The sequence below is a fragment of the Thamnophis sirtalis genome, unplaced genomic scaffold (assembly GCF_051295495.1).
Source record: "Thamnophis sirtalis isolate CommonGarterSnake01/CBP01778 unplaced genomic scaffold, rThaSir2_p1.2 scaffold_2, whole genome shotgun sequence".
Taxonomy (NCBI): domain Eukaryota; kingdom Metazoa; phylum Chordata; class Lepidosauria; order Squamata; family Natricidae; genus Thamnophis; species Thamnophis sirtalis.
Genome location: NW_028261382.1, coordinates 19,478,748 through 19,550,836, shown reverse-complemented (window position 1 = coordinate 19,550,836; position 72,089 = coordinate 19,478,748).

Here is a 72,089-nt window from a genome sequence, read left to right as displayed (position 1 = left end):
GCAGGGGACCCTATACCATTGCAGTCAAGTTTATGGTTTTATGGTTTTATTAACACTTATAGGCCGCCCTTTTCCCTGAGGGGACTCAGGGCGGCTTACATAAAATCAAGGGAGGGATATACAAACAATAACACAGACAACATAGAATAAAATAATGAGCAACATTCATTCATCATTCGGGTGGGGGCAATTATCTTTGTCCCCAGGCCTGACGGGCTAGCCAGGTCTTAAGGGCTGTGCGGAAGGCCTGGACGGTGGTGAGGGTACGAATCTCCACGGGGAGATCGTTCCAAAGGGTCGGAGCTACTACTGAGAAGGCTCTCCTCCTTGTAGTTGCCAGCCGGCACTGGCTGGCAGATGGGACTCGGAGGAGGCCTAGTCTATGAGATCTAATTGGTCGCAGGGAGGTAATTGGCAGAAGGCGGTCTCTCAAGTACGCAGATCCACTACCATGGAGGGCTTTATGGGTGACAAGTAGCACCTTGAAGCGCACCCGGAGATTGACAGGTAGCCAGCGCAGCTCGCGGAGGATAGGTGTTATGTGGGTGAACCGAGGTGCACCCACGATTGCTCGCGCGGCTGCGTTCTGGACTAGCTGAAGTCGCCGGATGCTCTTCAAGGGCAGCCCCATGTAGAGCACATTGCAGTATTCCAGCCTAGAGGTCACAAGGGCCCGAGTGACTGTTGTGAGAGCCTCCCGATTCAGGTAGGGTCGCAACTGGCGCACCAGGCGAACCTGGGCAAATGCCCCCCTGGTCACAGCTGTCAAATGATGGTCGAAAGTCAGCTGTGGGTCCAGGAGGACTCCCAAGTTGCGAATCCTCTCTGAGGGGTGTAGAATTTGACCCCCCAGCCTGAGCGATGGAGCACTGGTCGAATTGTTGGGAGGAAAGCACAACAGCCACTCGGTCTTCTCTGGGTTGAGTACAAGCTTGTTAGCCCTCATCCAGTCCATAACGGCCTCAAGACCCCGGTTCATCACGTCCACTGCTTCATTGAGTTGGCACGGGGCGGACAGATACAACTGGGTATCGTCCGCATATTGATGGTATCTTATCCCGTGCCTTCGAATGATCTCACCCAGCGGTTTCATGTAGATGTTGAATAGTAGGGGGGATAAGACCGAACCCTGCGGCACCCCATATGTTAGGGGCCTAGGGGTCGATCTCTGCCCCCCCCACTAACACCGACTGCGACCTGTCCGAGAGGTAGGAGGAGAACCACTGTAGCACAGTGCCTCCCACTCCCACCTCCCGCAGTCGTCGCAGAAGGATACCATGGTCGATGGTATCGAAAGCCGCCGAGAGGTCGAGGAGAACTAGGATGGAGGGATGGCCTCCATCTCTGGCTCTCCAAAGATCATCGGTCAATGAGACCAAAGCCGTTTCTGTGCTGTAACCGGGTCTGAAGCCTGACTGGAAGGGGTCGAGATAACTTGCTTCCTCCAAGGACCGCTGGAGCTGGAAGGCCACCACCTTCTCAACAACCTTCCCAGGCTGCCCAGGCTCTCTTCTTGAAAACCTCCAATGATGGAGCACAGGGAGGCTTGGTCATGCATGGAGACAGTACTGAAGAAGAACTTTAAAAAAAATCAGTTTGTGGAATAAGAATATACCACTCTATAAAGCCTTAGTAAGACCACACCTAGAGTCCTGCATCCAGTTTTGGTCACCACACTATAAAAAAAGATGTTGAGGCTTTAGAAATAGTGCAGAGAAGAGCAACCAAGATGATTAGGGGACTGGAGATTAAACATATGCTGAACGGTTACAGGAATTGGGCATGGCTAGTCTAGTGAAGAGAAGGACCAGGGGAGACATGAGAGTAATCTTCCAATATTTGAGGGGCTGCCAAAGAGAGAAAAGGGGGGGGGAGTGTCAAGGTATTTTCCAAACACCTAAGGCCAGACAAGGAACAATGGATGGAAACTGACCAAGGAGAGATTCAACCTGGAAATAAGGAGGAAGTGAGAGCAATCAACCCATGGAACAGAAGTTGCCTTCGGAAGTTGTGGGAGCTTCATCACTTGGGACTTTCAAGAAGAGATTAGACAGAGATTAGTCAGAAATGGTGTGAGGTCTCCTGTTTGAGTGGGGGGTTGGACAAGATGACCTATAAGGTCCTAATTCTATTAATTTGTAAGTGATTATAGGTGGATCAAACTTGCTCATTGAAAGAACAAGAGGACAGAGTATGATAATGCAATGGTAATGTCAGGCAACATGTTTACTGAGCTTGATAGCAAAGTGGTGTTTAGTTTTCTTTCCTTGGCCCCAAGAATTGATGGACTGGAGATGTATAGAGGGATTAGTAGGAAGACAATGACACAAAAGACAAAACCTTTAAAACAGTCATATTTCTATGGCAGGAAAGAAATATCAGAAGTTAAAGTACTGTAATTTTCAGTGGTTCTGTATAGTTGTGTGTGTGTGAGAGAGAGAGAGGGGGGGGGAGAGAGAGAAGATACCTCTGAACTATGGATTTGGAAATAATGACTAAGGCTACCATGGATTGTATGATAAACCAATAAATCAATCAGGGACCAAATAAAGACCGACTGGTCCCTAGAGGTATCGATCGGCAAACAAAAACTCACACTATTTGGGCATCTAATATGTGTGGCTGATAGCTTAGGGTGGGGGGAATCTGCTTAGTAAGATTGTGGGAAGTAAAAGTTGGGAGAGTTAGGAGACAAGTTATTTGAATGGAATGAAAGGTGTAAATATGCACCGTGTGGCACAATGGTTAAAATGCAGTACTGCAGGCTACTTCTGCAATTTGGCAGTTCGAATCTGCCTGCAATTTGGCAGTTCAAATCTCAACAGGCTCAAGGTTGACTCTGCCTTCCATCCTTCCAAGGTGAGTAAAATAAGGACCCACATTGTTGGGGGCAAGAGGCTGACTCTGTAAACCACTTAGAGGGGGCTGTAAAGCATTGTGAAGCAGTATAAAATTTAAGTACTATTGCTATTAGAAGTATTATGTTTTTTCTAATTAAATAATAAATAAGGGGTTGCGTAATTTGGAAGAAAGTTATTACAACAGACAGGTCAAGGTGGTAGATATCAGTCCACTCAATCATCAGGAGCTGAACCCAGCTCAATGTCATTTATCTATATACTATGTTGAAATTCTGGAAAGAGTGCAGAGAAGAGCAAGAAGAATAACTATAGATCTGGAGGCTAAAACATGAAGAATTGGGTATGTCTAATGAAAAGAAGGACTAGGGGAGACATGATAGTATTGTCCCAATATTTGAGGGGCTCCAGCAAAGAAGCGGGGGTCAACTATTTCCAAAAGCACCTGAAGGCAGAACAAGAAGCAGTGGTTAGAAATTAATCAAGGAGAGAAGCAACCTAGAACTAAGGAGGAATCTCCTAGCAGTGTGAGCAATCGACCAATGGAACAGAAATTGCCTTCTGAAGTTGTGGGTGGTCCATCTCTGAAGACTTTCAAAAAAAGAGTGGACAACCATTTGTCTAAAATAGTATAGGCTCTCTGGCTTGAGCAGGGATTGGACTAGAAGACCCCTGAAGTTCCTATCTAACCTTCATAACTACTATAAAATATTTGACTTCATTGATCCTTTGCTGCTCAGTTGAGCATCAGACAGAAGAAGATAAGTATCAATGGTGATTTCTCCTAACTGAAGGATGAAAGTTCTTTTTAAACATGCATTTTTCATGGAGATCTTACATGGAAATAAGATGGAACAGTTTTATGAGTAAGCATCATGGAATAAAGGTCAGTCAGAAATAGATCCTGTTCTTTTTGCTTAGTTTTTCCATTGAGTTAAATAAGCCAAAGAAGGTGCTAGATCAGTATCATTGGATGGATTTCAATAAATATATTTATGTTTCCAATTAAAATGGTTGTTTGGGAAACTAGTTTATTTCTTTATTTATATTTCGTCTTTCTAGACCACTCATCTCCCTCAAGGAAGGACTATTATGGAACTGGAACAAGGAGACGCTGGAACTGGAAATGGGAAGGGAGTCTGGTTTAGAGAGGATTTATTTCTTCTTTGATACTGGATACTGAGTTAAACCTTAGGGCACAGAAGAGTCTTTATTCAATTTCAGTGATTCTTCTAGAATTGATCATTCCCAAAAGGAAATAACTTGGTTATTTTGCTCCTCAGTAACCTCTTGCTTTGACCACTTACACCGTCTGATCTGGAAAATGATTCACAGTGTATGCTGTAAGTTGCGAAGTCACGTCCGACCCATTGAGACCCCATGGACAACATTCATCCAGGCCTTCCTGTCTTCTGCCATTCCCTGGAGTCCATTTAAGCTCACGCCTGCTGCTTCGCTGACTCCATCCATCCAGCCATCTCATTCTCTGTCATCCCCTTCTTCTTTTGCCCTCTATCGTTCCCAGCATGAGGGTCTTCTCCAGTGAGTTTTTCCTTCTCATTAGGTGGCCAAAGGATTTGAGTTTCATCTTCAGGATCTGGCCTTTTAAATAGCAGTCAGCTAATCTTTAAAATGTAGTCCTGACACTTCATGCCGGATTTTATGGTCACCAAAACCTTTTCTGACCTTGGAATGATGCTCTGAGATATTTCAGAAACAGGACATGCCAACCTTAAATGGTCACCAATCTTTGGGACCAACCTCCAAGAGATAAAAGAAAAGTCCCTTTGCATTTTTTTTAAAAAAAAACAACATATATTTTGTACATTTTTCTCATCGTATACATACCCCTATCTTTCCCTAACACATGCATCCCTAACACATGCTCGAGTCTTCTTATATAAGAAACATTTCTTTGCGCTACTAATTTTAACAAGGGGTACAAGTTTTTGTTTTTTTTAGGGTTGAAAAGTGCACTGTTTCCCCAAGTGAAAACATCAGATGCTTGGGAAGTGTGACAATTGAAGAAACAGTAAGGCAGCTGTGTTGAACCAAATGATCGACTGAAGGGTTGAGTATGATGAGAATTATAGAACGATAGAATTTTCTGTCGTTCTATAACGACAAAATAAGCTATATTAAAAAAAAAGAAGAGGAAAACACAGCTGGATTCCTTTGAAGCATGGTGCTCATTAATATATTTTTCATGGATCTCAACGAATACAAAAATGGAATTCCTGGAGCTTCAGACAATGCACATTCTCTCAGATGTTCTGAAACGTTCAGTGCGTTAAAAGAAAGGCCAGAAAACAGCAGTGTCTTGCATGGGTGCCCCTGAATTCAGAACTACAGGCAGTCTGGGACTTATGACCGCAATTGGGACCAGAGGCTATTAATCGAGTCACGCCTGATTTTATGATCCTTTTTTGCTATGGTTGTTTAGTGAATCACTGAGGTTGTAAGTGAATCATGTGGTCATTAAGCAAAACCAGCTTTCCCATTGACTTTTCAGATTTCAGATTAACAGAGTTGGAAGGGGCCTTGGAGGTCATCTAGTCCAACCCCCCTCCCACCAGAAGGCCCTGCACCATTTCTGACAAATGGCAGTCCAGTCTCTTTTTGAAAGCTTCCAGTGATGAAATTCCAATGACTTCTGTTCCATTGGTTGATTGTTCTCACTATCTGAAAATTCTCCTTATTTCCAGGTTGAATCTCTCCTTGTTCAGTTTCCATCCATTATTCCTTGTCTGGCCTTTGGGTGCTTTGGAAAATAGCTTGACCTCTCTCTGGGGCAGCCCCTCAAATATTGGAAGATTGCTATCATGTCTCCTCTGCTCCTTCTCTTCACTAGACCAGCCATTCCCAGTTTGCTGGCTGAAAGCCATTGGAAAGGTCACATGACCCAGGAAAATTGCAATCATTGTAAATACTTGCCAACCACCCATGACTATGGGGATAATGCAAAGGTTGTAAGTGTGAATACCATATGTAACTGATTTTCTTCATTGCCATTGTAACTCAATGGTCACCTAATCTCCAGAATAACAATAACAATAGCACTTAGACTTATATACCACTTTACATTGCCTTACAGCCCTCTCTAAGAGGTTTACAGAGTCAGTTCATTGCCCCCAACAATCTGGATCCTCATTTTACCAATCTTGGAAGGATGGAAGGCAGTCAATCTTGAGCTGGTCAAGATAGAACTCCTGGCAGTGAGCAGTGATTTAGCATCAGAAATAGATATATAGATAGACAGATAAAGCAATAGCACTTAGACTTATATATCACTTTACAGTGCTTTTACAGCCCTCTCTAAGTGGTTTACAGAGTCAGCATATGGCCACCACCAACAATCCGGGTTCTCATTTTACCCACCTCAGAAGGTTGGAAGGCTGAGTCAACCTTGAGCCTGGTGGGATTTGAACTGCAAGATTGCAGCAGGCAGCAGTCAACACAAGTAGCCTGCAGTACTGCACTCTAACCACTGCGCCACCCAGGCTCTTTTCTTAGGAAGGCTTAGTTAACCATCTTCATAAGAAAGACAACAGAAATGTTTTTAAAACTTTCTGCAAGAAAGATCTCCAGACCATTTCTTATGCACACCTCCTCTCGTCTTTAACGGCATTTTACAAATTTTCCTCCCTGTCAATCGTTCTCTCCCTCCCATTTTTTTCTTCAAATCCCAAATGGAAGCGACTAGAAAATGTTATTTTAAGCGGCATGGATGGGCAACCTTTTGAAGGTAGGTGTCCGTCTGGAATGTGGAGGCCAGGCGCCCTGCTGGGATAATGTCCCTCTTCGGTTTGTCAAAAACGATTGTAAGAAGCACTCAAGAGATGGTGTTATCGCAACAGGACACCCCAGGGTGCCCAGGTACTTAAACTGCAATCTTGCAAAGTGGAAGAAGGGTGGCAAAGATGGACATCGTTTTACCAAAGAATGCTGGAAAAAAAATCCTCAGAAGTAAAGGGTAGTAGTTGTAATTTTACGCAAGAGCAACAGTTCTGAATGGGGTCATTAAAGAACGTGTCTGTTGATTGATATTATGATGATGATGGTTGATTGTAGAGTCAGCCAGATTTTGGATTTGGCAATTTTATCCACCTATTAAGTCTTTCCCAAGGACCTGGGATAGGCAGATGTGATTAGATGTAATTAGTAGTAGTATTACTAGGTCTGAAAACAGCAAGAATTTAGATCGGTGTGTGCTACCTGTTCTCAAATATGTCAGATGTCAGGCCTGGAAGCCATCTTTTACATTGAGCCTTCAGGCCTGCCACATTTAATGCTGTGGGAAAATGGGAGGAGGGGATTATATGGAGTATGGGAAATATATAGTCATAATAACATTCCTTTCTCAGAGAGTCAAGGACATCTGCACCTGGAGGGGCGTGACTGGGAGGCATTTCCATTTTTGGATGGTGCCTGATTGGACATGTGGGTGCTGGGCAGGGGTTTGGACTTTCGTTTGGGTTGGGAAAACCTGGAAGCTTTCAGATTTGCATTTTCCCAGATGTGTCAATATGACATCTCTAATAAAATGGAACCTTGAGGAACCTTGGAAGCCTCGGAGTCTTTTTTCATTAGGGGTGTAACTTGGAACCCTGTCATCAGTGAGATATGGAGACTAACCACACTATTGATACAAAAGCTAGGAGTGGCACAAAGACCCATGGAAAGATACATGCTGGGCCTCACAAGACAAGATAGGAAGACCTGCACATGAATTAGAGAACAAACAAATGTATATGAGGCCACCAAAAGATTCATAGAATTGAGATGGAAATGGGTGGAAAAAGTGCAGAGAAAAGCAACCAAGATGATTAGGGGACTGGAGGCTGAAACATATGAGGAACGGTTGAAAGTACTCGGTATGGCTAGTCTAATGAAGAGAAGGACAAGGGGTCAAGCTATTTTCCAAAGCATCTGAAGGTCAGACAAGGAATAATGGTTGGAAACTGAACAAGGAGAGATTCAACTTGGAAATAAGGAGAAATTTTCAACACATGGAAGAGAAGTTGCCTTCAGAAGTTGTGGGAACTACATTGCTGGAGGCTTTCAAGAAGAGACTGGACTGCCATTTGTCAGAAATGGTGTAAGGTCTCCTCCTTGGATGGGGGGTTGGACTAGATGGCCTACAAGGTCCCTTCCAACATTGTTAATTGTAAATTTGTAAAATAGCAAAAAGAACTGATGGCAGGTGGACCAAGATAGTCATAGAATGGATCCCAACTGATCTAAAGCAGGGGTCTCCAACCTCGGTAGCTTTAAGCTTGGCAGAGAGCAAAGTTGGCTGGAGAATTCTAGGAGTTGAAGTCCTCCAGGCTTAAAATTACCAAGGTTGGAGACCCCTGATCCAAAGCATCCATGAAAGAGACCGAAAACAAGATGGAACAACAACTACCCATTATTACTGCCTATAGGGTTTCCTGCCTAGACAGGGGGTTGGACTAGAAGACCTCCAAGGTCTCTTCCAACTCTGTTATTCTATTCTATGAAGGAGTAGAAGAATGCAAGTTACACTTCCATAAAAAACAAATGTCACTATGTTCCAAGCATCTGAAGTGGCACACCTGCTGATTTCCCAATTTAATGCAGACTTATTTACATCATATTTATCAAACCAATTCTCTCTGATATATATATTTTCTCTGAATCCTTCCTGGGCATTTTTCTTTTTTTTAACAGTCCATACTAAACCATTTTCACGGTGGGGAAAAATGCAGAAATCACACATTTTGGTCTAAATGGCATACAGAAAAAGCATAATGATTATGGGGAAATTGCAGCCAAAAATCCATAAATAAGATGTGAGAAATCACATTTAAAAGATAAATCTCTTCTTTAAAGCAAATGGATGGGGAAAAAAGCAACAAGGAAAGTTTGAAAATGGGGAGAAATACAAACGTGCATGAAACTGGACAGGAAATATTTATCTGTCAGTATGACTTTACTTTCATCTATTTTGCTTACTTTGGTAACATTTAGGCTTGGCAAATGTAATGGTATATGGCTCACAGAGGTATGAAGTTTAACTCAACAGAATGGTAGCTGAATCTGCATTGAAAGTTCTGGAGATGTAAGGATTTTCAGTAGAGGTGTCCTCATGCAAAATAGGTAAATCACTCAATTCCTGATTCTACTTTTTGAAGGTCATTTTTTATGAGCTGCTTGACCTTTAATCTGGACTTACAGAATTCCAAAATAACAGAGTTGGAAGAGACCTTGAAGGTCCTCTAGTCCAACCCTCTGATTGAGGAGGAGATCCTACACTATTCTGGACAAAGGGTTGTCCAGTCTCTTCTTGAAAACCTCCAGTGATGGAGCAGCTACAACTTTTGGAGGGAAGTTGTTCCACTGATTAGGAAATTTCTCCTTAGTTCTAGGTTGGATCTTTGGAGAATAGGTTGTCTCCTTCTTCTGTGGATGATGATGATGATGATGATGATGATGATGATGATGATGATGATGATGATGATATTCTCCATTAAGTTGTGTCTGACTATTAGCAATTCTGTGGGCCAGGTCTCCATGTCTTCTGATCTTGCACTACTTCTTTGAGTTGTTCTGTGCTCTGGTTGGTGTCACCTTTGATGGTGGGACACTTCCATGGGACAACCTCTCAAACATTGGAAGACTGCTATCATGTCACCCCTACTCCTTCTCTTTGCTAGACTAGACATCTCCAGTTACCACAACCATTCATGATAGCTTTCACACCCCTCCCATCATCTTTATTGCTCTTCTCTGCACTCTTTCTAGAGCCTCAACATTTTTCTTGTACTTTGGTGACCAGAACTGGATGCAGTATTTCAAATGTGGTCCTACTAGTGTGGTATAAAATGGACGTTAGAGATGCTTCTACCCTAAAAGTGGGAGGAAGTAAGCAGCCAATTTAAGATGATCATACTCAATGAAGACTGCAGGAACCACAAACATGGACAACACCAGAGATCTGGTCATCTGGGACCATAATTTCCCCAATACATTGAGAAATGTCTTCAGAACTCCTGAATTCAGAATGCAGGAGGAGTGTACAAGCTGATTAACTTTAAAGAACAGGCAGAAGAAAAGGTATGTGTGCTACAAGTCTCATGGTAAGGTAAAGATAAAAGTTCCCCTTGCTCATATGTGCTATTCGTTCCTGACTCTAGGGGGCTGTGCTCATCTCCGTTTCAAAGCCCAAGAACCAGCATTGCCCGAAGACATCTCCATGAACATGTGGCCTGCATGACTCAATGCCAAAGGCACACGGAACACTGTTACCTTCCCAATAGGTGATTCCTATTTTTCTACTTGCATTTTTATGTGCTTTCAAACTGCTAGGTTGGCAGAAACTGGGACAAGTAATGGGAGCTCACACTGATACACGATGCTAGGGATTCAAACCGCTGAACTGCCGACCTTTCTGATCAACAAGCTCAGCATTTTAGCCACCGAGCCACCGCGTCCTTGCCTCATGGTACAAGCCACAATAAAAACATTAGTTATATCTTCAGGGATTACAGCCCTTCCTAGAAATAGTTAGTGGGGAGAAGCCCAACATCTGTGAAATGTGTACATTTAAACGTTCTGACAGCGAAATATTTCTGACTGCTCCTGTCTCTCAGTTGTGTGTTTGTTGATTTGGCTGGTTGAAGGATCAGATAAAAATGTCAGGGAGAGGAAATCACATTAGCAAGTTAAACAGTGGCAATAATTTTAAGTGCTGGTTTCTCCTTTGGGATTAATTTTATATTCTAATGCAGCCAGTAGCTAGTCGGGGCGGGGGGAGGGAGGGGGAATGACACTTGACTGTGAAAGGATATGAAAACACATCTGGAGAGATTTTCTTGAAGAAAAGAATTCAGTTGCAGACAGTCATTGGGAGAAGCCTAATTCACGTGAACGTCTCTGTTCGACCAGTTGTGAGGAGTACTCGACTTATAACCACAACTGGGACAGGAGTTTTTGTTCTAAGCAAGGTGGTTGCTAAGTGAATCATGCCAAATTTCATGTTCTTTTTTGCCATGGTTGTTAAGCGAATCAGTGTGGCTGTTAAGTGAATCACATGACCTTTCAACGATCTGGCTGAGAAGTTGGCAATGGTGATCAAGTGACCTCAAGACACTGCAATGGTTGTACTAAATACACGCCAGTTGCTAAACACCTGGTTTTTGATCGTGTGATGAGTGGAGTCACAAGTGCAAGGACCTTGTAAGTCACTTTTTTCAGTGCTATGGTAACTTTGAACAGTTTCTAGATGATACCAGTTATTTTGGATTCTCCTTCTCCTTTCTCCTTCTCCTATGCCCTTCTAATTTCTCTTCCCCCTTTCTATCTTTTATTTATTCCTTCTCCTCCTTCTCCTTTCTCTTATCGCCTTCTCCTATTCCTTTCTCCTTCTTCTCCATCCATGCCCCCATCTCCTTTCTCTTTCCCCCCTTCTGTCATGTATTCTCCTCCAACAAACAAAACAAAACACAGCCCACCCAACAAAGATAAGGTTCAATTTCAGCACCATGGAAAGCTCTCAGTGAAGACTCCTAGTAGCAATAGCAGTAGCACTTAGACTTATATGCCGCTTTGCAGTGCTTTACAATTCTCTCTAAGCGGTTTACAGAGACAGCCTCTTGCCCCCAACAATCTGAGTCCTCATTTTACCCACCACAGAAGGATAAAAGACTGAGTCAACCTTGAGCCCCATCAGGATCGAACTGGTGGCAGCCGGCAGAATTAGCCTGAAATACTGCATTCTAACCACTGCACCACTATGGCTTCCTTCCTTCCTTCTCATTTCCATTCCTTCCTTCTCATCTTCCTTCCTTCCTTCTGTCCTTCCTTCCTTCCTTCCTTCCTTCCTTCCTTCCTTCCTTCCTTCCTCCCTTTCTTCTTTCCTTCCCAAACAATAGCACTTAGACTTATATACCGCTTCACAGTCCTTTTACAGCCCTCTCTAAACAGTTTACAGATTCAGCCTCTTGCCCCCAACAATCTGAGTCCTCATTTTATCCACCACAAGAAGGATGGAATGCTGAGTCATCCTTGAACCTGGTGGAATTCGAACTGCCAAATTGCAGTCAGCAGGCAATCAGAAGAAGGAGCCTACAGTACTGCACTCTAAGCCCTGCACCACTGAGGGTGGGATTTTTCAAACAATGCTCCATGAAAACTCTAGAACTTTGCAATAACCCGACTAGAGAACCATAAGAACCTAAGGGGGAAAAAAGTTCCCTCCTATGCAGTTGGGCCATCCATAATACTTTTCCTAAAGCTTAGGAGAGAAAAAATGAGACTTGTTGAGTGATAGTTTTAAACCTCACCCTCTCCAGAAGGCGTTGATCCTTATGATAGTTTCATTGGGTCTGAGAGGCAGGTAGTAGCAAGGACAAAATAATGGCCAAGATTTTAACCTTAACCATGCAGCATTCTGTGGACAAAAAGGGCATCATTTGTGCATGCATGGAATATCGTTTTGCTTCAGTTGTGCCTGAGCAAGGTCAAACCGGAGATTCGGGTTGGGACAGCTGTGTCCCTTGAGCCAAGATTCTGGAATGATTATCATTATTATCAATTAACAGATTCTCTGGCCTGAGCAGGTTTGTCGTAGCCTAACTTTGAGGTCCATCGGCTCTGTGAATGTAGCTTTGTATTGGTCCATATGTGGAAATGATCTGCTCCTTGGCTTAGCTTGATTTGATTATCCTTTCTGAAAGTGACTTTCAGCACTTAAAGTGGAAAGAATGGTATAGGTAGAGCTTGACATGACCATAATATCAATGTACAGATGATAACAATCAGCACCAATTATTGCTACCTGTTTCCTCCTCCTCCTCCAACTCCTCCTCCTTCTCCTTTAATTTTGCTTCTTCCTCTTCTTATCCTCCTCCTCCTCCTTCTCTTTTTGCTTCTTCCTCGGCTTATCCTCCTCCTCCTCCTCCAACTCCACCCCCTTCTCCTTCTCCTTCTGCTTCTTCCCACACATCCTCCAACTTCTTCTTCTCCTTTAATTTTGCTTCTTCCTCTGCTTCTCCTCCTCCTTCTCTTTTTGCTTCTTCCTCTGCTTATCCTCCAACTTCTTCTCCTTCTCCTTTAATTTTGCTTCTTCCTCTGCTTCTCCTTCTCCTCCTCCTCCTCCAACTCCTTCTCTTTCTAATTTTGCTTCTTCCTCTTTTTATCATCCTCCTCCTTCTCTTTTTGCTTCTTCCTCCACTTATCCTCCAACTCCTTCTCCAACTCCAACTCCTTTTCTTCCCAATTTTGCTTCTTCCTCCCCTCCTCCTCCTGCAATCACTGATGGTTTAAAGTCCATCACTTAGAATCCTGCATCCAGTTTTGGTCATCATATTATAAAAAAAGCTGTTGAGACTTTGGAAAGTCTCTGGAAAGAGAGCCGTGAAGAGCAACAAAGATGATTAGGGGGCTGGAGGAAAAAAAACATAAAGAACAGCTGCAGGGATATGGCATGTCTAGTCCAGTGAAAAGAAGGACTAGGGGTAAGATGATAGCAGTCTTCCAATTTTTTGAGGGGCTGCCACAAAGAAGAGAGGGACAACTTATTTGCCAAAGCTCCTGAAGGCAAGACAAGAAGCAACGGATGGAAACTAATCAAGCAGAGAAGCAACCTAGAACTAAGGAGAAATTTCCTGACAGTGAGAACAATTAAACAGTGGAACAGAAGTTGCCTTCAGAAGTTGTGGATGCTCTATCACTGGAGGCTTTGGATGAGAATGGACAGCCATCTGTCTGGAATGGTATAAGGTCTCCTGCTTGAGCAGGGGATTGGGCTAAAAAAAAGTCCCCCCAAGTCCCTTCCAATTCTGTTATTCTGTTATTCCTTATTCTGAAAAAGCTCAGCTGATTCTAAGAGTTAAACCCTCTAAAAAGTTCCCATCTGTTACAAGCCTGGCCCCCAGCTTACATGAGAAAACAGTGACCCCTCGTTAATACCATTCTGACATTCTGCTTATTGTTTTTACTTGTTTTATTTCCTTGCACTTGGAAACAGAAGCAATAAATTTCCTGGGAAATGAAACTCACTTATCAGATTTCCCAAGCATCAAGTTTCATATTCGGAAAGTAAAGAAATCATTCTAACTGGGTCCAATATTGCAGTAAACCAATATACACAAACCTGGATCAGAGATTAAAGCTTTGTGTAGGGGTTTCTCATGTTTTCCAGTGCCAGACAGGAAGGGACTTTGGAGGTTTTGTTTTGAAGAGCGATCAGTTTATCCTCGGCATTTCTACTTTTTCAAATAAAGTAAAGCAAAAATAAATGCTACTCTCATATCCATTGCATTCTAATCTGCGGGAATTATACAGAATATTGAAAGAGGTAATATCCTACCCACTCCAGAGAGAATTGATTTGACAAAGATGAAACCCTGGGAAGCCAAAAAGTACAATAAGGAAGTAAAGTTTGTAAAAGTATTTTTAAAAAGGTATTTTAATACTTTCTTAAAAAGTACTTAAAAAGTATTAATCCAGGGGAGCAGGATTTAAAGAGCAATCCAGTAACTAGCCATGGTAAGTGACTCCTGCCTTGGGCAGGATGTGGGGTTAGAAAGTCCCTTCCAGCCCTATGATTCTGAGTGCAGAAAAATTGAAGTTGTGGGTGCTCCATCATTGGAGATTTCAAAGAAGTGATAAGGCAGCCATTTATCCACAATGGCATAAGATCTCCTGCTTGAAAAGGGGGTTGAATTAAAAGACCTTTCCAACTCTTCTCTTCTCTTCCCTTCCATTATTTATTCTAATCCTCTCCTCTCTCTTCCCATGCCATGCTATGCCATGCCACCCCACCCCACCCCACCCCACCCCATCCCATCCTACTCTACCCTACCATACTCTACCCTATCCTTTTGGGATAGAATAAGGACTCCGGCCCTGGACAGGTGGTTGGATTAGAAGACCTCCAAGGTCTCTTTCAACTCTTCTTTTTTCTTCTCTTCCCTTCCATTCTTTTCCATTATTTATTCTAATCCTCTCCTCTCTCCTTCCATTCCATTCCACCCACCCCACCCCACCCCACCTCATCCTATCCTATCGGGATAGAATAAGGACTCCTGCCCGGGACAGGGGTTGGATTAGAAGACCTCCAAGGTCTTGTCTCTACTCTTCTCTCTCCTCTCTTCTCCTCTCCTCTCTCCTCTTATTTCCTCTCCTATTCTATCCTATTCTATTTTGAGGCACAGTGGTTAGAGTGGAGTACTGCAGGCTGACTGATGGCTGTTGGCAGTTCAAATCTCACCAGACTCAAGGTTTCCTCAGCCTTCCATCCTTCCGAAGTAGGTAAAATGAGGACCCAGATTGTTGGGGGCAAAGATGCTGACTCTGTAAACCACTTAGAGAGGCTGTAAAGCACTGTAAAGTGGGATATAAGTCTAAGTGCTATTGCTATTTTATTCTATTGAGATAGAATAGGGATTCCTTCCCTGAACAGGGGTTTGGATTAGAAGACCTCCAAGGTCCCTTCCAGCCCTAGGATTCTAAGATTCTGTCACTGTTGAATAGCAATGGAGGAAGGTCAATGAATTGGAATATCTGACAAAAGTACTGGGTGTCAGGTTAGAAATTCTAAGCAGGATCCCTCTTTAATACAGAGTTTTGCTACAAGCTTTGTTTGTTTCATGGTAATGTTCTTTCCCCCCATCTTTTACATTGGGAATTTCAAAGCATGCTTTCTTACTTGAACCAGCCTAAGGCATTTTACTGCCTGAGGTGAAAAATATATCACTTACTATTTCAAATATAAAACAAGGCTGGGGGACCTGTATGGATCAGCTCTGATCCACCACATTGGGGTGCTTTGTCATCACAGAGATGAATGCCTTCCCCTCGATAAAGGAAACAGACACAACCAAATGAGTAATCCAGATTAATCAGACACTTTGATATTAAAGTCTGCTAAATATATCTAAAGCATTTTCTTAACACAATTTTGAATTATAACATATTTCAAAATCAGGCAATACAGTGCCATAAATAATGGTGTCTACTCAGAGTAACTACTACTACTACTACTACTACTACTACTACTACTACTACTACTACTACAACAACAACAACAATCTTTGCATGGACAGCACTTGAAAAACATTGAAGGAAAATGTGATGACAACTTGACATGGATATGGCTTAAAATGGGAACCATCAAGAAAGAAACAGAAGGTTTAATACTTGCTGTTCAAGAACAAGCAGTACAAACTAATGCCATGAAAGTGAAGATACAAAAATCCAATGACAATCCAAACTGGCAACAAAAAAGTCGAAAGTGGTTCACATTTAATTTGTGAATGCAGCAAAATTGCACAAACTGATTACAAAGCTAGACATGACCAAGTTGCTAAATTAATCCACTGGTCTGTAGGTAAAAAATATGATTTACCTGTATCTAGAAAGTCATGGGAACATAAAGTGGAAAAGTTATCGAAAATGAGAAGGTGAAGATCTTTTTGAATATAGACAGATCGTCATTTGGAGCACAACACACCAGGTGTCACGGTGGTAGAGGGACAAAATGTACAGTTTATTGATATTGCTGTTCCTGGAGATGCCAGAGTCGAAGAAAAAGAACTAGAAAAAATAATGAAATATTGTGACCTGGCCATCGAAACTACACAGCTATGGATGAAGCATGTAAAAGTGATATCCATTGTCATCGGGGCACTTGGCACCATGTCCAAGAATTTTACAAGATACATCAACAAATTGCAGCTTCCTGCAATAACAACAACAGAACTGTAAAAAAAAACCTGTTCTACTAGGAATATCTTATATTTTAAGAAGGTACTTGGTTAATACCTAGCATGCTGGCAGCAACCCTTATCAACTATTAGCACCAATCAATGGTATTTATGAATCAGAGGAGAGCAACACAGATGGTTAGGGGACTGGAGGCTAAAATATACAAAGAACGGTTGCAGGAACTGGGAATGTCTAATCTATTGAAGAGAAGGCTTTAGGGATGACATGACAGCAGTCTTCCAATATTTGAGGGGCTGCCACAAAAAGAGGGGTCAGCCTATTCTCCAAAGCATTTGAGGGCAGAGCAAGAAGTGATGGATGGAAAGTAATCAAAGAGAGATCCAATCCAGAACACATGGTTTGTAACTATGGATAAAAAACTGTGCAACCACCTTAAAGGTTTCTGAAGAGTGGCCAGCCAGGAGTAGGGTAGCAGACTCTTGAGCACAATCACAGTTAGAATTATTAACAATTGGGAGTATTAAGCTTGATACCCATTGAGTGTACAATAGATGTTTTAATAGATCCAACCTAGTTGGATCTATGTATGGCTGTGAAAGCTGGACTATAAGAAAAGCTGAGCACCAAAGAATTGAGGCCTTTGAACTATGGTGCTGGAGAAGACTCCTGCAAGTCCCTTGGACTGCAAGGCGATCAAACCTGTCAGTCCTAGAAGAGATCAACCCTGACTGCTCTTTAGAAGGCCAGATCCTGAAGATGAGACTCAAATACTTTGGCCACCTAATGAGAAGGAAGAACTCCCTGGAGAAGAGCCTCATGCTGGGAACGATGGAGGGCAAAAGAAGAAGAGGATGACAGAGAATGAGGTGGCTGGATGGAGTCACTGAAGCAATAGGGGTGAGCTTGAATGGACTTCAGAGGATGGTAGAGGACAGGAAGGCCTGGAGGAACATTGTCCATGGGGTTGCAATGGGTCAGACATAACTTCGCAACTAACAACAACAAGAACTGAGGAGAAATTTCCTGACAGTGAGAACAATTAATCAGTGGAATGGCTTATCTCCAGAAGTTGTGGGTGCTCCATCACTGGAGATTTTTAAGAAGCAATTGGACAGCCAGAATGGCATAGCATCTCCTGCTTGAGCAGGGGGTTGGGCTAGAAAATCTCCAAAGTCCCTTCCATCTCTGTTATTCTGTAATTCAGTTTATCGTTGACATTTAATGTAACCAATTTCATTGTATTCATTTTGTACAATGAAAATAAAGGCTATACTATACTATTCTCACTTGCTGTAGAATTCCAAGGACAAACTGAAGGACATCAAAGTTTCTGCTAACTTTCTCCTGAAGAGACATTCAGTGTTTCCTGATTGTTCGTCAATTTTTAAGCATTTCTTTCTTTTCTTAAGGCGCATTACTCTCCTCACTCCCACAGCTCTAAATTACCCAAATAAAGCATTGCTAACTAAGCAATTGAAGTAACATATCCAAGGGAGAAGGAAGCCAATTTTTTCCCATTTGGGTACCACCAGGAGGCGCTGTTGTCTGCCTTTTGAAGTTAGCATTTGGGGAGGGGGGAGACAGTTGTAGACAGGGATTTACTGCCAGAAATTCTCCAAAAAGCCAGAGGATTAGAAGTGCCTATTCAATGCCAGCGTTCCTATGGTGTCATTCCTTATTTAATGGCTGTCAGTAAGGGGGGGGGGAGACAACACAGTGGGTAATTAAAACCAAATTGCGAACTGAAGATGACTGCACAAGAATGATATTGCCATTAATGCTGATTTAACATGCACCTGGGTAAGGTGAGGGAGCAATGCTACAGGAAAGAAGGAAAAAAAAATATATCAAAAGCTCAGGGCTTGGTTAATTCCAAGATATATTTTCAGCCAATCTGTGTTTTTTTTTAAATCCACTGAAGCAATAAAATTATCACAATGCTGAAATGAATATGTTACCTTTGTTGATAGAAGACAGGAAAACCTGCAACCTGGAATTTTTCATCAAAAAGAAATCTGGGTCCTTCTCAGAGGAAGATTTTCTCGTGATGGTGGCCTGCATCTTAGTTTTAAGATGTGCCTTGAATCTTACGCACTGGTGCAGAACAGAGAAAGATCTTTGTTAGTAATTTTTTAAAAAATCATGAGAGAATAAAGTTGCATTTTTTTTAATCCCCCAAAGAAAAAGGGGAAAAAAGTGTGGGGGGGAAATGCAGATGTATTACATCTGACTGTGATTGTGCTTGCGTTAAAATTTCACACCTGACATTTAATAGAGACCAGAGGCCCAATTCGTTTTTGAAAGAAGAGCTTGTAATGATGGAAGTAGAGAAGCCGAAGATTAAACAAGGAGGCTGCAACTGTTATGCTATATATTGTAATGGCAGGGAAGGAAAAAGCATTTCGCTTTTAACACTAAAAAGGCAAACCTCAGCTTTAATGTTGACAAGAAGCTGGTTTCTTGATGATTAGAAGAGGAAATGGGTAGAAAAGTCAGCATCTCCTAATTATAAAAACCAACCAATCACCCTTTTAAAAAGGAGCAACACTTTTGTGCCGAACATGGGAGGAATGACACCCCCCCCCAGTGCAATCTATTCTTGAGACCCCAGTTGTGACTGATACTTCTTTTTCTGTCTCATCTCCTGTTCTTTCTTTCCTTCTTTCTTTCTTTCTTTCCTTCCTTCCTTCCTTCTTCCTTCCTTCCTTCCTTCCTTCCTTCCTTCTTTCTCTCTCTTTCTCTCTCTCTCTCTCACTCTCCCTCCCTCCCCCTTCTCTCTTAAAGAGAGATGTGCCTTTCAGAAAGTGTTACCAGGCTGTCAAGATGCTGGAAAAAAATTAATCACCAGAGACTGATAGAAGATTAACAACCACTTTATAGAGAAGCCAAAATCAAAGAGTGAAAGACCAAGAAAGAGAGATTAAAAAAAGAATAAGACAACAGAAAAAGCAATGTCTGGGCCTGAAAGGGAAGAGAAAGGAAGGAAGAAAGGAAGGAAGGAAGGAAGGAAGGAGGAGAGGAAAGAGGAGGAAGAAAAGAAGGAGGAAGGTGAGGTAAGAGGAAAGAAGAGGAAGGATGGAAGGAAAATATAGGGTCTTATTTGTACACTGCCCAGGCACTATGTGAGGGAAATGGGCAGTTTCTAAATGTGATCTCTAGATATAAATAAATACATTTTTTTCTCAGTAAATCTGAGACTTACGACCCAAGTATGAATGCCAATGTCAGTGACTTATATGGACAAATAAAGAGACAAATGAATGCTCTCTGACTCGTGTTATTATCTTTGCTCTAGTTCTTACAAGTTACAGACAGTGGAATTTTAGTACCAATATTCCAGAAGGAAAATCCGGAACAGTTTATTCCTTGATTTTATGCCAGAATATAGTCCTATTTTCTTCTGCAAATGTCTGGACATAGACACACTCATCAAGAGAGATGTCTCATATTCAATGGGTTTGCACTCAGGTCCATATGGGATTACAGCTGAAGGTCCCTTTGAAACCCAAATCAAAGCAGAAGTACAACTCTACTGCCATATTGAGAAGATACTTATTTATAGATGTATCATCTACATTATAGATGTCCTACCTCTGCTGATTTCAATGTCCTGGGAGATTTAATAGTTCTGTAGATAAAGTTGACGCCAGTAAATCCACAACTGATCAGCCACACAATGCTGCCAGCCTTTTTGCTCCAATATTTTCCTGTCTGTCTATCCGTCCATCATCCATCCATCCATCCATCCATCCATCCATCCATCCATCCATCCATCCATCCATCCATCCATCCATCCATCCATCCATCCATCCATCTATCTATCTATCTATCTATCTATCTATCTATCTATCTATCTATCTATCTATCTATCTATGGCTGTTTTTGTGTGTGTTTGTGTGTGTGTGTCTGTGTGTGTGTGTCTGTGTCTGTGTTCCAGCATAACTCTGGAACGCCTCGAGCAATTTCAACCAAACTTGGTACACAGATGACTTACTCTCTGAAAAAAAATATTGTGGGGGTGAGACACCCCTAACACCCTTCTGGGTGTGTGGTCTGTTATGATACAGCCTGTTGTGCCTTAAAATGGATTCTATTGTATTGCTGTAAAATGATTTCTACTGTACAGTGCAGTGGAGTTGCCATGGAAATGGCTTCACAGTACTCCACAAGGGGGCTCATCTGGTAAATTAAAAATTATGTTTGGGCCAGACATTTCCCCCCGATAAATAAATATGTGGGCAATGCCAGGTTATCAGCTAGTATTCCATAAAATCAAGAGTTGGTAAATTATTCCTCTTGTACATTTTATGAATCACGTGACCAGAGAAGTCATCTCTTCCTGATGATATTGAATATTTAAAAAGCTCAAAACATTTGGATGCTTTTCAAGAACCAATTTGCTATCGTATTTGGATGAATGAAAATCTGTACTACTTGCCGAAAAGAATATTAACAGATTAACAGAGTTTGAAGGGACTTTGTAGTTCTTCTAGTCCACCTCCACCCCAACCAAGCAGGACACCCCACACCATTTCTGACAAATGGCAGTCCAATTTCTTCTTGAAAGCCAGTGATGGAGCTCCCACAACTTCTGAAGGCAACTTCTGTTCCATGGGTTGATTGTTCTTACTGTCAGAAAGTTCCTCCTTATTTCTAGGTTGAATTTCTCCTTGGTCAGTTTCCATCCATTATTCCTTGTCTGGCCTTCTGGTGCTTTGGAAAATAGCTTGACCCCCCTCCTCTCTGTGGCAGCCCCTCAAATATTAGAAGACTGCTATCCTGTCTCCCCTGGTTCTTCTCTTCCCTAGACTAATGATTAGCCAATCTCTTCTTGAAAACCTCCAGTGATGTAGCACCCACAACTCCAGGAGGCAAGCTGTTCCACTGATTAATAGTTCTCACTGTTAAGAAATTTCTCCATCGTTCACAAACACATTTCTCTCTTTCACAAGTTTCCACACATTTCCACACATTTCAAAAGAGAACCACACTGCAGAAAGCCATGCGCCGAGGAGTGCAGTTCAGCTGACTGCTAGCTGCCCTTCAGCAGTTCAAATCTCACCAGGCTCAAGGTTGACTCAGCCTCCCATCCTTCCGAGGTGGGTAAAATGGGGGCCCAGATTGTTGGGGGAAAGAGGCTGACTCTATAAACCGCTTAGAGAGAGCTGTAAAAGCACTGTGAAGTGGTATATAAGTCCATGTGCTATTGCTATTATGTTGGTTAAGCAGAAGCTCTTTCTTCAATGGAGAAAAAGCCCTTTGGCTAATTGTCTTCCCTTGCTGTAGTCTTCTTTGAAGTCCAACTTCAAAGTCCAACACATTCCTGGCAGCTTTTTTGATGCTGGATGTTTGTATTTCTTCTTTCAAAGAAAAGAAATGGCAAGAACTAGAACAGAACTTTTGACATTCTTTTTTAAAGTTTTTATTTTTTATTTTACAACCATATCAATGTGTGAACAGTGTGGCACCTGGATGTCATACATTCAAATACAAATAAAACTAATAGAATTAGTCATAGTTATTACTTTCAACTAACATATATTTCTAATAGTAACACATAATTATATTAAGTTGCAGTCTGTCATTATTCAATTATTCCATATTTTCTCTTGTTATTGCTCTTATTTTATTATTTAAAAATATATACATTGACAGTTCCCCCTTTCTCTTATTTTTTAACTCTTATTCTAACTTTTCATTATGTCACCCTTTATTAAAAGGCGTTTTCTTTCTGTCCTACCTAACCTCTAATCATGTCACCTTCCTAAAAAAGGAAAGGAGATAAAGAGAGAGAGAAAGAAAAGCAAATCAGAACAATAACCATAAAAATAAATCATCTATCCATGTCTCTTGCCCTTCAGGACATTAATTGCTAGGCTTTTTTTTTTTTTAATTTGCCTCTGATATTCCTCTCTTCGATCTTTGTCAGAGCCGAGGTGGCGCAGTAGTTAAATGCAGCACTGCAGGTTACTTCAGCTGACTGCAGTTCTGCAGTTCGGCTGTTCAAATCTCACCGGCTCAGGGTTGACTCAGCCTTCCATCCTTCCGAGGTGGGTAAAATGAGGACCCGGATTGTTGTTGGGGGCAATATGCTGACTCTGTAAACCGCTTAGAGAGGGCTGAAAGCCCTATGAAGCGGTATATAAGTCTAACTGCTATTGCTATCTATTTTTTGGCTGTTCAATGTAGGCATTTTGACATTCTGATTCCTGATTAATCTCACGCTGTTTGGTAGCTTCTGATCTATTGCTTTCTCTCACTTTCAGAAGTTTTCTCAAATGGCTTTCATAATCTCTTGGAAAAGCACTTTTATTTATACAGATAGTCCTCAACTTACAACAGTTGATTTAGTGACCATTCCAAGTTACATCATCACTTTAAAAAGTGACTTCTGTTCATTTTTCACATTGATGACCATTGTAGCTTCCTCCCAGTCACGTGATCAGAATTCAAACACTTGGCCACTGGCTCCTATTTATGACTCTTGCAGTGTCCCTGCTTGGTCATTATGATCCACTTTTGCAACCTTCTGAAAAACAAGGTCAATGGGGAAGCCAGATTCACTTAACAACCCTGCTACTAACTTAATGACCACAATGATTCACTTAACAACTGTGGCAAGAAAAGTCATAAAATGGGGTCAAACTCACCTAACCAATGTCTCACTTAGCAACATAAATGTTGGGCTCAATTGTGGTTGTAAGTTGAGGACTACCTCTCAGGGGAAATTATCTTTGATACAATTAATCACCTTGTTTGTATCTTGGAAGGGCACCCCAATTTTTTGGGGCATCAGAGAGGTGTAACTAATGAATGGGGAAGAGAAAAAAATGATGCCACTCTGAACAATGGAGACCGACAATCTTGGATTTGTAAGATTTTACTGGAGAAAGATAAAATGGATGCAGATACTGTATTTTTCAGAGTATAAGACACACCTTTTTCCCTCAAAAAAGAGGGTGAAAATCTGGGTGCGTCTTATATACTGAATACAGCATTTTGGCCTCCTGAAAGTCCGCCCCCTTCACTAAAATGGCCGTACAGAGCCTTTAGCAGGCTTCCAGAATGCTCCTGGGGCTGGGGAAGGCAGAAATGAATGGAAAATGGACCATTTTTTGCTTGTTTTGGCTCTGCCAGTCACCAGGAACACTCTATAAGCCCCCTAAAGGCTATTCATGTTCCTTTTTTTGGCAAAAAAACAGGCCTGTTTTCATGAAAAATGGACCGTTTTTGGGAGGTCTGCAGAATGCAAAAGCTTTTTTTTTAATTTGCCTCTTCAAAATTTTGGTACGTCTTATACTCCGAAAAATACGATAGTTCTTGACTTGCAACCGTAATTGAGCCCAAACTTTCTGTTGCTAAGGGGGACAATTGTTAAGTTTTGCCCCACTTAATGACTTTTCTTTCCACAGTTGTTAATTGAATCACTGCAGTTAAGTTAGCAACCCAGGTGTTGAGTGAATCTGGCTTCCCCATTGACTTTGCTTGGCAGAAGGTCGCAAAAGGGGATCATGTGACACTGCGACTATCATAAATATGAGTCAGTTGCCAAGCGTCCAAATTTTGATCATCTGATCACGGGGATACTTCAAGGGTTGTTGTATGTAAAACAGTCATGCATCACTTTTTTCAGTGTCGTTGTAACTTTTGTCACTAAAGGAAGCAGTTGTGAGTTGAGGATTATCTGTACTTGGTTCATAATTTGTTAAGAATTGAGATCTATTTGCATATTTCTTCACTGATGGGACAGAAAGAGCATAAAATTAAGCAATGCAACAGGGGTGAGAAAGCAAAGAATTGATAACTACTGTAGAATAACATCAGTTCTTCTACGTAGCTTTGCTAAATTTTATTTGTGTGTTCCCCCTCACTTATCTATCGTCTGTCTGTCTGTCTATCTATCTATATGTCTCATCTCTCTCCCTCATCTCTTTCTCTCTATCTCTTCTCTCTCTTCCTATTTCATCTCTCTCTCTCTTCCTATCTCATCTCTCTCTCTAGCTAGCTAGCTATATCATCTCTCTTCCCCCTCTTTCTATCTCATCTCTCTCTTCTATCTATCTATCTATCTATCTATCTATCTATCTATCTATCTATCTATCTATCTATCTATCTATCTATCTATCTATCATCTATATGTATCATCTCCCTCGTCTCTCTCTCTCTTCCTTTCTCATCTCTCACTCTCTTTCATTCTCTTCTCCCTTTTTCTATCTCATCTCTCTCTCTTTCTATCTCATCTCTCTCTCATCTCTCTCTATCTTCTCTTTCTATTTCATCTCTCACTCACTCTCTTCTTCCTCTTTCTATCTCATCTCATATCTCTCTCTCTCTCATATCTATCTATCTATCTATCTATCTATCTATCTATCTATCTATCTATCTATCTATCTATCATCTGTCTGTCTGTCTGTCTGTCTGTCTACCTACCTACCTACCTACCTACCTACCTACCTATTTATCTACCTACCTACCTACCTACTTATCTATCTACCTTCCTACCTTCCTACCTTCCTACCTTCCTACCTTCCTACCTACCTACCTACCTACCTACCTACCTACCTACCTACCTACCTATCTACCTATCTATCTATCTATCTATCTATCTATCTATCTATCTATCTATCATCTATTTTAAAAATCCACTCTAGTCCCTCATGTTTTACAGGGATATTTCTTGGGTGCGAAGTATGCAAATAGCTTTGAGATGAGATGAGGGCCACCAGCAGCTTTTGGTGTCACCAAGGCATCAATATCTCACCAAAGCAGCAGTGCCATTCATCCACGGTCCTTTTGCCTATTATTCTTTCTTCTTCTTTCCTCTGCTGCTTATCCGGCTGCAGATCTTTACGATTGCACGCAGACAGTTAGATACTCCTCACCAAATCGTTTTAATGAATGTGGCAGGGGCAGAAATATGGATTTGCATCAAGATGGAAAAGAAAATGCATCTCAGCTGACCTGCATTATTGCAGCTTTGCTATCTCTCCTGTGCTGCCCAGGGGTTAGAGAGAGCTCAAGATGAAATCTGTCAAAGGGGCTTTGATGTTGTAGGGCTGATGCAATGGAGGGCTCTTAGCCAGTTTTCAGTGGTGGCTTTCAGTCAGGAAACCTTTTCTACTTAAGCCTTTTCTTCTGCTTGCTTCAAGACCAAGCAAAGTATGAGCAGCATTAGATGAGACACAGAAGTAATCCTTAACTTAATATCATAATTGGCACCACAATTTCTGTAGTTGCTAAAAAAGTCATGCCCATTTTTTTTGCCATGGTGATCAACAAATCACTGCCATTGTTTTGAGAATAGCATGTTCAATTTAGCAAATCTGGCTCCCTTCACTGACCTTATGTCAAGCGCCAGGAAAATCAGAAGATCCAGGCAGTTGAGATGGGTATAAAGATTTATTGGAAGCTTAAGATCTCTCTTCAAGAATCCAAACTACTAACGGTCCAAGCACATTTGGCATTAGATAAAAATCAAAAGAACTGAAGATGGGCTGGACTTAGATCTTGTATGGGTGTGAAGGGACTTGTAACTGATGACATGTTTGACCCGTCCCTCAGGCTTAACCTGGTCATCTCCTACAGTGATGGTCAGATAAGAGACAGCATATCCCTCAGCTGGATAATGGGTGAGATAAGAGTCTCAGAAGAGATGTTATTTAATGTCAGGCGCAAGTAATCAGGAACCACGGTTGTTCAATTGAGTACAGGTGTATTGCATGCTAACATTCTCTACAAGAATCTGAACTACTAACAGTCCAAGCATATTTGGTATTGGATAAGAATGGAAAGAATTCAAAGTGGACTGGACTTAGATCTCCTGTGGCATGAAGGTTCTTGTGATTGATGATAGGTTTGACCCTTCCCTTGGTCGCAGCCTGGTCATCTCCTACAGTGATGGTCAGATAAGAGACAGCATAGCCCTCAGCTGGATAATGGGTGAGACAAGAGTCTCAGAAGAGACATTCCCTAATGTCAGGTGCAAGAAATCAGGAACTGAGATTGTTCAAATGAGTACAAGTGTCAGGGTTCCGACAGATGACCTAATTAAATCATGAGCCTCGAGCCAAGCTTCAGAAGAAATCCAGTTATTTATTAGGAGCTTCATGTTGGCACATTCCCAAGTGAAGCCAGCTCTGACCCCATGTAATTTACTGCCCCAATCATGACCCTGTTTCACCCCTCGCACAGGGTATGTCATCAATCACATTCACCAATGAGACAATTTTGTGGGTTTTAGAGATCACTCCTCTCTGTCTACTGTAAGTAACCCTGGGATACAGCCTTGAGAGAGATAACTCTGGAATGTGCATCTATCTTTTGCTGCCATGTTGTTTCATCAGTTTCACATCCCCCCTTTCCTATGGCAACTCGAGAGCAGGCCAGGGATGCTTTGCAAGTTGATAACAATTTTATTACATGCTTTCTTTCTACAAGAATCTGAACTACTAACAACCGGGGCAAATTGGCAATAGATAAGAGTTAATAGAATTCAAGGAGGGCTGGACTGAGATCTCTTGTGGAAGTGAAGGGACTCAAGACTGATGACGTGTTGGACTCCCCCTTCAGGCTCAACCTGATCATCTCCTATACCTTGCTTGTTTATTCACTGTACAGGTAGTCATAGATTGTAGGGATGGCACCAAAATATAATTTTATCATGTTTTATTTATCTATATGTTAAATTATTATATTTTACTGCCCCAATTATTCCAATTTCATTTTAAATTGTTTTTATCAGATTTTAGTAATAATTTGGGTCTGGAACTCTGCGCTTTGATATGGCCCAAGGGCTAATAAATAAAGTAAACTAATTTCAAAATAGTCCTTGACTTAAAATTGCACCGTGGACCAGTATTTCCACTGCTAAGCAAGGTGGTTGTTAAGTGAATTATGACAGATTTTATGACTTTTATTTCATGGTTGTTAAGCGAATCACATCATTAAATAAACATGGCCATTACGGGAATCTGGCTCCCGCCTCCCATTGACTTTGCTTGTCAGAAACCAACTGGGAAGGTCATAAACATTGATGCCAGTTGCCAATTGCCCAAATTTCAATCAGTGATCATGGGGATGCTGTGTTAGTCGTAAGTATGAGGAGTGCTCATAAGTCACTTTTTTCCAGTGCTGTTTTAACTTTCAACAATTGCCCAAGCAGGAGACCCTACACCATTTGTGACAAGTGGCAGTCCAGTTTCTTCTTGAAAGCCTCCAGTGATGAAGCTTCCGCAACTTCCAAAGGCAATTTCTGTTCCATGGCTTTATCGCTCTCACTGTCAGAAAGTTCCTCCTTGTTTCTATGTTGAATCTCCCCTTGTTCAGTTTCCATCCATTGCTCCTAGTCTGGCCTTCAGGTGCTTTGGAGGTGCTTCAGGTGCTTTGGAAACTAGCTTGACCCACTCCTCTCCGCAGCCCCTCAAATATTGGAAGACTGCTATCCTGTCTCCCTGGTCCTTCTTTTCACTAAACTAGCCATGCCCAGTTTCTGCAACCATTCTTTGCATGTTTAAGCCTCCAGTCCCCTCATCATCCTGGTTGTTCTTCTCTGCACTCTTTCTAGAGTCTCCACATCTTTTTTATAGTGTGGTGACCAAAATTGGATGCAGTACTCTAGGTGTGGCCTTCCTAAGGCTTTATAGAGTAGTATTAGTACCTCCCTTGATCTTGATTGAATCCCTCTGTTAATGCAATTTAGGATTGCATTGGCTTTTGTGGCTGCCGCTGCACACTGCTGGCTCATTTTTAGCTGGTTGCCCACCAAGACTCCAAGATCCCTCTCACAGTCCCTGCTATTAAGCATGATTTCACCCAGTCTATATCTGTACTTTTGGTTTTTCTTGCCTAAGTGTAAGACTTCACTTTTCTCTACATTGAATTTCATTTTGTTAGATAGGATGGTTGTAAGGCAAGGAGTACTAATGAAATAGAGCCCATCCTGTGAGATTTTTTTGTAGTCAGTAGGTGACCTGAGACCACATCACAATGCTCTTCTTCAGCAGCCAGTTTCCTAGTTTTGTGCTCTGCGCTTGGAAACGTTTAAGCATTTCTGCTCAGATTCTTACAGCAAATATGACAGGTGCAGAAGTGTGGACCAAAAGGCCGCCTCTGTTTCTGCACCTACCCTCTCCACTGTTTTTCTCTTTAAGAATTGGCATTTAAGATTTGTGGGGAGTCTTTTTTTATGGCGTTTGTTGCTCTGTTTTATTGTATTTGCCTGCAGACATTTGAATTTGGTGGGATGTAAGCACCCCACAATAAATAAGTACATAAAGAAACCTCAACAATAAACTCTGACTTTTTGTTAAGGGTTAAATCCAATAAAGCTTCCTGTCGGTCTCCAAGAATGTTTCATAAAAGAAAATTATTGCTCTTGTTTATTAGCAGGGTTGTACCAGTGTTGGTGAAAGCAGGCGTGCTCGTTGAGTTTTGAGGAAAACGGAAGAACGTGTTATATCAATCAGAAGGGCCTCAGACAATATATCAGAATAGATCATGGATTGGTGCAGTTTAAAGCCACCGGTGGGCTCTGGATTTTTGTGAAATCGTGGGCAATTTTAAATCAATTCCTTCTGTCGGGGTTGTCAGGATTCCACTCTGCTCTGTGATGAATTTCCCTCATGTTTGTTCCTTCATGGTTTATTTCTTCCCTGTCTGCTATGCTCACAAATATTCCCTACAGTCTTTTATTATTGCTTTTACGCTTGCTTGTTCGGCTGGAAGACAAACAGATTCTACTGTCTTGTCAACCAATTTCTGTCTTCCTTGATATCCATGTGACCTGCTATGTTAAGGAAGCGCTTGTTCCTTCAGTATATTGCCAGGATCTAGAGTGGTCATTACTTTCATGTGATGCAGCTGGGGTTCCCCCTCCCCCAAATACTGTAAGAATAGACAAGGTAGGCACAATAGTAAAAAAAATGGATAGGATGCTTTCTCATAGGAAAAGGAGGAAGAGGAAGAAGAAGGAGAGGGAGGAGGAGGAGGAGGAGAAAGAAAGGAGGAGGAGGAGAAAGAAAGAAGGGAGGAGGAGAATGAGGAAGAGGAGGAGGAGGAGAAGGAGACAGAAAGAAGGGAGAAGGAGGAGGAGAGAAAGAATGAGGAGGAGGGGGAGGAGAAGAAGAAGAAGGGGAGGAGGAGCAGAACTATAGAGTGATACAAAAGATATTGCAAGCTAACACAATGGAATCAGAATTGTTCCTACTTTTATGGGAAAGGGTTTAGAAAAGCAGGATAGGAAAATATTATATATGCTAACTACTGTAAAGAGATAATGCTATCTTTGATCAGGTTTAGACTGTGATTTGAGAATCTATGTGTCATGAATATTGGGGAATGAGTTGTGGGCAGAATGAGTATCTTCTACATTTCATTTTTTCCCAAATAAAAAAGAGGAAATAAATTGCACCATCAACCATTGGAGGTTTTACTGCTGAATTCTGGAGGGGTGAATGGGGCTATCAGTCGATAAGCCATAGTTCACTCATACCTGCTTCTTTGCCAGGAAACAGGCCACCAACATTTCTGTAAATTTCTACTGCAGGGGATGGCAACCTTAGCTGGCTCCGAATACTTCCCTACAGTCCAAATCTTGCAAGATCTCGTGAGAAAGTGACTATTTTAGGGGAGACTCCAGAGAACTTTGTTCCATCTTCTGCCAATCTGGAAGGCTTCTATGCACCATCATTATTAGCTGACAATGTTCCCAAGACTTCAATTGCATAGAGCTGAAGATTCCCTGGCAAATCCTGATCTGGAAATTTCAGGAAACACTACACTATATAAAAATTAATTACCAAGTACCATAATTTTCAAGCAAAACTAGCATGTGAAGATATAAGGAATGTGGAAACAGCCAGTTGAAACAGGGCTCAGCAACCTTAAACACTCAAAGAGCCACAAAGGTCCTAACTGAAAGCCCCCCCTCCCCCCTGTTCAATTCTGGAGACGACCGGAAGTCTGATTTCCCCAACCATAGAGTCTCCTCCTAGCATGGTGTCCTTTTTCCTCTACCTGTCCTAATGGAAAGCCCTAACAATTGTGGAGGGAGCTGCGACAGGGAGCACAGCAAAGGGATGAAAGAGCTACATGCAGCTCCAAAGCTACAGGTTCCCGATGCCTGGGTTAAGGCATCAGACTAGGAAGCAAAAAACCATGAATTCTAGTCATGCTTTAGGTATGAAAGCCAGCTGGATGACTTTGGGCCAGTCACCAGAAGTCAGTGAGTTCTAGTCCAACTTGGCGTGAAAACCAACTGGGTGATCTTGGGTTAGACACCCTCTCTCAGTCTAGTCCACCTCACAGGGCTGTTGTTGTGGGGAAAAGAGGAGGAGAAAAACATGCTGAATATGTTTTGCTGCCTTGAGTTATTTGTCCAAATAATAAAGGTGGGAAATAAATACATAAATGAAGGCAGGATCCAATCCAGGCTGGTTTCCAGCACCACATATTTCATCTTCTGAGTTTTTGGACTTGTGCTGGAGCCCATTTTTTGGAATCTTCTCTCTAGCAAAAAAATGAATATTATGGGAGTTGGTGAAGGGGAATAGCTACAATTAATCCGTGTTCTTACTATCTTCTCATGTCAGGTACTAATTGCTAACTCCCTCACCATTAGTGTACCTTTCTTTCAATGTTCCGACTGAGGCTTCCTGAGGCCCTGAAGCAAACTCCTTGTCCTGACAAAAAAAACCTTTTATTAATTTACTGTGAATTCTGCCCATTCACATCCAGCAATTTCTTTCAAGGGAGGATTTACAGTCACAGAGCCAGGCTAATATCTATCACAAACCAATTAAGTGAATTCATTGTCTCCTGCAAACTCCACTCTCTTTCGCTCCTCTTTTATTTCCTCTGGGAGGAGCCATTCATCGTCCACCTTACTCCCAAGTCGACCCCTGTTCCCTAGCTGTTCCCTTTGTCCGGCAACTCTGTGCAGCGCATACTGGGAACAGGGTCCAGCTGTTCATCTGCCTCACTGATGTCTGACTCTGAAGGCAGGTGATAGCTGGCATACGGCTCTGGCCCCCTCTCTGCCTCCGACACAGAGGCCTCATCAGAGCCTTTCCCAGACTCCAGGACTGGCCTATCTTCCACAGAGCCAAGGTGGCGCAGTGGTTAAATGCAGCACTGCAGGCTACTGCTAGATCAGCAGTTCAGTGGTTCAAATCCCACCGGCTCAGGGTTGACTCAGCCTTCCATCCTTCCGAGGTGGGTAAAATGAGGACCCAGATTGTTGGGGGCAATATGCTGACTCTCTGTAAACCGCTTAGAGAGGGCTGAAAGCCCTATGAAGCGGTATATAAGTCTACTGCTATTCCTTTCCATCCTCCTCACTGTCCAAATCTGCTGCCAGCTCTGTTGGCCGCTGGCGTGTTTGCCATTATGATTTATTTTTGTTAGAATTCCTTTCAACTTTCTTACTCTGAGCTGCATTTACTGTTTGGATGAGGCTTCCCATGAATGGTTCCACTCCAAACGTTTCACTGATTTTTTGTTTGTTTGTTTGTTATCTGGGTCATTTCGAACAACTTGTCCCTGGCTACTTCCTACCTCCAAAACTTTTAATAAATTAGAAGCATCAGTCCTTGGAGAAATGTGTCCTTTGCATTGCTTTCTTTCGGGAAAAATGGTTTTTCTCTTGTTTTAGTTGCTGTAGGATAGATTGCTTTTACAGCTGATTGTTTTGATTCCCCCGTCTTGAACATGGATCTGGATTCTTTTGGAAACATGTATTGTGAAGAATAACAAACAACAATAGCTAGCCCTGGCCATCCCTTCATATTCCTGTTATTCTTCGGTCAAGCCAAACCAAGGGAAACAGTCTGCAATCCGTAAGAGGACTAGCTATCTGTAGTGATGGTGCTATTTTTCCCAGCATTCCTCTTAACTCTAGTCATCCAGGTTTACAAAATTGGATAAATAAATGAAGGATGCCTCCATGTACAAAAGCAGCAGGCTGCTAAGCACCGATTGCTTGAGGTTTGGGAGACATGTGGATTTTTCTGGACCTGTGCACTCCTTGACTGCAAGCCGCTAAGAAGGTCACACTAAGAAGCCAGAATGCTGAGTTCAACTTCTGCTCCCTAGCATAACAAGTTGACTTTTGTTATGAGAGAGTGGGGGGGAGGGAGAGGATTCTCATGTTGTTATTCTAGCAAGCTGAGAGAGAGGTAGAGAGAAATAGAAAGAGAGAGAGAGAGAGAAAGAACTAGAGCAGAGAGAGAGAAAGAGAGAGTGGGGTAGAGAAAGAGATAGAAAGTAAATTTCATATTGTGCTAACAAGCTAAAAGAGAGAGATGACTCTTGTTCTAGCAAGCTAAGAGAGAGAAAGGGAGAAAGAGAGAGAGAAAGAGAAAGAAAGAGAGAGAAAGAAAGTTTCATGTTGAGCTAGCAAGCTGAGAGAGAAAGGGAGAGAGAGGGGGAGAGAGAGAAAGGGAGAAAGAAAGAGTGAGAGAGAGGTAGAGAAAGAGATAGAAATTAAATTTCATGTTGCACTAACAAGCTAAAAGAGAGATGTCTTGTTCTAGCAAGCTAAGAGAGAGAAAGGGAGAAAGAAAGAGAGAGAGAAAGAAAGAGAGTGAAAGAAAGTTTCATATTGAGCTAGCAAGCTGAGAGAGAGAGAAAGGGAGAGAGAGAGAGAGAGAGTGTGTGTGAGAGAGAGAGAGAGAGAAGAGGAAGAGAGAAAGCCTGTTGTTCAGATCAGGGAGAAAAGAGTATAGATTCAGTTCAAAGAGATATTGTCAGTTCTGGCAGGCCTAAAATTAGACCAACCAGGTAGGGCTTTTGTGCTTCCCTTGGGTCCACCTGTCAGCTTGCTGGAAACAAGACTTGTATATTTCAATAGTCTGGCAGCACGCATGGTTCCTGCAGATGATGCAGACAGGATGAGTGGAGAGGAGTCCCCAATGACACAGACCAGTTGTGTTTGTCCAGGTTCACTCGCTTTAATTTAATTTGATTCCCTCTCCCCTAAAAAGCGGTTTCCGTTGCATGGAATCAAGGACAGGGATACGTTGAGGGTTGGAGTCATCTTCCCAAATTTAGGGCACATTTAGAGTGTTGCCTGAATCTGGATGGATATTATTCAACAAGAATAATAATAATAATAAATAATAATGAAAAAGAGCCAGGTTATGTTTAATAAATTCACCAAGGAAAGAAAATCTGGAGAAGAACTAGATGTAGTAGACCACTATAGATATCTTGGCCAACGGATCTCAGTGGATGGTGATAAAATAAAGGAAATTGAACAGTGTGTTGAAATGTGGTTGGCAGCAGGAGTGGGATTCTACCGGTTCAGACCAGTTCGGACGAACTGGTAGCTCGGAAGATCAACTGGGAGCGAACCGGTTTGCTCCCACTAGCAAGTGGGCCTGCCCGCTTGCCCCTGTGCTTTACCTACCTTTATCTTCTCAGTTGAGTCACACAGCAGAGTTGATTTCCGTGCCTCAGTTGTTTTCCTTCCCAAGCAGCAATCTGGAAGCTAAGTCTTCTCTAAACTCTGCACACACACGCCCAGCAAACCGGTTGTTTAACCTGTAGGATCCCACCCCTGGTTGGCAGGCTTTCAGAGTTTGCAACAGCAATCACACTCAGAAAGCACATACAGGTAACTGATTCAGCAGGATTCATTAACTTTTTTATATATAATAGAACACGTGAAGTAAATACACCATACCAAGAGCAGATTTTCCAACGTGGTAGTAAACGTAGGTAGAGGAGAGAACAGTTTCCGTATCAGTTTTGAGAAGCAGACTAGTTTTTGAGCTCAGCACAGACTCAGAGCTTTAGTAAGGAACAGTTGAGCTAAGCCATGCCCAGGCTCCTTGCTGTCTCCTTATTGCTCACACAGCAAATGCGGTTTCAGTTTCCAAACAGCCCTCATTGGCTGACCCAGTTGCCATGTCTTTTCCAGTCATGGAATCTCAATACACTGACATAGGCATTTGGCAAGCTAAGCATAATTTTCAAGAACAACCTCCCCCAAGGTTGAAGAGAAACGTTTTTGATCAGTGTGTGCTACCTGCTCTAACGTATGCTGGCGAAACATGGACACTAACCTCACAATTGATACAAAAGTTATGAGTGGCACAAAGAGATGCATGCTTGGCATCACAAGACAAGAAAGACCTCTAAGCCATGTGGCTTAGAGAACAAATGAAAGCATATGATATCATCAAGAGAGTCAAAGAATTGAAATGGAAACGTGCTGGTCACATAGGAAGAAGAACTGGTGGCAGGGGGACCAAGGAAGTCATAGAATGGATCCCACTTGATCAAAAGCCTCCATGACTAAAACAAGATGGATCGACGACATCCAGAGGTGGTATTCAGCCAGTTCTGACAGGTTCTGGAGAACCAGTAGTGGAAATTTTGAGTAGTTCAGAGAACCGGCAAATAGGCTGTCCTCGCCCCTGCTGCCTCCGAGCCGATCTTCTTTTGTTGCCCTGAACAGGAGAATGGAGCTGGAAAGAAGTTTAGTGGGGTAGGGAGGGAATAAGGATTTTGCAGTAACCTTCCCCTGCCATGCCCACAAAGCCATGCCCACAGAACCAGTAGTAAAAAAATTTGAATCCACCACTGAAGCTGAGAACCTCCATAGATGCCCTTTGCACTAGGTTCCTCCTCTGGGTTTATACACCATCTATTCCCGTTTTTCCTCCTGGCCTACATCCCATCTTCCATCTTTCCCAGAATCCTTTGCCCAGAAAACCCTAAATGAGCCCCATTCTTCACAAAGCCATGCCACGCCCACAGAACTAGTAGTAACATTTGTTGAATCCCACCACTGATGACATAAGCAAGTATTGGGGCCCAATTGGCAATGAAAGCTCAGGACCGTATGGGTTGGAAACCTGCAGAAGAGCCCTTCATCCTGCAGTGCACAGACAATGGCTAAAATGATGATGGTGATGATTGATGAGGATGATCCAACAAAATAATCTGCTGTCTTTCCTGAAATTAAAATGGTCTGTTCTGGCCAGCAGATAAGGTTGTTGAGGTTTGGTTTTTTTAAAAAAAATTGGGTGGATTATTTGTAGCTATAATTTACTTTCCAGAAGCATCAACAGATCACAATGAAGACATATTCAGATCAAGTTAAAGAGCCAGCTCAGTGATGTCATCAGGATGAGACACTAAAATCAAGTCCAGTCCAGTGCTGGGACGCTCTTATGCAGAATAACACACATATATTTATCTTATTATGTCTTGTCCCCTCACTTGTTCCTGAATGGACCAGACATGGGTTGCTCCCAGCTCATCCTGGCTCATCCAAACCAGTAGTGGTATTGTGGCCTGGATCGCAGAAACGGCAGCAACCCAGGCTGGCCATGCCCCAAACTGGTTCCCTGGTCACCGCTGCCATTGCCAGCATGTTGCTTAGTAGTCTGCATGTGTGCACAGTTCACTGTAAATTGTTCTGTGCATGCGCAAAGAACAATTTACATTGAACTGTGCACACATGTGCAGTATGCATCTGGCGAGAGCGAAGCTAGCGTGCACGTACAAAATGAACTGGTAGTAAAACTGGGAGTAACCCACCTCTGGATTGGACCATGTGATGGACGTGTGGGTGCTGGGCAGGGATATGGACTTTCATTTGGGTCGGGAAAACCTGGGAGCTTTCAGATTTGGGTTTTCCAAGATGTGCCAATAGGACATCTTTAATAAAATGGAACTTTGAGCCTCTGAGTCTTCTATTGTTGGGGGTGTTACTTGGGACCCTGACAACCAGTTTTCATGGAAAGGATCCCTTTCAGGGATCAATGTTTTTGGGGTGACTAGCAAAGAAGGTGACTTTGCGAGGAGGTCTGTGAAGACGGAGCATTGGACAGCTCTCATTGGACAGTCAAATTAGTTGAGAATCTTCTTCAAGAGTTCTGACAATTCTTTTCTTCTCTCTTCCGTGCTTTCCAATTCTTCTTCCTCAATTCTTCATGATTTTTTTGGGGGTGGGGGGTAATGAAAACGTAAGGTGTTAGACCACCAGAGGTGTTATAGGAATACATAAATAATATTGGTGCAGTTCTTTGAAGATGAAAGGTGTTATGTGGCTGCTTGAGTGTTATCCCAGTTTCAGAGCTCTGAAATATTTGATGTGATTATGTGTGCACATAATATTTAATGGTAATTCAATATGCAAATTCAAAACATTATTTACATTTCTTCCAGGCAAGCTTAATTTCTAGTTATCGGAGAAAGGGAGAAATCTTTTGCACAAATAAGGTACTGCTTATTCAAAAGGTCCCTTAAGGCTACTTGGGACCATAAGCTCCCAGGAGTTTCTTCCGTTCTCTTCTTTCTTTTTTCTTAAGCTGTCCATAAGATGACAGGCGGATCTCGTTGGTGGTGTTACTATGGATTACTGATGAAACAATGAAGCATAATATGTCCATCAAAATTAGACCTCTGGTAAAGGATTGAGGGGTTTAATATATTTTTTTAAGACATATGAAAAAAGACCACATCCTGAATCTTTTCCAGTCTTAGAAACTTTGATCAATCCACATTTGACTTGTCAGTCAATTTCAGACAGAATTAAATTCTTGAACAGTTTTGTTATTATACAGGAATGTCACTGAATGTCACTTTTTTGCTATGATGACCAATATTGGAAAGAACAGGGTGGTGATTTAAGCTCTGTGAAACATAACTAGCACTAGCTATGTTGGCTGGAAAATAATAAGGATTTTGTCTGGGTTCCACAAATGAAGGGCACATACAACTGTTATTTCTCTAGCATGAATTTTCAAACCTTCCTCATCTCAGAAATAAATGGCAAGAGTGATCAAATGGTCTTCTGTTCTTTGATAAGAAACAGGAAAAGGCTGGTTAGGTTTAAGCTGGAGATATAGAATTTTTAGAAGTGGCCCTTAAGGAGGATGGTAACCATTGGGCCTGTTGATATTTGTAAGAGGGTTGAGCTAATTACGGTGTGTACCTTCACTCATGTGTGTGCTTAGAATGTAGAAAGAGGGAGGAGGAGGAGGAGGAGGAGGAAGAGAAGGAAAAGGAGGAGGAGGAAGAGGAGGAGGAGAAGGAAGAGGAAGAGAAGGAAGAGAAGAAGGAAAAGAAGGAGGAGGAGGAAGGGGAGAAGGAGGAGGAGGAGGAGAAGCAGCAGCAGCAGAAGAAGAAGCAGAAGCAGAAGAAGAAGAAGAAGCAGAAGAAGCAGAAGAAGCAGAAGCAGAAGAAGAAGAAGAAGAAGAAGAAGAAGAAGAAGAAGAAGAAGAAGAAGAAGAAGAAGAAGAAGAAGAAGAAGATGATGATAATGCTATCTTTGATCAGATTTAGAACATGATTTGAGAATGAATGTGTCATAAATATTGGGGAATGAGTTGTGGGCAGAATGGAATGTCTTCTGCATCTTGTTTTTTCTCCAAATAAAAAGAGGAAATAAATTGCACCATCAACCATTGGAGGTTTTACTGCTGAATTTTGGAGGTGTGAATGGGGTTGTTTGTTTTGTTTTGTTGTTTTATTAGTTTTGTATGCCGCCCACTCCCGAAGGACTCCGGGCGGCTCACAATAAAACAGGGAAAGGGGGATAAATAGGACAATACAACAATTTAAAAAATACACAACATTCACAATTGAAGCGGGGCTGGATACTTCAACAGCCCCCAGCCTGTCGGAACAGCCAGGACTTAGTAGCTTTACGGAAGGCTGGGAGGGTAGTAAGGGTCCAGATCTCCACGGGGAGCTCGTTCCAGAGGGCCGGAGCAGCAACAGAGAAGGCTCTCCCCCGGGGAATCACCAGCCGACATTGGCTGGACGATGGAACCAGGAGAAGGCCAAGCCTGTGAGATCGAATCGGTCTTTGGGAGGTAATTGGCAGGAGGCGGTCTCTCAGGTACCCAGGTCCGATGCCATGCAGGGCTTTATAAGTAACAACTAGCACCTTGAAGCATGTCCGGAGACCAATGGGCAGCCAGTGCAGCTCGCGGAGGATAGGTGTAACGTGGGTGTACCTAGGTGCACCCACAATCGCTCGCGCAGCTGCATTCTGGACTAGCTGAAGTCTTCGAACACTCTTCAAGGGCAGCCAACTGTAGAGCATGTTACAGTAATCCAGTCTTGAGGTGACAAGGGTCTGAGTGACTATCTGAAGTGCCTCCCGGTCCAGGTAGAGTCACAATTGGTGCACCTGGCAAACCTGGGCAAAGACCCCCCTGGTCACAGCCGACAAATGGTGATCTAAAGTCAGCTGTGGGTCCAGGAGGACTCCCAAATTGCGAACCCTGTCTGAGGGGCGTATAATTTCACCCCCCAGACTGAGAGATGGAATAGTTAGCCAATCTTTGGGAGGGAACATCAATAGCCATTCAGTCTTGTCGGGATTGAGTGCAAGCTTGTTCGTTCCCATCCAGACCCTAACAGCCTCCAGGTACTGGCACATCACTTCTACCGCTTCACTGTTGGCACGAGGTGGACAGATACAGTTGTGTATCGTCCGCATATTGATGGTATTTAATCCCGTGCCGTCGTATGATCTCACCCAGCGGCTTCATGTAGATGTTAAATAGGAGGGGGGACAGGATCGAGCCCTGCGGCACCCCATAATTGAGGGGCCTAGGGGTCAACCTCTGCCCTCCGACCAACACCGACTGCGACCTGTCCGAGAGGTAGGAGGGGAACCACCGAAGAACAGTGCCTCCCACTCCCACCTCTCGCAACCGTCACAGAAGGATACCATGGTCGATGGTATCGAAGGCTGCTGAGAGGTCAAGGAGCACTAAGATAGAGGACTGACCCCCAATCCCTGGCTCGCCAGAGATCATCGATCAGCGCGACCAAAGCAGTTTCTGTGCTGTAACCAGGCCTGAAACCGGACTGAAAGGGATCTAGATAATCGGTTTCATCCAAGGACCACTGGAGTTGAGAGGCCACCACTTTCTCAACAACCTTCCCTACAAAGGGGAGGTTGGAGACCGGACGATAGTTGCTCAAAATGGCTGGATCCAGAGACGGTTTCTTCAGGAGAGGTTTCACCACCGCATCCTTTAGGAGGAGCGGGAAGGATCCCTCCCAGAGAGAGGTGTTAATTATTATCTGGATCCAGCCACGTGTCACCTCCCTGCTGGTCGAAACCAGCCAGGAAGGGCATGGGTCCAGTATACAAGTGGAGGCGATAAGCCATAGTTCACGCATACCTGCTTCTTTGCCAGGAAACAGGCCACCAACATTTCTGTAAATTTCTACTGCAGGGAATGGCAACCTTAGCTGGCTCCGAATACTTCCCTACAGTCCAAATCTTGCAAGATCTCGTGAGAAAGGGACTATTTTAGGGGAGGCTTCTCAGAACTTTGTTCTGTCTTCTGTCAATCTGGGAGGCTTCTATGCACCATCATTATTAGCTGACAATGTTCCCAAGCCTTAACTCATATGTGTGCTTAGAATGTAGAATCCTAGGGCTGCAAGGGGACTCTAGTCGAACTCCCTGCTCAAGGCAGGAGACCTTGTACCATTCTAGTCAAATGGTTGTCCACTAATATCCAGTCTATTTTTCCGAAAACTTCCAGTGATGGAGCATCCAGAACTCCATGAAGTAAACTATTCCATTGATTAATTGCTCTCACTGTCAGGAAATGTCTCCTTCTAGATTGGATCTCTCTTTAACAAGTTCCACCCATTATTTCTTCTCCTGCCCTTTAGTGATTTGAGAATAAGCCCTCTTCTCTGTGGCAGGCCCCCAAGTACTGGAAGAGACCTGCCATGACCCTCCTAAGCCTTCTCTTCAATAGGTGAGAGATGCCCGGCTCCCGCAACTGTTCATTTTTAAGATGTTCCATTCACTGTATAGAAATTTTGATCATATGGACCAATGTATCACCATTAAGAATTCACCATTCTGTGTCCAGTTCAATGCATTTAGTAGAATTAATGGAAGGGACCATAATCTCTGAACCCACTGAAGCCAAATGGAATGTGATTTGTCTTAATTAGACTTATCTTAAGCCTAACTAATTTGTCTTAATAGGACATAGCCTACTGTTATACGTACTAAAAGCTCCCCGAAAATAACTTTTATCTGTGTTGAACTTACTGGCAACAAGAGCAATAAGAAAGTCCCTATTGTAACTGAGGGAGGGAATTATTTCTCCTTCCCATAATCTATCAGACAGTAATAGCATTTGAAGAGAGTACTGGGAGTTATTGTGGTTAAGGCATCAGGCTAGAAACCAGGAGACAGTGAGTTCTAGTCCTGCTTTAGACACAAAGCCAGTGTCCCCCCCCCCAATCCCAATCCCAATAAATCAGTCCAACCGAGGTGCAGTCTGGTTGCCTGGTGACATCACTCCTCCTTCCTCTGGCCAGGTGTGAGAACGACCTTGGTTCCCAAGAGAAATTATTTTGTTTTGACTACAGAACCCCAGCTATCTCTAATCCCCCCTCCCTATGCCTCAGCTCCAAGAACTGAAGCTCCAAGATGGCTTCGGATAGGCCAGCTTCAGGGTTGACAGGTTTCCCACCATCAGTTGAAGAAGAATTCCTGCAAGACAAAACATACAGAGGGAAATTAGTCTAGGCTCAACTTAACACCCCCTTCCTCCCTCTGGAGGCCCCTTAGGCTTCTGAGGGGACTCATCATGAAATTGTTTAACCAACCTATCAGTCTTCACATCACAATCAATGCAGTATCTGCTAGTCAGGTGATATCACTCCTCCTTCCTCTGGCCAGGTGGGATAACGACCTTGCTTCCCAAGAAAAAGTATTTTATTTTGACTACAGAACCCCAGCTATCTCTAATCCCCCCCTCCCTATGCCTCAGCTCCAGTGTGGCAGCACTGAGGCTCCAAGATGTCTTTGGACAGCCAACTGGGTTGATCTTGGGCATAATATAATATTAGTCATTCTCTCTTAGCCCTAGGAACCATGCAATTGCAAAACACTTCTGAAATCTTGCCAGGAAAACTGGGATTTGATCATTAGAATTTAGAATTTAGAATTGATTTTATTTGTAGGCCGCCCTTTTCCCTGAGGGGACTCAGGGCGGCTCACAGAAAACCAGGGAGGGGGGAATACAACACTAAGACGACAACACATAATAAAATAATAAGCAACATGCATACAACATTCGGGCGGGGTAATGGTCCTTATCCCCAGGCCTGACGGGCGAGCCAGTTCTTCAAGGCTATGCGGAAGGCCTGGACGGTGGAGAGGGTACGAATCTCTACGGGGAGCTCGTTCCAAAGGGTCGGGGCCGCTGCTGAGAAGGCCCTCCTCCTTGTAGTTGCCAGCCGACACTGGCTGGCCGATGGAGTACGGAGGAGGCCTAACCTATGAGATCTTATAGGTCGTAGGGAGGTAATTGGCAGAAGGCGGTCTCTCAAGTATCCAGATCCACTGCCATGTAGGGCTTTATGGGTGATCAGTAGCACCTTGAAGCGCATCCGGAGATCGACAGGTAGCCAGCGCAGCTCGCGGAGGATAGGTGTAATGCGGGTGAATCGGGGTGCACCCGCGATCACTCGCGCGGCTGCGTTCTGCACTAGCTGAAGTCGCCGGATGCACCTCAAGGGCAGCCCCATGTAGAGCACGTTGCAGTATTCCAGCCTAGAAATCACGAGGGCCCGAGTGACTGTTGTGAGGGCCTCCCGGTTCAGGTAGGGTCGCAACTGGCGCACCAGGCGTACCTGGGCGAATGCCCCCCCTCATTCAGTTTGCTATACCTTTTTTACCTATAAAAAGTGAAGAAATTTTGGTTACAAATTCATATGTGGTTAGGAAAAATGGTTAGACACATATAGAGTTCGAGCCAGGATTATTTCTATTAGGCATTATAACAGATGGCTTATGATAAAGGAACATTTATCAGTCCTGCAGCTGTGCGAGCGATTGTGGGTGCACCTCGGTACACCCACGTTACACCTATCCTCCGTGAGCTGCACTGGTTACTGATTGGTCTCCGGATATGCTTCAAGGTGCTAGTCGTCACTTATAAAGCCCTTCATGGTATTGGACCTGGGTACTTGAGAGACCGCCTGCTGCCAATTACCTCCCAAAGACCCATTAGATCACACAGATTAGGCCTCCTCTGGGTTCTGTCTACTAGCCAATGTCATCTGGCTACTACCCGGGGAAGGGCCTTCTCTGTGGCGGCTCCGGCCCTCTGGAACGAGCTCCCCGCAGAGATTCGGACTCTCACCTCTCTCCAGGCCTTCTGAAAAACCGTTAAAACCTGGCTGTGTCGGCAGGCCTGGGGTCGATGAGTTCCCTTCCCCTCTCGAATCGTGCGACTGTTGGTTGTTTTAAATTCCCTGTACTTTTTGTTGTAGTTCTTGTGTTTCCCTTCCCCTCCTTGGGTTTGTGCGCCATCCTGAGTCCTGCCGGGAATAGGGCGGCATATAAATAAAATGAACCTTGAACCTTGAACCTTGAACATTATACTTAATACTACATATCCTATACACCCACAGCAGTGGAAGAGTGAAAACACCCCTTCAGAGGAGGAGATAATAAGGAAGATATTAGTCCGTGGAGAAATGGATAGACTAGTGTTAAAAATAAAAGACAAAGGAGATACAGAATACTATGCTACATGGAACAGATTCTATTAATGGTTAGAAGCACGAGGTGGAAGTCAGAATACAAAAAAATTAGGTTAGGCAGACCTGGAATGAGATACTGTATATGCATTGCTGTATTAGAATGAATATGATGGTCAAAAATAATTGTACAAAACTAGCACTGTTTAAGTAGTATATATGTTATTAGTTTTCACTTTGGTTTTTATGGCAAGTGAAATGCCAGGACAATCACATTGTCTTCAATATATGTATATGTAAATTATACATACACATACACACATACATGTTTGTGTGTGTGTGTGTGTGTGTATGTATGTAGCTATATATATATGCATGTAATGGAATTTATAATTTCTAACTTGAGAGGTATGGAAGAATATGACTAACTTTCCTGTATATCCAATCTGTAAAATATATTACTGGTAATTTCCAAAATACTTTCCCAAGTTTGCATTTTGTAAATGACTGTGAAATTAGAGGATGTGATGGTTTAAGTCAAATTGAATTCCGCCTGACCTCTCCAAAGGCACCACAGGTACCAAAGGTATTAATTTATTTCAATAAGGAAAAGGTTATACAGATGTAGCCTAGGGCTTCAAATGATGAAAACTTCCATTTGGGCACTCAATTTGAAGACATTCCCAATCTTCGCAGACATTACTGAATATCTGAAGAGTTGAAATCCATGGATGTAGATCTTACCCCAAAGGATTAAAATTGATTGGGAGAGATTCTGAAACATTTCAAAGAGGAATATTTGGAGATCATCTGAAGAACCCATGGATTAAATTTAGCAATTTGGGCTCCTAAAATCAGTATTCTACCAGCTCCTCATTCAATTTGCTTTGGCTTTTAGCTGGAATCAAAATGAAATTCATAACATATTTCCTACTACTATTTTATTTCCTATGTTGTAGCCAACTGACTGTTGCCTTCTTCTAGAAAAGTTGACATTATGACTTGGATACATAGAGATAAGAAATCAAATAAAATCTTCCAGTTCCTCCTTTTTTCTCCAACAAGTTAAAATATCAACCTTCCCTATGCAAGCAAATGCAAATGGGAGGGGGGAAAGTATGCATGAACTTTCTACTGGGTGTAAAAGGTAAAGGTTCCCCTCCCACATATGTGCTAGTTGTTCCTGACTCTAGGGGGTGGTGCTCATCTCCGTTTCAAAGCCGAAGAGCCAGTGCTGTCCGAAGACGTCTTCATGGTCATGTGGCCGGCATGACTAAATACTGAAGGTGCACAGAACGCTGTTATCTTCCCCCCAAAGGTGGTTCCTATTTTTCTACTTGCATTTTTATATGCTTTCAAACTGCTAGGTTGGCAGAAGCTGGTACCAGTAACGGACGCTCACTCCATTATGTGGTGCTAGGGATTCAAATTGACGAATTGACGATCTTTCTGATTGACAAGTTCAGCGTCTTAGCCACTGTGTCACTGCGATACTAGGTGTAAGCACCGACATATAAAATGCGCTTGCTGTATGGAACATCCTGATTTCCAGCCATCTACTTCCACATCAAATGCTGGATCCCAATTTGAAAACCGAAGTTCTTGACCAGGTGCATAGACAACGCCTGCCTGTCACTCAAAGGAAGTCAGAAACTTCCCTCATTACACTTGTCATGTTCCATGGCATAAAGACATAGGGAAGTTGTCAACCTGTCCTGCTGTTTATTTGTCAGAAAACCTCATAAACACACACACACTCTCTCTCTCCATAAATGGTATCAGCCCAATTAAAGAGCTCTTTACTCCCCCTGATATTTTGAGCCAGAAAGTATTGATTTATCCACCTATGGACCGAGCGTAGAAGCATCTCTTAATGAGAAACCACACTGAGCCCTCCTGAACTTTGATCTATCACCCTATAATATACTCTCTCTGTTTTCTGTTAAGTGGTCAAGTGACTCATCAGCCAGAGATGGAAGGACATGCTGATTCTTTAATGTCGACACTCAGATACTCAAAAGGAATCACAAATCTTCATTTTAATGGGAGGTGAACAGAGAGCTCTCTTCTATGCTGGGCTTTCAGCTTGTTTGACAAGGCTCCTCTTAATAAGTGAACCATTGTTGGGATACACTGTCCATCAAATGCCATCGCCATTTAAGCAGGAGCCTTGCTAAACTAAACACAATCAAGATTCGCCTTGTATAATATTGTATCTCGGTGACAAACGACAGAGATTTAACAGGAACTGGCACATTCTCCATCTTTCTCTCTCTCTCTCTCTCTCTCTCTCTCACACACACACACACTCCTTTTTAAAAGAATGAGGTAGTCAGAAAGTTCACATGTCTGTGTGATATATCTGAAGGTGTGACCTTATTGAATTAAGAAGAAAGCTGGTATAACCCACCACTGTTCTCAACGTTTTGAAATATTTTAACGGGTGCTTCCAGCTGGATGGAATTGCTTCTGCTTCAAATAATCCCACCTTAAGAATTGGATAAATATTAGGAGACTGATCAAGGGGATTTGAAAAACATTTTATAACACAAGTTGGAAAGTATTGGGGAATAGGGATGAACTGTCCGATGAGGCATAAAATCTACTCCTACTTGCTGGCTCCCTGTCTTGAGCCACACTGCACCACCAGCCTTATGAAAGCTGGAAGCCTTAGTGAAGGCATACAACAAAATTATGAGAAACCCATTTCTTCCTGTGCATGGTGATCTTCTTCGTCTATCCATTGGAAGGCTTAAATCTCTGGCACTCGCTCAACAGCTGTGTAACAACTTTGACATCAACACACTGTGGAAAGCCAAATGGGCTGCCGAATGCCCAGACAGAGGCAGTTACATAGATGATCCTACACAGAAGGTGCAAGGTTTTGACTTCCCTTGCCAGCATTGGTCAACTCTGAACAGAATCCATACCCAACATGGTGTCTGCCAGGACTCATTGTTTAAGTGGGATCTCGTCTCCACCCTTCAGTGTGACTGTGGTGCTCCTCGACAAAATATCTATCGCATTGTGTCTGAATGTCCATCAAGAGTTTACACTGGCCCAATGTCTGATTTTTTTCAACATAGACCACCCTGTCCTTGAATGGCTGGGTGGACTGGACATTAATGTTTGAACTACTCTATCAGATTAACAGAGTTGGAAGGGACCTTATAGGTCATCTAGTCCAATCCCCCTGTTCAAGCAGGAGACCCTACATCATTTCTGACAAATGGTAGTCTAGTCTCTTCTTGAAAGCATCCACTGATAAAACTCCCACAACTTCTGAAGGCAACTTCTGTTCCATTGGTTGATTGTTCTCACTGTCAGAAAATTCCTCCTTATTTCCAAGTTGAATCTCTCCTTGATCAGTTTCCATCCATTATTCCTTGTCCGACCTTTGGGTGCCTTGGAAAATAGCTTGACCCTCTCCGCTCTGTGGCAGTCCCTCAAATATTGGAAGTCTCCTATCATGTCTCCCCTGGTCCTTCTCTTCACTAGACTAGCCATGCCCAGTTCCTGTAACCGTTCTTTATATGTTTTAGCCTCCAGTCCCCAATCATCCTGGTTGCTCTTCTCTGCAACTCTTTATAGAGTCTCAACATCTTTTTTATAGTGTGATGACCAAAACTGGATGCAGTATTCTAAGTGTGGTCTTACCAAGGCATTATAAATTGGTATTAGTACCTTACTTGAAGCCCATGTATTTGCCATACGCTAAATAAAATGTTCCCATGAATAAATGCCCACCAGAGTTTCAAAGCAAACAACTTTTGATTTCCATGCTTTGGGTTTTTTTTTAGTGTTATAAATACCACCATTTACAGGACTAGCAAGAATTGCTTGGATCTGTTGAATCAATGGCATCACCCAGCACTTGGAATTGATATTTTGCAAAGGTTTCTCTCCAACTGCATCATCCATGTGTCTTACAATTGACGCATTTAAATGGCATTGCTGCATCACCATATGCTGTCTCTCAGAGAGCTTTAAAGATCAAGCATAGAGGCTTTATTGAGTTCTAGATGTAGATTTCCACCTGCTTCGACAAATATCGTGTCAATCATTCCATGCAGGCTTTAGCAAATTACAGAAAAGGTTTAGATTTGGAAAATGAGAGTGATGTCAAAATAGGTGGACAACGTAGATGAATAAAGTACTTTGCACAAGACAGAATTACGCAATTGCTTATAATTAATCCATCACTGCATAAGGTAAGAATCACACTGAGCTATTAATCAGGGGATTCCATCTTCCAGTCAATTCAAGTCTCTGGAAGTGTATGTGTATTAACTGGGTGTCAAATCACAATTAGAAAAGTCTGCTGTTGTTTAATATAGTATAAGAGGTTACCTTGTTTTGTTTTTATGGAATACAGAATAACAGAGTTGAAAGGGACCTTTGAGGTCTTCTAGTTCAACCCTCTGCTTAAGCAGGAGACCCTATGCCATTTTAGACAAATGGCTGTACAGTCTCTTCTTAAAAGCCTCCACAACTTCTGAATGCAAGCTGTGTCAGTGTATAAGAAATTATGATCTGGGATAGCCATAACAACAAGTCAGCCAGTGGGAACTGCTTGGTGACTAAGAAACATGATCTGTTGTGAGCCATGGGAGATGGCTCAGAGCCTGTGTGTGGCTTAACTGATCTGTATATAAGAGTTAGCTTGTCCTTGGATTTTATATTCTGTGCTTCTGTGATTTCTGCTTCTGCTTTTTGTCCTTTTACTGGCTACCACGTTACAAGAGGTGCATGGGTATTGTATATATGCACCATGCTTTATATTATTGTATATAAAGAAGTTTATTTTATAAATTAATCCTGCTGAATTATTTACTTGTGTGGTGGCTGTATCACTGCAAACTCTGACAAGCTGTTCCCCTGGCTAATAGTTCCCATTGTGAGGAAGTTTATCCTTCATTCTAGGTTGTTTCTCTCCTTCATTAGTTTCTATCCATTGTTTCTTGTCTTGCCCCCTGAAGCTTTGGAAAATAAGTTGATCCCTCTTCTTTGTGGCAGCCCCTCAAATACTGGAATAAAGCTCCCCCCTTTCTGCATTGTGTACAAATAGCTTAGTTTCTTTCTAAGTAGTCTAGATTCCATACTTTCAACTTCTAAGGTGAAAACCAAAGTTAAAAATAAAAGAAGGAGATCAGTGAGATATAAACAAGCCAAGAGAGAAATAGGGAGGGAGGGAGGGAGGGAGGGAGAAAGAGAGAGAGAGAGAGAGAGAGAGAGAGAGAGAGAGAGAGAGAGAGAGAGAGAGAGAGAGAGAGAGAGAGAGAGAGAGAGATGTAAACAATATTATTATTATTATGACTATTAGGATTATTATGTTTAATATTACTATTATATTCCAATTAGAAGGTAGATTAAGAGGGAGAAGTGAATAGGTTTATTATATTAAATATTAGTATTGTAAGATTAGAGAATTAATATCAATGTAATGAATACTGTTATAAATGTTGATTATTACTGCACAAAGATATTTGTACCCAGTTTATACAGTTTAATGAAATTATTACATTAAAATATTTTTATAATAATAAAAAAAAAACATCTAAAGTAATCCACAATCCAACTTTCCTATAGCTTTTCACATCTACTTACTAATTATTCTCAATTTCTTCAGGGCTACTGGGATGTAGTTAACAATCACAATTTAAACCAGCAGGGAATGGGTGGTTTAGAACTTGGATAATGTAGGATTCCTTTAAGATCTCTTTAATTTTTAATTATTTGACTTTTAAAACGAGAACGCTAACCCTTGGAAATTCAGTTTCCCCCCAGCAGCTTAAAAGAGAGGAAAAATCACAGGCAAACTCTAGCTCTAGTTATGTAGAGACGTTGTGTTGGCTGTGACATTTGAAATATGCTCGAGGAGGTAGACATGAATACTTTTCGTTGGAAGATAGTAGATGACATCTTCATAACAGGCCAGAGAAATTACAACATGGCCAAGCGATCGAGATTGGCTGTCCAAAAAGATTAAAGATAGAAAAAAGCCAGTATCTTTAAAAATGGGAAAAGAAAAGAAATGAAACCTGTAGCAAGCCTATATATGGAGGCATCTGATACAGCCTGTTAAACCAAGAAAGTCTTTGAAAATATAAAGACCCCAGTTTAAAGCTTTATTTCCCCACCCTCAAAGAACAATGGAACTTGCCAAGGTCTGTAACTTGCACATATCACACAATCAGTACTTTTCCTTTCCATCCTTTATCATCTCCCTGACATTATTCCTTCGGCTCTTTCTCTTATTTCAAGGAAGCAAAGGCTGCAAAAGAGGAAGCAGATGGAAAAGAAAGCTTGAACAGAAAGGTGGTGGCAGGAATAGAATTGAAATGCAGGAAATAATAAGGCTCTGTGAAACAAACATATTTGGGAGCCATGTCTATGGAGGTTCTCAGTCATCCAGTTGTCCCAAAGGTGCTTTTTCAAGAGGCCACTGGACTTTCTGGGTTTTTTCTTTTGAAGACATTTCACTTCTCATCCAAGAAGCTTTTTCAGCTCTTGATTGAATGGTAGGGAATGGAAGGATGTATATAATGTAAGAGAATAAACCCATCAGGACTAGAGTCAGTAGTCCATCTGCATTTAAGAGACAAAGGCAACTGTCCTGCCAATCACCTCCTCTCGACCCATAAGATCTCACAGATTAGGCCTCCTCCGAGTGCCATCTGCCAGCCAGTGCCGGCTGGCAACTACGCGGAGGAGAGCCTTTTCAGTAGCAGCTCCGACCCTCTGGAACGATCTCCCCGTGGAGATTCGTACCCTCACCACCCTTCAGACCTTCCGCACAGCCCTCAAGATCTGGCTATCCCGCCAGGCCTGGGGGTAAAGACCATAGTCCGCCCCCACCCGAATGTTGTATGAATGTTGCTTGGTTTTAATTATATATTGTGTTTTTATGTTATTGTATGTCTTCCCCTCCCATACAAGTTGTTAGCCGCTCTGAGTCCCCTCAGGGAAAAGGGCGGCCTATAAATAAACTCAACTACAACTACTACTACAACTGTTTTGAAGATCCCAAAGTCCACATTTTGGACAGAGAGGACCACTGGTTTGAAAGAGGGGTCAAAGAGGCCATCTATGTCAAAACTGAAGAGCCGTGTCTCAACAGAGGTGGAGGGAGATGACATCATCTATCTCCAGACTTCAACACAGTCATTTCAGCATTTCCAAAAAATGCTCCATCCCCATTTGGACTATTCAGGTGACCCTGAGGACACAAACAAACCTCCAAGTGGCCTCAATGACTCTCCACAAGGGTGCAAATGACCAGCTGTCTGCAAGGTGTCAGGCCTGCAGCCATCTTTTCTTTTGGATTGATCTTTGGCCTGCCCCACTTTCTATTATTCTACTATGCATTTTCTTTTGTGAGAAAATGGGAGGGGGGATTGTAGGAGATGCATTGTAGCCATAACAACATTCTTTCAAGGCCAAGGTCATCCTTCGTCTTTCACCTCTGCACCTGACTGGAACTGGATGGGTGGAATTGCCAGCATGGCAGTGGAAGATTGGACCATGTGAAGGACTTGTGGGTGTGGAGGAAAGATCTTGAACTAGGTGGGGAAAACTGTGAAGCTTTAAGATTTGGGTTTTCCCAGATGTGCCAATATGGCTCTCTTAATAAATTGGAACTTTGAGCAATACTTTGCCTTAGATTCTGATTTACTTTTGATGCTATTTGGAACCCTGACATTAGGAAAATAAATCCTCCCATTCCCCACCATCCAATCAGAGCTGAAGAAGCTTCTTGGATGAAGGTTCTTTGGTCTTCAAAGAAAAAACAGAAGGGACAGTTGCCTCTTGAAAAAGGACCTTTGGGACAACCATGTCCTGGACTGAGAATCTCCATAGATATGACAAGAGATTATACAACAGCAGAAGCTTGACTGTTGAATTGCAATCCTTCTTCTAAAGGTGCAGAAGGACTCAAGTCTCATGGTCCAAAATAAAAAGGCAATTTCTAAAGCTGTTTCATGCCAAGTCAGATCACCGGCTCATGAAGATTAGGGGACAACCAAATTCAGCTGAGGACAATAATTGGCTTTTGAGTAATGTACTCAGAACCTACTAGAGGAAACAGGGCAAGGAGACAAAAGTTATTTAACTACATGTGAATTGAATTTAAATTAGCTCAGTTTGCTATAATATGGTTATTTCCCATCTGTTAATAATTTCACATTTGACCATATTAAAATGACAATTCTAAGGCTAATTTTGGAAATTCAACTGCCTACAAATACTTTTGATGTGGAAGTGAGAGGGAAGGCAGAAACTAAAACAACCTTGAAGCAGCTTGAGATAGATAGATTGAAGAGTTCTTCAGAACAAGGGTTCACAAAGATTAATAGTGGAAGAACAGGAACTGTAGTAGTTTTGGAGACAATTGGTATGGGAAATAGTGAGTACTATCCTTTGGGTACTGGTGGCTGCAATGTTTGGAGGTCAGGTGGAGTTGGGTTGGCTCTCTGGGATTTTGGAGTCCATTAACCATGATATAACATGGTATAGAAAGATGTGGTGGCTCAGTGGCTAAGATGCTGAGCTTTCTGATCAGAAAGGTTGGCAGTTTGGCGGTTTGAATCCCTACTGCCACTTAACCAAGTGAGCTCCGGTTACTTGTCTCCACTTCTGCCAACCTAGCAGTTCGAAAGAATGTAAAAATGCAAGGAGAAAAATAGGAGCCACCTTTGGTGGGAAGGTAACAGCATTCTATGTGCCTTCGGTGTTTAGTCATGCTGGCCACATACCACGGAGACATCTTCGGATAGCGCTGGATCTTCGGCTTTGAAACAGATATGAGCACCGCCCCCTAGAGTCGAGAACGACTAGGATGTATGTGCGAGGGGAACCTTTACCTTTAATCATGATATATGTAAAAGAACCTGACTATCTACCTGATCAACTGCTTGAATTGCCTGCCTCACATTTTGGGACTTCTTGCTTTTGGTTAAGAAAGATCAGGTGCATTTGTTGTTGTTGTTCTTGTTCAAGTTGTGTCAAACTCTGTGACCCCCATGGGAAATAGGACGCGAGGTTCCCCTGTCCTCCACTACCTCTTGGAGTTTGCTCAGATTCATGGTCATTGTATTGATGACATTATCTAATAATCTCATCCCCTGCACTTCCATTCTCCTTTTGCCTTCCATCTTTCCCAACATCAGGGTCTTTTCCAAGGAGTCCTCTCTTCTCATCTGGTGGCCAAAGTATTTGAGCTTCAGCTTCAGTATCTGTCTGGATTGATTTCCTTTAGGATTGAACTAATTTGATCTCCTTGCAATCCAAGGGACTCTCAAGAGCATTCTTCAACATTCTTCAACATTTAATTGGATCAGTTAACCAAGCAAGAGTTCCATATGTTGCTTCAACTGTGAGACAGGCAGCATATAAATTTAATAAATAAAGAATAACCTTTGCACAATTTGTGAAGCTTGCTTTGAGCTCTTGTTCCCTTCCTCCTCCTTCCAGTGAACCTCAGTATCAAAATTAACCACATAATATTCCTTAACATTGCAGAATTGAAAAAGTTCAATTTTACCTTCCTTGTGCTATTAATTGGATAAAACTTGGAAGGCCACGAAGGACCAAGCGTTCCAGGAAGGGTGGATTGAAGCTTAGGTTTTTGATGTCCTTTTGGTTGTATATGATGAAAAATAACTTCCTAAATGGAGAGCAATTCAAAAGGGGAATTGATTACTTCAAAAGGTGAGAGATCGCCTTTAGTGGATATATTCAACTACAGGATGGGCATCAAAATGTCCAGGATGCTTAAGAGCTGTGGTGGTGCAGTGGTTAAGAGTGCAGTACTGCAGGCTACTCCTGCTGACTGCCAGCTGCCTGCAATTTGGCAGTTTGAATTTCACCAGGCTCAAGGTTGATTCAGTCTTCCATCCTTCAGAGGTTGGTAAAATGAGGACCCAGATTGTTGGGGGCAAGAGGCTGACTCTGTAAACTGTTTACAGAGGGCTGTAAAAGCACTGTGAAGTGGTATATAAGTCTAAGTGCTATTGCTTGAGAAGGAAGGAAAGAAGGAAGGAAGGAAGATGAGAAGGAAGGAATGGAAATGATAAGGAAGGAAGGAAGGAAGGAAGGAAGGAAGGAAGGAAGGAAGGAAGGAAGGAAGGAAGGAAGCAGTAGTGGTGCAGTGGTTAGAATGCAGTATTGCAGGCTAATTCTGCCGACTGCCACTAGTTCGATCCTGATGGGGCTCCAGATTGACTCAGCCTTCCATCCTTCCAAGGTGGGTAAAATGACGACCCAGATTGTTGGGGGCAAGAGGCTGGCTCTGTAAACCACTTAGAGAGGCCTGTAAAGCACTGTAAAGCGGTATATAAGTCTAAGTGCTATTGCTATTGCCATTAACTTTGGATTCCTGAAAAGAGAATTGGAGTCAGCGCAATAAATGGTCACTTTTTTCTATACTGTATATAGCACAGAAATACATGTATAGGTACTCCTTGACTTACAACAGTTCATTTAATGACCATTCAAAGTTACAATGGCGCTGAAAAAAGGGACATGGCCATTTTTCACACTTACAACCATTGCAGAATCCCCATGGTTCGCATGATTTACATTCAACAGGAAAGCCAGATTCATTTTACAACCGTGTTGCTAATTTAACAACTGCAGAGGTTCACTTAACAAATGTGGCTAATAAAGTCGTAAAATGGGGCGAAACTCACTTAACAAATTTCTCAAATATCAACGTAAAATTTGGGCTCAATTGTTGGTCATAAGTCAATGACTACCTGTATCTATATTTTATTAGAAGCTTTTACACAAATAAAAGGTAAGCATGAAGCTAGATAACACTTGTATAAAAAGAAGTTAAGGAAGTGATAAAAGAAAACTGCAAAGAACAGATGGAAAAAGGAGATAATTAAAGAAGCCGATTCTGATCTTTTCAACAGTTAGAAATGAGCTTATTATCCATTTTCCTTCTTTAGTATTACATTACATAGTTTCTTTTTATTCCATATTCAACCCTTTTTAAGGAGCAAATCCAAAAATTGCCATTTCAATTCCTCTTATCATTACTTATCATTTTATCCCTCATCAAATGGGTCTCTTTTGCTCTTTCTGCATTCTGCCCTCTTCACAACCTAATCTGCCATGGTGGATATTTCAATATTTCTCCATCACTGTGCACGTTACATGGTCATTTCCAACTTACGATTCTAAGAGTCTTCTTAGAACACCAAGACTTGTAGTAGATACAATAGCATTAAACAACAGTGTACCGGTAATTCTTTAATTGGTTTATCTTGCATTGCAAGCTTATGAATCCATTTTAAAAAGATTCATTAAAAATACACTTTTGAGTAGAGACTGACTACTGGTGATAATATCAAAGTATCATGGGGCTGGATGGGACATTTCTAGTTCATCCCCTACCAAGGCAGCAATCCAGACAAATGGTTGTCCAATATTTTCTTGAATACCTCCAGTGATGGGATACCCACAACTTCTTTAGACAAGCTGCTCCACTGATTAATCATTCTCACCATCAGGAAATTCCTCCTTATTTCCAGGTTTGTTCTCCCTCTGAGACCAGAAATTGTGGAAACTATAGACCCGTGATGGTGAACCTATGGCATGCGTGCCACAGGTGCCATAAGGAGCCATATTTGCTGGAATGGCAGCCCTCCCTCCCGCGTGCATACACATGCTGGCCAGCTGATTTTTGCCCTTTTGGAGGACTAGAAGAGGCTTCAGGAAAGCCTCTGGAGCCTAGAGAAGGCAACAAATAGGCCCAACGGCCCAACCAGAAGTTTGGGAACTAACTTCCCATTGGGCCTGTTTTTCACCCTCCCTCTGCACGGAGGTCACTCACGCATGCATAGGTGGGTGGAAATGCATACACTCTTTTTTGGCACGCTTTTAGAAAAAGGTTAGCCATCATTGCTGTAGAACAATTAATTAGTGGATCGACTTGTCTCCAGATGTTGTGCTCCAACACAATGGAGGTTTTCAACCCTTTTGTTTTGTCTGCAATGTTACAAGGCAATGATGGCTAACCTTTTTGTCGCCACGTGCCGAACGGGCATGCATGCACCCATAATTCAATGTGCATGCAACCCCCCCTGCATGCCCCACCCCCCAGACATGTCTGCATGACCCCATCATGTGCACCACACCCCGTGCATGTATGTGTGACCCCTGTATGATCCCCGCCCCACTTGTGACCCCCTGCATGCGCCATGCCCCCCTTATGCATGCACACATGATCCTTACATGTGCACACCACCCTAGCACATGTGCCTGCATCTCACACATCTGCCTTGTCCCCCATGCATGCACAGCAGAGCTGGCCGGCAGGAGGTGAGCATGTATGCACGGTGGAGCTGAGCTTGGGCAACTGTTCGCCTGCCCACAGAGAGGTGGCATAGGCTCACCATCACGGGTATAGGATTTCCTGCTTGAGCAGGGATTCAGACTAGAAGATTCCATTCCAACTCTGTTATTCTGTTGTTCTTTTCCAGCTTTGGTATAATTTACTGAGGTCCAGAGGGAGCTAACTCTTCTCCCGTCAGACTGGGCTTGTGAAGCTAGTTCATCTCTATTTGTCTGAGTGAAGGAGCTATCACAGATTTAACACTTGGATTGAGACTTTCATATTGTATTTTTCAAGAGAGACAGGTTGAGAAATTGACTGACGACAATGTATGAGCTCTGCCTATCAAACATAAGATTTCCACCCAGGTTGCATGAATCAGTTACTAGAAGTACTTTTACTGCTACAGCTAAAAGTTCGGTTCCAATACCCTCTCAGAATCTGATTTTTAAGGAAGGACCATCATTTACATAATACGAAATACATGTAAGAATCAGTTTGATGCACAGCTTAAGGCAACAGGCTAGAAGAGGGAAGAACTGTGAATTCGCGTCCCATCCTAAACATGAAGATACGTAGCTGGGTGACCTTAGGCCAGTCCTTCTGTCTCAGCCTTAAGAAGGAAGCAATGGCTAACCACATCTGAAATCTTTCTGAAAGAAAACCTTAGGGACTGGTCCAGGCAGTTGCCTGGACCCAACACTGATTGAAGGCAAGAAAAAGCAAGAACAACAATGCAAGAGCCAAGGTGGCGCAGTGGTTAAATGCAGCACTGCAGGCTACTGCTAGATCAGCAGGTCAGCGGTTCAAATCTCACCGGCTCAGGGTTGACTCAGCCTTCCATCCTTCCGAGGTGGGTAAAATGAGGACCCAGATTGTTGGGGGCAATATGCTGACTCTCTGTAAACCGCTTAGAGAGGCGTGAAAGGCCTATGAAGCGGTATATAAGTCTACTGCTATTGCAATTGTCTTTTTAGAATAGAATAGAGCCGGAAGGTACTTTGGAGATCTTCTAGTCCAGCCCACTGCTCAATCAGGAGGCTCTATACCATTTCAGACAAGTGGTTTCTTTCAGCGATGTAACACCCACAACTTCTGAAGGGAACTTCTGTTCCACAGGTTTAATTGTTTTCACTGTTAGGAAGTTTCTCCTTAATTCCAGGTTGCTTCTTTCTTTGATTAGTTTCCAATCATTGTTTCTTGTCCTGCCCTCCAGTGCCTAGGAGAATAATTTGACCCCCTTCTCTTTGTGGCAGCCCAGAAAATATTGGAATACCGCTATCATATCATCCTTGATTCTTCTTTTCTCTATACTAGTAAAACCCAAATCCTGCAACCATTCTTCCTATGGTTTTGTCTCCAGGCCTTCTCTGAACTTGTTCCAAAGTCTCAACACCACACTTTTTGTAGTGTACTGTGGTGACCAAAATTGGTTGCAGTATTCCAGTTGTGGTCTTTTTATAAAGTGGTACTAATACTTCGTGTGACTTTGCTTCTATGCCTGTTTATACAACCCAGGGTTATATTTGGTAGTTCCAGATTTCTTGGTTGTTGTTTTTTTCATGCTTTGATGAAACCATTATTATTTACCCTGCAAATAAATCTTGCAACTGTTTTTGTTCAAGGATATATAGATATTGAAGAATCTTAAAGATCTGAAATACTGTCTTGGCATGTGTGATAAGCTTTTCTCTCTTCTAATTCTTTCTCTTCTGGCAGTAACTACGAAGAAGACAAATATTTATTTCAATGTTCTGTTAAAAAGTAAAGATATCACCTAATGAAACAGTGGTTGCTTTTTCAGCCCCCCCCCTCACTAGAATATATGAACCTTCTTATTTATTACTTATGTGCTTCTTTGTGTTCTCTTCGTCCATCTCCTCCTATAGCAAATTAAAGGGTCGACTTTTCCCATAAAAATGCTGGAAGCTAATCTGAAGACACCATCTATTGTTGAGAGAGAAAGAACTCTAAGCAAGCAAGAATGGTTTATGACTCTCAGCTGGAAGATAAATTTAACTACAAGGTGGGCTGTTGCAAGAATTTAGATTTGTGAAAGCACAAGGAAGTATTGGATTTATGCACATATATCCCTACATCTGTGGGTCTGAATGTATGGGGTATGGATAGCTAAATTCACAAGCAGGTTTTTCCCTGAAGCACCGAAGGCTTTAAAGGACAGGTAAGGAGCGCGGGTGGGCAGGCGGGTGGGTGGGGGCTCCGGGCAGGCTCTGGTACATCCGTACCGGGGCGTACCGCCTGCAACCCACCACTGCACACTACATATTTCAAGGAGAATATTCATGAAGAGATTGGTTTGAAAAATATGGAGCTTAATGTTGGACATGGTGCCTCAGTGGTTAAGATTCTGAGCTTGTCGATCAGAAAGGTCAGAGGTTCGGCAGTTCGAATCCCTAGCATCGCGTAACGGAGTGAGCTCCTGTTACTTGCCCCAGCTTCTGCCAACCTAGTTGTTTGAAAGCATGTAAAAAATGCAAGTAGAAAAATAGGGACCACCTTTCGTGGGAAGGTAACAGCGTTCTGTGCACCTTCAGAGTTTAGTCATGCCAGCCACATGACCACAGAGACGTCTTCGGACAGCGCTGGCTCTTCAGCTTTAAAACGGAGATGAGCACTGCCCCCTAGAGTCGGGAACGACTAGCACATTTGTGTGAGGGGAACCTTTACCTAATGTTGAAGTAGGATACCAAAGGTATCTGGAGGAATATGCAAAAATGATTTGGGTCACAAAGAGATTCGGAAGATCATAAATCAGACCTAAAAATGAATGAACAGTTCTTCTATCTGAAGAAGATGTGACCACATACAAGGTTAACTGTTAACACACCATATTGATGTCTTATTTTGGAGCTATAATATATTGATATTTTGGAGCTCTTTGTGTCATCAAAAATTTCATTTTTTTGTAAGATGGGTTCATATATCTATCAAAGAAACATGGGTCCATTTTAGCTTTTAATTGAAAAGCCTTCTTGAAAGGGTTAAAAACAGCCTTACTTGGAGAACAATTTATCCTGGTGCTAAATGCACTGACAAATAACCATTATTCTTTCCAAGTGCACAGATAATCGGGACAGCTTAAACATTTTCACTGGTATAAGTGAAACCATTAATCTCTTGGATTTCACGATAAGTGGTGACTGCGAAATAATGACTGTGTCAATGCAAGCAAAGAAAAAATGTTAACAATTAAAACAAGTTAGCCATTATCTTTCTAAGTCCCGAATCGCTTTCACATTTCATTAGCAATATTGTAAGTGATATGTACCTTATTAAATAGCTCTTATTATCCAAGGAACCTAATTAGTCAAAAATCTTCCACTCACCAGTTCTAATTTTACAAAGGCTTTAAAATACCCAGGCCTGGGGTAATGTTAGATGATGTGTGATGCTGAATGGAGAAACAGACCCCCAAAGCCAATGGAGCAGACAATGAAGTTAACTGTGTTACAAAGAGGGGGGGGGAGAAAGAGAGAGGGGGAGAGAGGGTGAGAGGGAGGGAGAGAGAAAAGGAGAGGAGGGAAAGAGGGAGGGGAGAGAGAGGGAGGGAGAAGTAAAGAGGAGGGAGAGAGAGGGAGAGGAGAGAGAAGGAGAGAGGGGGAGAGAGAGGGAGGGAGGGAGGGGGAGAGGGGGGAGAAAGGGAGAGAGAGAGAGAGAGAGAGAGAGAGGGAGGGAGGGAGGGAGGGAAACAGAGGAAGAGATGGAATGGTTTTCATGTTGGTCTAGGGGAAAACCCAGTGCAAAACAAAATTATTTACAATAGGGACAAATTAGCTTTCTGTTTGCGGAAGAGAGCAGGAGGAAGTGGACATCTGCTTTGTTTTTGAATGCTTGGTATGACTTAGCCTCTATGTTCCATCATTTACCTTCTCAACATCCTTTCTTGGCATGGCAGATTCTTCTTTGTGTTTGAAGGAGGACTCTGGAAAACCTGAAATCCTGCACGCATTGTCGCAACACATTTGGTTGGTCTTGAGAAAAGTGTTGTACAGCTATATGTGCAATAGCAATAGCAATAGCAGTTAGACTTATATACCGCTTCATAGGGCTTTCAGCCCTCTCTAAGCGGTTTACAGAGTCAGCATATTGCCCCCAACAACAATCCGGGTCCTCATTTTACCCACCTCGGAAGGATGGAAGACTGAGTCAACCCTGAGCCGGTGAGATTTGAACAGCCGAACTGCAGAACTGCAGTCAGCTGAAGTAGCCTGCAGTGCTGCATTTAACCACTGTGCCACCTCGGCTGTTGCATCAGCAACAGATGTGGATGACCAGGAACAAGGTGGTAACTGGGCCACCACTGAAAAACCGGAAGGGCCAGGAGGGGAATGCAATATCCTGGAGAATAAAGGCTTATCAGTGAATGTGCTGGATTGAATAGATGGCAGGAGATTTCTCTGCCCTTGCAGTCGCTGTTTGGAATATTCTCCACCCAGAGGTGAGGTGGGCCCACCTTCTCTTGGCTGAGGACTAGCTCTGATGACTCATTGGGGCTTATGGAAGAATGTATGAACCTGAAGTTGGTTCAATGTCTATGGAGATTCTTAGTCATCCAGGTCATAGTTGTCCCAAAGGTGTGTTTTTTCAAGAATTTTAATAATTTTAATTTTAATTTTAATTTTAATTTATTTTAATTTTAATTTTAATTTTAATTTTAATTTTAATTTTAATTTTAATTTTAATTTTAATTTTAATTTTAATTTTAATTTTAATTTTAATTTTAATTTTAATTTTAATTTTAATTTTAATTTTAATTTTAATTTTAATTTTAATTTTAATTTTAATTTTAATTTTAATTTTAATTTTAATTTTAATTTTAATTTTAATTATTTTAATTTTAATTATTTTTTTCATTCTGCTTAAATATATTTGCCACCCATCTGATTGTTGTGTGGTTCTGGCTGGCTTACAATATTATAATTGTATTTTAATGTACAGATATAAAAGATTGAAACCGTAAGATAATATGTTATTGCTGTTTAACTGCCTCTTACAGGTGTATAGTATTTATATAGTTTTTAGGCTTTGATGTTTTAATTATATATCACCCAGAGTCATCCTGTGAGAGAGATGGGCAGCCTCCAAATCTAGTGAATGAATGAGTGAATGAATGTATGGATGAATGAGGGTTTTTGTTGCTAGACAATCATCAAGAAATAATGGAGAATCTTTAAAGAAAACTGAGTCACCTGCAGAATTGAGTCACCTTTCAGCCATTGCAACCCATTCAATGTAAATGACTAAAAAATATATCATTGATAGTCCTCAGTACCTGGAGATCACAAGGGAAAAGATTCTTCTCCATTAGGGCCAGTTTGGTCCAGTAGTGAAGATGCTGGATTAGAAGCCAGGAAAATGCACTCTAGTGAGACAATCAATCAATTTTTTTATATGTAATTTTTGCTAGCAAGTTAAAATTTCCTTTACTAGGGAATGATGGAAAAAGATGTTTAAGGAATTTAATCTTTTTTAGACATGTCATATTCCCCAAGATAAGGAAATTAAATGAGGGCTATGTTGGAAATTGACCTTTCATTTTACGTATTAACAAATCATAATTTAGCATATTCCACTAGAAATATTTGGGGGAAATAAAAACTGTATGAATCTGTGGGAAATTTTAAAACAATATTTATCTCTTAATTTGTTCTGCAATTTGAGATGGGCACTTATAAACATAGTGTCATAGAAATATGTACTGAGCAACATTTTTGTTTTGGGCTATACTCATCATTCTTGGAATGAAGACATGATAGGTAAACAGAAAGACAGGTGATAGAAATAGGTAGATAGATGAACCAAAGTTGAACCATAGATAATTGATAGATGATAGATTATATATATATAATCTATCTATCTATATAGATAGATAGATATAATCTATCTATCTATCTATATATAGTCTCCCTTTATTTATTTATCAGCACAAATAATATATATATATATATATATATATATATATATATATATATATATATATATATATATATATATATATATATATATATATATATATATATATATATATATATATATATATATATATATATATATATATATATGGAGAGAGAGAGAGAGAGTTATGAGAGAGAGAGAGAGAGAGAGAGAGAGAGAGAGAGAGAGAGAGAGAGAGAGAGATGAGATAAGGCAGGCTGGCTGGCTGGCTGGTTGGCTGGCTGACTGGTTGGTGGTTAGTTGGTTGGTAGGTAGTTAGGTAAGTAGGTAGGATAGATAGATAGATAGATAGATAGATAGATAGATAGATAGATAGATAGATAGATAGATAGATAGATAGATAGATGATAGACAGACAGGCAGGCAGGCAGGCAGACAGACAGACAGACAGACAAATATAGAGACAAATATAGAGACAAATATAGAGACAAATACAGAGATAGAGTGACGTGAAAAGAATATTTGAAGCAGCTGAGAACTAGAATGCATTTTCTGAAAAATGCAACAATAATTCAAAAGTAGATCGGGCCATTTATCCTGTACAAACCTGAAGAAGGTGTACCTTCTCTCTCTTCCTGAATCTGAAAAACACTAAAGGGAGTCCTTTCTTGATGTCCTTCCTTGAACTGAATGAAAGTGTGGAAAGCCAACAAGGTTGTCAGCTAGGGGGGAAAAAGTCCCTTCAAATCAGTTTTGACCCCTGTGACTGGACAGGTCCCCACGGTTCTCTAGGCATAAGTTTTGGAAGTGGTTTACTTTTGCCCTTTTCTTCCTAGGGCTGGGAGAGAGAGACTGGCCTGAGGTCACCCAGTAGGTTTAGTGCCTAAGGCAGGTCTAGAACTGAGTCTCCTGGTTTTTAGCCTGGTGCCATAACCTCTACAGCAAACTGGCTTTGTTTTCAGCTAGAGGACTGCAAAACTTTTTCAAAGTGAAACATTTCAAACTTCTCCATTCAAAGCGCCAATTAGTTGTTTTGACTTCAAATGGGATGTGTGCCAATCTTGCTGGAAATATTCCAGTCCCGTTTTTATCTATTCTGGAAGCATTCGGAACCTTGAAACAGCTTTGTTTTCTGCACAACATTGCACAGACGGTCTTTGACTTACAACCACAACGGAGCCCCAAATGTCTGTCTCTAAGTGAGACATTTGTTAAGGGAGTTTAGGCCTGTTTTACAGCTTTTCTTGCCACGATGGTTAGGTGAATCATTGCCGTTGTTGAGTTGTCAAGTGAAATTGGCTTCCCCATTGACCTTGCCTGTCGGATCATCTCAAAAGGGATCACATGGCCACATGGGACGCTGCAGCTGTCATAAATATGAACCACTTGCCAAGTGTCCGAATTTTGTCCATGTGTCCATGGAGATGCCGCAATGTGTTAAAAATGGTCATAAGTCACTTTTTTCAGTGCTGTTGTAATTTTGAATGGTCACTGTTCTGACCCCACTCCGTACGGTGAGTCACGCCGACACAAGATTCCTGCTAGACAATTATTCACAGTAAATTAACACACCAACAAGACTTTGGCAGCAACCCAGACTTCCACAGATAAGAAATACACACCAGAGCGTCTCCAGTTTTAGTATAACGGTTGTGTTCTGCAAGCAGCCTCCTCCCAAGTCTCTTCTTATATACTCTCTTGGGAGGAGCCTAATCACAACCACCTGGCCCCAATTATCTTCTATATCTCCGTAGTTGCTGTCAGCTCCCTTTGGCTTTCACCACTGCTCCATGCCTCAGGCACCTCCTGGTGGCCAACCAGCCTCTCTGGTCCCTGCTCAGAGTCTGAACCCTGCCCAGGGTCCTCCACATCTTCCAGAGCCGACTCATAGGGTACCTTGGAGTCTGTTTGCAGCTCCAACAGCTCCTGCTGGGCCACAACAGGTCACTAAATGTACTGTTGTGAGTGGTGTGGTGGCCTAGAGATGGAGCTCTCACCTCACAATCAGGAGCCTGTGAGTTCAATCCTAAGTAGAGGCAGATATTTCTCTTTCTGGGCACAATGAGAATATATCTGCTGAACAAAACTCTGCATTGGTGACAGGAAAGGCGTCCGGCCAGTAAACATTCAGCTGCGTTCGGGTTGCCCAGACTCCACCCCGTAAGGGATTATGGGGTCGGTAAAAGAGGATGATGATGACTAAATGAACTGTTGTAAGTCGAGGATTAGCTGTACTAAAATAGCCAGAAGTTTATAATGATGTCAGTACAGTTATCTCAAACACAAAGCCTATTTAATATAGTGTGAAAGGGACACGGTGGCTCAGTGCCTAAGACACTGAGCTTGTCGACCAGAAGGTCAGCCATTTGGCAGTTTGAATCCCTAGCGCCACGTAATGGAGTGAGCTCACATTACTTGTCCCAGCTTCTGCCAACCTAGCAGTTCGAAAGCACGTGAAAATGCAAGTAGAAAAAATAGGAAACACCTTTGGTGGGAAGGTAACAGCATTCCGTGAGCCTTTGGCATTTAGTCATGCTGGCCACATGACCACAGAGGCATCTTCGGACATCGCTGGCTCTTCGGCTTTGAAACGGAGATGAGCACCGCCCCCTAGAGTCAGGAACGACTAGCACATATCTGCTAGGGTATCCTTTACCTTTAATATATGAATGGCCTTGAGGAAAGAAGAGATGCCACCTGGGAAACAATTAGAGAAAGAAAAAAGCAGGAGCCTGCAGTTGCTTAATGGTCAGAGGAAAAAAAAACTTAAAAGGTCTAATGAATCTGTTAAAATTGGAATCAGAAAGTTGTTTTGCTTTTGTATTCAGACTTGCAAGATTCTGTTATTGTTGCCTTACAATAAAGTAGAGTTTCTTCATCTTGCCATGTTTCCTGTCTGGTTTACATCAAAGGGCTGACATGAATTTTGAAAAGTTTGATATTCCCATGTTGTAAATCTCAGAGAGAGAAAAAATGTACAGTGAAAAGATCCCCATCATCACTTACGTTCTCCAGAATTCTCCTCCCCCCCCCTCTCCTTCTCTCTGTTTTTAAAATACATATTGCATGCTCATTGTCAGGGTTCCAAATAGCATCCAAAAGTCCAGAGTCCAAGGCAAAGTATTACTCAAAGTTCCATGTCTGGCAAAAGCCGAATCTGAAAGCTTCCCAGTTTTCCCCACCTAGTTGAAAGTTCAAGATCTTTCCCCCACACCCACAAGTCCATCACATGGTCCAATCTTCCACTGCCATGCTGGCAGTTCCACCCATTCAGTTCCGGTCAGATGCAGAGGTTCAGAGACAAAGGATGGCCTTGGCTTTCTAGAAATAATTTTGCTATGGCTACATCACATCTCACTTCTACAATCCCCCCCCTCCCATTTTCCCACAATAGAAAATGCATAGTAAAATAATAGAAAGTGTGGCAGGCCGAAGATCAAAAAGAAAAGATGGCTGTAGGTCTGACACCCATTTTATTTAGCAAATGAAATGACAACTTGGAGGACAACAAAGCCAAATGGTTTGTATCTGCCTAGCAGTAAATTTATTGTAGTTGAATATGACCATGGGCAACTCTGATTGAGTTTGATCCCTTCTTTCAGCTCCATAGCTTCAAGTATACTTGCTAAGAACATTTCTGATACCATTCCTCTCCTCTCAATCCCTAACAGATGAGTCCTCCCTCTTACCAGCAAATCTGGAGCTGTGCCACCTGCAGTATGATCTAAGCACAGTACAGAAAATTGTCTGCTACAACGTCCTACCTGTCAATGACTACTTCAACCTCAATAATACATGGGCAAACAATGGAGATAAACTTCTCCAAACTCGATTGCAGAAAATACGACTTCAGCAACAGAGTGGTCAACGCCTGGATGCTCTACCTGACCCCCCACAGCTTCAACATTAAACTGTCTACCGTGGACCTCACCTATGGACCTCCGTAAAGGGGGCCTGCATAGGCGCATCAGTGTGCCTACCATTTCTGTCCTACTGTCCCCATTTATTTGTATTCATTTCCTTCATTCATGTCCATGTTTATACTTGTACCAAAGCCTGGAGAATTTGGAACAGGGCCATTTTTCAGCCAACCCTATGGAAACGAACCTACCATGGAAAGCAAGTCGCCCAAATTCCAAACTCAGCGGCAAGACGTTGCAAAGGGTTCCTTGCCTGTCCTTCTAAATCTAGCAAAAACTTTTCCAACAGCGAAGGTCTCCAACCCCATCTTTTCTCCCCGAAGCTGAAACCTTATTAAATTCAATTCACTTTGACCTTTCCTAGCTGCTAGGGAAGAATTGATAGGGAGGTTTCCTTGACCCTCTTTTTAAAACTTCAGGCTACTGAAGGCTAACAGGTCACTGTAAATAAATAAATAAACGAGAGAAGCAGAGAACGGCCCTAGCAAAAACAACACAACATGGACTATCGGAGACGCTCGAGGGGGCGGGAGGGGGGGAATCATGTAAATATAGCTGCTTCTTGGATAAACCGATGTTGTGCATCGCTTCGGGAAGGGTCAAATCAGCTCAAACTCAGAGCCCAACGAGGGCTGGTTTTATCAGGGCCCTGCCTCTCGGTATTACTCTCGCTACGGCCGTCTTGTGACCAAGAAAAGATAGGCCTGTCGTGTCCTATATATTTCGCTGGCCTCAGCCTGTGTCTGCAGGTGTTTCTCTGTAATGAATCTCCCTGGGGAAGCTTTGCCTTCACAGTCAAAGCTGGCTGAAGTGAAAGTGATTTGATTTGGATCCTATTACCAGCACTTTACCTCTTCTATTTCCGTGATGATAGCAGATTGGAGTCGATTATGGTACCGTGAGGGAAGTTAATGCATTGTCGAGAAACATTGGAAGAAGTGGCGGAGGAGAGAGAGAGAGAGAGAAGGGGGGTGGAGAACATAAATAAAACTTAGAAGTGGAAAGATGGCTCATGAGGAAGCCTCGTGGAAGGACAGTATCCTTTTTGTGCTGGTGTGGGTGTGTTGTTGTTTTTATTATGTGCGTGTTTCGAATGGTTTCTTGGTTTCTCCATGTAGATTACTCAATGCTCCTCTGGCCTTTGTTTGTTTGTCCAAACGGAGCAACTACTACAGGGAGTAAGCTGGCATTTGTTATCTGGCTTGGGATCATTCTGAGCTGAGAAATTCCACCTGCCTCATAAGACGATAAAATAAAAGCAAAATGGAAGTTACTGTGAAAAGCTGAGTCGGTTTGAGAGGGACTTTTGGTCACGACGGTGAAGGGCATCTTCGCTCCTTCAAAGTGACAAAGACACATTTCTCTGTGGCATTTGGCTTCTACTCAAACAAAGTGTTTTATTTTTTCTATGAGAAGCTTAGAAGGTGGGAATAGGAAAAAAAAAACATCGACTTCTAGTCAGAAGCAACTCAAAGTCCAAGGAAAAAAAAAATGCTTTCCTTCTGGGTTTTTGAGGTATTTGAAGGGAAAATGAGTAGCTCACCTATATATTGAGTGATGCATTTGTTAAGATGAGGCAGAAAGAGAAGGCTAATGCCTCTTTTGTCTAGGGTAAATTCGGATGAGTCGCAGATTTTGATGGTAACCCCTAATGCTGTGAAAAATTATATAGATAAGACTCCCTAACTGTTGTGAAAATTATAATTCCCCCCCCCCAGATCAAAATATTACACCTAATTTAGATTGTATTAATTCCCGTGAAGCTGAGAATGACAACTATGACCTGGATGACTGAGAATCTCCATAGTCATCCAACACTGGAGGATTTAAGAAATTGGACAACAATTTGTCTGAAATGGCATAAAGTCTCCTGTCATGGGCAGGGTGTTGGACTAGAAGACTTCCAAGGTTCCTTCTAACTCTGTTATTCTGTTAAACATGACTCCATGGAGAAGGAGGCAGGGGGCAACTGGCGAAATGTGGATTTTATACAGCACTAGCAAGAGCCCTTAGACTTACTATATATACTGCTTCACAGTGCTTTACAGTCCTCCCTAAGTTTTCAAAGTCAGCCTCTTGCCTCCAACAATTTGGGTCCTCATTTTACTGACCTTGGAAGGCTGGAAGGCTGAGTCAACCTTGAGCTTGTAAGGATCAAACTGCTGGCAGTCAGCAGAGTTAGCCTGCAGGACTGCATTCTAAACACTATGCCATCAGGTGAATGGAGTCAACCTTGAGCACTGAGAATCAATCTGCTGAACTGCTGGCAACAGGCAGTCAGCAGAACCAGCCTGCAGTACTGCATTCTAACCACTGCCCCACCATGGCTCATATCAATAGGATGACTTGAACCCTTGCATCAGGTACAAGAACACAAGTGTGTAAATGTGGGATTTGTATGCCTGCCATCACATTGGCATCATGTTGCGTTTTGCTGCGGATGCTGCTGTCGGATAAAAACTATGGAGAAAAGCTATAGACACACACCTCACTTCAAAGGGGCAGCACAACATGGAAGCTGTGCTTCACCTTCAGTAACTTCTGCAGAGGAACAATTGTCATAACATTCCCTTCTGAGAAGTAGAGCTTGTTATTAGCACAGAGGGTTGGCAACATATAATAATGAAGTGAAAACACATGAAATCCACAAGCTGCCTTTACTTCACAACTGCCTCTTTAAGGACTAGTGTCAGGGTGCAATTAAAAACAGCAACAATGGCAGCAACAGAGTGGATACAACAGCCAGTCAACTCCTGGCATTTCAAATGCAAAAAGAATAACGATGACAATGGGAAAAAAAACAATCCAAAACTACATAAAAAGGAGGAAGCGTGAAAAAAACAAAAAAGATAATTAATGCAAGGTTTAACAAGGCAATACCTTATTATTAGGGATATGTTTAACTAGCATTATCAGAAAGTGATGTCCTTGACATAACTTGGTCAGGAGATCTAAGCTGGATAGCATACTTCTTGTCCAGCCCTTGGAGGGCAAGATGTATCTGAGAGTTAATTCTCACAAAACCATGAAAAACAATTAGAAAACTAATTATTTTCATAGAATAGTAGGGTGGGAAGGGACCTAGGAGGTCTTTTAATCCAACCAGCTGCTCAAGCAGGAGATCCTATGATAAATGTCAGGCCTGCAGCCATAGTCCTTTTGGATCTTTGGCCTGTCACACTTTCTATTAATCTGCTATGCTGTTTCTATTGTGGGAAATTGGGAGGAGGAATTGTACGGAGTTAGATGCGATGTAGCCATAACTAAATTCTTTCTAGAAAGCCAAGGTCATTCTTTGTCTCTGCACCTGACCGGAACTGGATGGGTAGAACTGCCAGCATGGCAGTGGAAGATTGGACCATGGGATGGGCTGGTGGATGTGGGGACAAGATCTTGAACTTTCAATTAGGTGGGGGAAACCAGGAAGCTTTCAGATTCAGGTTTTCCCAGATGTGCCAACATGGCTCTCTTCATAAATTGGAACTTTGAGCAATACTTTGCCTTCGACTCTGATTTCCTTTTGGATGCTATTTGAAACCCTGACAATAAAAATGGTATAAAAAACAAAGGACAGATGGACTTCACTTGAGAGATTGAATCAAGTGGCCTGTTAAGGAAAGCAGGAAGAAAAAATAGATGCTAGAAGTTTTGAACTTCTATACAAGCTCGGTCTTAAAATATAGCATTTGGGGACACTCTCTGGTATGACATCTACCTTACTCCCATAAATATAACTTAGCTACATTTTTGGATTTCCTGTGAGTTTAATCCTGCTCTTTGTGTTTTGATCCATCCATCCTTTAGTCTTCAACCTCTTTGAGTAAGATTTGCAGCTAGAAGTCCTTCACAGGAATGCTGTCCACACTACTGCTCAGCCAGTTGCATGATGGACAATTCATTTGATTAAGACCTGTAGTTTTGGTCAGCTACTCATGCCCATCTTTTCTAAAGTGTTGCCTTTATTTATTGGTTTAATTTATTTATAGGATCCAATCTGAGTCGGTCACCGGGACCTGTGGTTTTGCCTTCTGAGCTTTCTGATTTGTGCTGGAGTTCCCCTCTTCAGGGAACTTCTCTCTAGCAGAGTGTGTGGTGTTCTGTGTGTTATTTATAGTGCCTGTTGTAAGTAGCTTTTTAGATGATGATTGGGGTGTGTTGATGGCTGGTTTTTAATTAGCTGTCATTTCATTAACTGTCATTCGCTTGTGTTGTCCAGCCCTCGTCTTCTAAGTACTTGATAGACTGGTGATAAATCAGCACTCCTGTTGATTGATGAGGGGGGAGGCTTCAAACACTTCTCTGGCTGTTTTTGTGCCTGCTCATCCAACAATCTTAATTGCTGCAAGGTTAAATGTGTGTCCTTGATCATTGCAGTGTGAGGCTACCAATGAGGTTGTGTCTCCTTGTCAGCTATTTCTTTATTATTTATTCTTCCCACAACAACAATGCTGTGTGGTGAGTTGGACTGAGAGAGTGATTGGTCCAATGTCACCCAACTGGTTTTCATGGCTAAGGTGGGAGTAGAACTCACTGTCTCCTGGTTTCTAGCCCGGTGCCTTAATCACTAGGCCAATATGCCTCTATATTTTAGCAGAAGTGTGCTGCTTCTTCGATGCAAAGTAAAGGAAGTAGAGAACATTGCCTTCGACACATAAAACAAAGCACCGAGATGAAGGTTTGCACACTTAACTTTCATGCCCACTTTCAGAGGGAGAACGTCCCCAGACAATTTTGAATACTTTCCCTCTGACTAGTGTTCTGCATAGCTATTTCGTAGATATTATGTTCGTAAATGTATGCATTGTTCAGTGAGATATATCCCTTTTTCTTTGATGATCAAAGAACTTCATGGTAGAATTCAGAGAAGAATAGAAACTGAAGGATTATTGTCCCCTTCTCTTTTGCCTTTTCCTCCGACAGATGAGGTCAATTCACATTAAAATAGGAAGGTTTTAATAGTGCAGTTTTCCAAATGACAAGCAATTACCGGATGTAGTACTAGCCCACTGCCATATACGCAGTATTAGGAGATTCCAGATCAGATACGGGGATCAGCTCCTCCGCATCTCATTTCAGAAACAAACTGCTGCCTGGAACTTCTTGTGACCCAGATCACACTCCGAGCCAGTTTCTGACGAACGCTTCCATGTGATCCATATATCTTTCTACTTTGATTGATGACTGTCCTCCCGCTAGCAAATTCAGAGTGTAGAAACTGCTTTCTAGCCATACGAGATCCAGCTGCTGCTTTGCTCTTTCCTTCTAATAATAATAATGGAAAAAAGTTCGATGCTGACATGAAAGAAGAAAGAGGGGAAAAAAGAGAAAACGATAAAGGAAATTGGGTTGTCAAACTGCTAGAAGTGGGGAAAAGCTGCCCAGTAGTTATTAAGGAATAAGAATGCCTGACAAGGCTCTGCAACTGTAATCCATGCTATTAATTTGCTGTAGAAACTTAATTCCTTCCATCATGGTCCCCGCTCCCATACTGCAAGTAGAATAGAGGAGCATAACAGAGTTGGAAAGGACCTTAGAGGCCTTCTAGTCCAACCCCTTGCTTAGGCAGGAAGCCCTACACCTCTTCAGACAAATGGTTATCCAATCGCTTCTTAAAAACTTCCAGTGTTGGAGCATTCATAATTTCTGGAGGCAAGTTGTTCCACTGACTAATTGTTCTATCAGGAAATTTCTCCTTAGTTCTAGGTTGCTTCTCTCCTTGATGAGTTTCCACCCATTGCTTCTTGTTCTACCCTCAGGTGCCTTGGAGAATAGTTTGACTCCCTCTTCTTTGTGGCGGCCCCTGAGATATTGGAAGACTGCTATCATGTCTCCCCTAGTCCTTCTTTTCATTAAACTAGACACACCCTGTCAGGACCTCTCCATTAGGTAATTATGAAAGAAGACCACGAGACTCCATGAATAGAAATCAAGTGTACTTTTACTAATTATAAATGATTAAAGGCATAGCGAAGCGAAGTCTGATTATTTAGGCACAAAAGCGATTGATATATAGAATAGCCCATTCCCCACCCCTTGGCATCACAGTTACAGTCCAATCATAATTCTCCCAAGTGTCAGGTGTGAGATAACTTCAAAAGGCATCACGAAGATGGAATGTCAGTGCCGTTAGTCCTGGCGGGAATCTCCTACGCATGCGTAGTCCGACAGGCAGCTGAGCTCCAGAAACTTCCTCCAGCACAATTAGTAACCCCACCCAAATACCATGCCCTCCGTCCCCGTTTCATGGCAGCCGAAGCAACAGCAAAGCAGAGGCTGACACACCCAATTTCTTCCATTGTTCTTTATATGTTTTAGCCTCCAGTCCCCTAATCATCCTCGTTGCTCTTCTCTGCACTCTTTATAGAGTCTCCACATCTTTTCTACATCATGGTGACCAAAAGTGGATGCAGAATTCCAAGTGTGGCCTTAACAAGGCATTATAAAGTGATATCAACACTTCACATGATCTTGATTCTATCCCTCTGTTTATGCAGTGGCTTGCTATTGGTTACTGGTGTTTTTCTAACCAGCAAGGAAACCAGAAAAAATGATGCTCTAGGGGGAGAACTGAAAAATTAACAATGATGAGCATTAGTACCACTTTATAAAGCCTTAGTAAGGCAACATCTGGAATACTGAATCCAGTTTTACAAAAAATCCACATTACAAAAAAAGTTGTTGAGACTTTGAGAAAAAGTGGAGAGAAAAGCAACTAGGATGATTAAAGGCCTGGAGATTAGAACATCTGAAGAACGGTTGGGGGAATTGGGCATCGCTAGTCTAGAGAAAAGAAGGTCTACGGGTGACGTGATAGCAGTGTTCCGGTATTTGAGGGACTGCCACAAAGAAGAGGGGGTCAATTTATTTTCC